General features: G+C 44.9%; 1 long non-coding RNA gene and 1 other non-coding gene across 2 annotated transcripts; both read right to left on the bottom strand.

Moving 5' to 3' along the window:
* Nucleotides 1–6,970: 6,970 nt before the first annotated feature.
* trnah-gug (transfer RNA histidin (anticodon GUG)) lies at nt 6,971–7,042 on the bottom strand. Its single transcript has one exon. It is a non-coding gene; the product is annotated as a tRNA-His (tRNA).
* Nucleotides 7,043–29,186: 22,144 nt separating this feature from the next.
* LOC132817607 (uncharacterized) lies at nt 29,187–70,228 on the bottom strand. Its single transcript, XR_009644901.1, has 5 exons — nt 70,131–70,228; nt 63,828–64,041; nt 58,676–58,783; nt 55,494–55,602; nt 29,187–29,439 (listed from the first exon to the last, which is right to left on the bottom strand). It is a non-coding gene; the product is annotated as an uncharacterized LOC132817607 (long non-coding RNA).
* Nucleotides 70,229–72,089: the final 1,861 nt, after the last annotated feature.

Raw genomic sequence — 72,089 nt, 5'->3', positions numbered from 1 at the left:
AACCCCACACCTCCAAACACAACAACGGCAGAAAATGGAGAGAGGAAGGTCCTCATCTTCCATTCCACCCACCACTGCATAAATCACATCATCCGCCGACATTTTTGCCACCTCTAAATTGACCACACCACCAGGGATATATTTCCCTCCCCAAACCTATCCGCTTTCATCAAAGACCTTTCCCTCCGTGACTCCCTAATCAAGTCCACAACCTCCAATGGGCGTCAATTCCCTCATGGCACCTTCCTCTGCCACCGCAGGAAATGCAAAATCTGCGCCCACATTACCCCCTCACCTCTGTCTAAGGCTCAATTGGAGCCTTCCACATCCATCAAAGGTTGTCCTGCAGTTCCACACATGTCATTTGTTGTATCTGCTATGAATCTATAGAGGAGATGTGGTCTCTGCTAAATTGGGGAGACCGGATGTCTTCTGACAGAGCACTTCAGAGAAGATATCCAAGACTACTGCAAGAATCAACTCCACTGTCCCATGGTCAAAGATTTCAACTCCCCCTCTCACTCTCCCGAGGACAGGCAGGTCCTGGCCTATCTCCGTCATCAATCCCTTACCACCCAACGCCTGGGGGAAGAACACCACATCTTCTTCCTCGGGACCCTTCAACCCCATGGCATCAATGTGGACTTCCTCAGTTTCGTCAAGCCCACTCCCTCATCTTACTCCAGTTCTAACCTTCCAGCTCAGCACCGTCCTCCTGAACTGTCCCACCTGTGTATCTTCATTCCCACCTATCCGCTCCATCCTCCGCTCTGATATATCCCCTTCGCACCCTCCTCCATCCACCTACTGCACCCTCAGCTACCTTCTCCCAAGATCCAACCCCCTCCCATTTATCTCTCTATCCCATGTGCTCCCAGTCTCATTCCTGGTGAAGGACTTTTGTCTGAAACATTGATTTTTCCTCAGCTGATGACGGACCTGCTGTGCTTCCCCAGCATCACTTTCAACTTGAGGGGTATCAGTTTATTGAGAGGATTTTTGGATATTATCTATTGCTGACCAGAGGCTGTGACTGACAGTAGAACTTTAGCAATCACCAGTTTAGGGCGCAGCTGAAGGACTGAGCCCAAGTCTGGTCACCGCATAAATCAACATTTACTAAATTTAAGATAAAAGATGGGGGGCTGAAGTATGAAACTTTGCCCAACAAGACTGCTTCACCACTCAATGAGTTTATCACTGATTCATTTCCAAGTCAGGGTGCTATGGGCCTTGGAGGGGAACTTGCAAATGGTGGTGTTTCATTGCATCTTCCAACCTTGTCCTTATAGTCAGTATAGCTGTTGAGCGTGGAAGGTTCTGTCAAAAATGCCCGAATGACTTACTCCAGTGCATCGTGTATTTGGTGCACTCTGCTGCAATTGTGCCTCAGCGGTGAAGTGAATAAATATTCAGGTAATAAATAGGGTACAATCAAGTGACTGCAGTGTCGTGGATGGTGTCCAGTCCCTTAAGTATTATTGAAGTTACACCCATCAAGACAAATGGACAGAGTTCTGTACCACATCCCATTTGTGCCTTGCAAACGGTGTAGGATTCACGGCGCAATGAGTTGAGTTTATAATCAAAAACTGTCTACTAACGGACATGTGTTTGCTCTCAAAATATTTATATAACCAGTCTCAATCCGTTTTACATACTTGCTCCGTGGACGATTACACAGGGGAAATGGGTGACATTAAAGCTATTGAATATCAATACGGTATGATCAGATTCTCATTTGTCAAATTTATCGTTACTGCATTTCGTCCTTGTGTGGACCAATCTGATTCCAGTCGCTGTCTGATTTCAAGTTCCACTGCCCTTCTGTGCTTGAAATTTCAACCGTTGCCTCACAGAAATTTCTCCAGCTGCCTTAATAATATGTAAGGACGCTGCAGGGGACAGCAGGGATTTACAAACACGTTGTCAACACTGGAGAATATGGAGGTTCGTGGAATGATTGGTTCGGCTGGGATTATTCTCCTTGAAACAGAGGAGGCGGAGGGGAGCTCTATAATCACATATTAACATTTATAAACGTCCAATATTCATGGGATCTGGACAGGGTAGATATGGGCAGGTGGTTTACCCTCTGGTATGAGGAGCACCATAGGACATGAACTCAGAATTAGTTATTGCCAATTTAATTCAGAAATTAGGAGTAATTTCTGTGCTCAGGGGCCAGTGAATTGATGGAACTCCTTATCGAAACTGCTGTTGAGGCTGAGTTGTTGTGTATTTTCAAACTGTGCCAGACAGATATTTAATCAGAAAGATGATGAAGCTTTGTCGAGGTAATGCAGGAAAATGGAGTAGAGGATTATCAGATCAGCCATGAGTTCGTTGAATGGTGAAGCAGAATCGATGGACTGAATGGTCGACTTCCAATCCTCGAGTAAAAAATGAGGTCTGCAGATGCTGGAGATCACAGCTGAAAATGTGTTGCTGGTTAAAGCACAGCAGGTTAGGCAGCATCTCAGGAATAGGAAATTCGACGTTTCGAGCATAAGCCGGAATTTCCTATTCCTGAGATGCTGCCTAACCTGCTGTGCTTTAACCAACAACACATTTTCAGCAGACTTCCAATCCTACATAATTTTGTCGAACGTATTATTTTATTGATAAGTTTAGAATTCTGAGGTGATGGGATGAAGTGATAGAAAAGTTTTCTCAAACTGATCAGATGGGTCAGGAACTCGGCTCATAAGCTTGTGAACAAGAAATATGCCATGGCCTGTAGACAACAAATGACACTGAGTACACCACAGATGGGTAGGTGCAGAAGCTGTGATTGCTAAAGAAAATTGGTGGATCTAATACTGTTGGCAACTTGGTGATCATGCTAGATAATGGATCGCAGTGTGATTCACACAGCAACAGTTTGTGAAAGAATGAAAGGTTTGTTTCATTGGAGAAGTATTCTGTTGCTCCAATTACAATTGATTATTTGAAATATTGCTCAGACCTTTGTGTGGAGTGTTACACCAAAATACTCATTTACAATCCCATTGGATAATCTATTGCTCTCGATCTCTCCTTATTTGTTTCTCTGTCAGGCGAAGTAAATTTAGAGAAAGTCGAGAGGGAATGAAAGGAGGAAAGAAATGTTGCACTCCTTTTCATTATCCCAATTTAACTTACAACAGAATAAAATTGCTTCATTTCGACCTGGTTGAGGTTTCGATTTATCACAAATCTCCGGTGCAATGAAGGGCAAGAGCAAGATTCCCCATCCAATGTATACTAAAGATACGAGGCACAAAGGAAATCCACAGCTTCGTTTGATAGAAGTAACAGCCAGAGTAGGATTCACATCCATACATGCACAATGTAAGACCAACCCGTCGGCTTAGCCTCTGGGTCACTTCAGCCCATTGCAAAGGGGCTCACATTTGATCACATCAGGATTACATATGGTGCACCGAGGGGATAAGAAATTCCCTGAGATGAATCGAATGCACACCATTACGTTTCTGCTTTCAACGGAATAATAATACCAGCAAAATCCAAGGAATTGACCTCGTCCTTGGAAGGAATACCTGTCCTTGATTCATTCCGCGTCGGAACTGTCTCAGAATGAACCAGCAAACATGAAATTCCTGTCACATTCACACGCACATTTAGTCTTGATGCATAATTTCTTCAGATAGTTTCTCTCTCACATGAAGAAGTATATATGGAGAGAGAAGTGAAGGTGATGTTTTAGCTCGATGGGCTTTCTCATATGGCTGAACCTGAACTGGGTAAAATTCCCGGAAATGCTTTTTGTTCATTTCATTTTATTAATTTTGCTGCAACCTCACTCTGTTCATTGCAATGATCGGAAGTGAAATGGATTTATAACATTGGGACTTTTAATATTGTATTCCATTTTGCTCCGAATTTATTTCAGCTTAAATAAAATATTGGTGAGAAAAACAGAAGGTTAAACTACAAAACAAGATGCCAGTTTTGATGCTCAGTTACTTTGGCAGATTTTCGTGGTATCAAATGAACCCAACATCATGGCGATTTTTCTCCCATCTTTAAGTCATGGGATTAAAGCAGGAAATCGATCTCCAAGAGACGGATCACTCCCTATTCATTATGGAATATCTTTCCTTTACAATATACAAAATCTGCTCAGTTCCATTTATAATGCTTCATGTGGAATATTAACGGAAGTGTTTCAAAACTCTGAGTTTTTGCTGAATCTTAATCAGCTGCATACGTTTCTGAGCTATCTTTACATCTAAAGTCGTCCAAATTAGACATTGTTTCCTCGCACCTTCCACTCCCCACAATCTACTTTTACACTCTTACCTGGCCACAGGTTGTCTCTCTCCTGGTGAAACTCACTGCTTCTGTGTCTCTAAATGTGCCTTTCCAAATATTTTGGAAGCGGATTCTCTGAGTGACAGAAATTCAGCTCCCATTATTTCTTTGTCCGACATCGATGGTTTTGAAAGCCTGACGTTCAGAAAATTACGAACTTGAAAGAGTGAATTTAATACCTATTTACTCTATCCAAACCTCAATTGCTGTTCAAAATTTCCATTCGGTTTTCCTTGGTTCAGCTTCAAATTTCCCATCACACAAATAAATAAAATCCCATCCCCAGTAAACGCCACCAGCATCGTCTCTAATGTCTTAGCAGCCCAGTAAGCGCTGGCAGTGTCCACTCTGATAGAATCACATATTCCCTACAATACAGAAAGTACAGTTCAGCCAGTCGCGTCTGTAGGGACACTCTGAACAGAACCTCAACCAGACCTAGTTACCGTCTCTATCCCCACAAGCCTCTGGCTTGTGATTTCAAACTAACCCACTGGAATAAAATCTGGCATCGTGTGACTGCTGACCTTATCACTGTGTTACCCATGGGTAATTCACTTAACTTACTGAATTCACTCTCTGGACACATCAGCGCAATTTAACATGGCCAATCCACCTAACCTACAGACGTAACAGCAATGCGAACCACTGAGCAAATGTACCATCACATTGAACACTATCTGTATCATTTACACACTGGTAACTCAGCCGAGTGAAAGCAAGCTGCGCCCTCAAACCGAGCACAATGCATCCAAACGTGGTTCTACGCTGTACAACATCACTAGTTCTGCTGGAAATGTTTCTGCGCTCAGATCTGAATGGGTTTACTCTGTTTTTCTTCCTCAGATTCCTGCTTTAAATAAACATATCAGTCAGGAACAACTCTATATCATGGTTTTCATTCCAACACAAACACAATGTGCAGTTTGCAGAAGTTACGTGTTTGCACTTTCACTGACACTCTCTCTCCCCAGGAGATGCAGTCCTTCCCCGCGCTGATTCAGACAGCACTGTCCTTTCTGTCACATATCAAATCGAGAATGGAAGGCCAGGCATGAATAACCTTCACTGGGGAACAGAGCCACAGGTTTAAAACCTTTACGATGCCCCCAGCGGAGAATTGAACCCTGTGACAGGAGGGGACACTGACCACGATACTGTGGAGGACAACAACATTGAAGGAAGCCCTTCAGCCTGTTGCGGCCGCACTTGTCCGACACAACTGCTCAACAACCTGAATAAAGTTTTCCATTGTTCAGCCCATAGTCTTTTATGTTTTGGCATCGCAAATTAACGTCTCAGTTTTTTTTTCAGGTTGGAAGGGTTTCCACTTCTCTGACGCTTTCAGCACATCTACTCAAAAATTTCTGCCTTTTCCCGAAATCGCTTGGCCCCAGTGTTCCATCCATCCATCAATAACAAACGCTTCTTTCAGTCTATCCTATCCATATCCCTCACTATTTTGTACATCTCATTCATGTCTTCTCCAATCTGCTCTGCTCGGTGACAAACAACCCCAGTCTGTCCAACCTTTCCTCATAACTGAAACTGTTCAGCCCAGACAATATCCCATTCAATCTCTCCTGCAACGATCCCAGTGCCATCACATCATTACTATACTGTGAATTGCCGAACTGCACACAGTAATCTAGCGAGAGCTAAATTAACTTTTTTCCTATTCTGTTACAGAATGAGGGCGGCGCTGTCTCGGCAGTATTGATTGCGATCCCTAATTGCACAGCGGGTAGTCGAGACTCAACCGCATTGCAGTGAGTCTGGAGTCACATCGAGGCCTGACCAGGTAAGAATAGCAGGTTCCTTCCTCAAAGCACGTCAGTGAACACGATGGTTTTGTTTTTTCAACAATTGGCCATGTATTTATAAGTGTTATTAGATTCGTAATTCCAGATATGTATTGTATCCCAATTCTAACATGGTTGGAGTCAAACCCGGGTCCCTGGTCCATTTGCTTGGTATCTGAGTAAACGGTCCAGTGGTAACAGTGCTCGGCCATTGCGGAAAACCCATGAAACTGATCTGTCTGAAAGAAGTCGCTTTTCCTCGATATTGTCCTGTATCATTTTCCTGAGCTTGACCGCCCATAATCGCAAGTCCATATCAGTAAAAGCTGCTACCTGAGGACTCGCCTCACAACAGCCGTAACCAAATGGATCAACTGATCTGCAGGTCCCGATGGTGGGGTTGGGGCACGTTCACCCAGCAACGGTGACCGCAGCAGCACAGACTGAATGGTATCAATGTGAGAGACTGTGTTCGATTCCGCAGTGCCTTAATGAAATAGGAAATGACTCCACAACCACGTGATGAAAGACCAGCGCTCTGAAAACTAGTGCTCAGTCAAATCTGTTAGACTCTAACCTGGTGTTTTGTGGTTTTTAACTTTTTACACCATAGTCCAACACCGGCATCTCTAAATTAATGTAAGGGGGCTGTGGGATGAAACGTTCAGTTAGTGATCGTAGGAGGAGTGAAATCTCTGAGAGCGGGTGGATTTGAATTCTGACATATGAAATACAGAGATGTGAGCGAGCAGAATTTGAAGGGAAAAGATCATCACCTTGGAAAAAATTACCTTATTCAAACAACTGATTTATTTGTGTTTCCCAAGGGCTGGAGCAGATAGAGCAATTACTGCCGTGACTCGGATTCGAACCGAGGTTGCTGCGGCCACAACGCAGAGTACTAACCACTATACGATCACGGCATTCCACAGATGAGTGGGCTAACAGAGTGCAATAAGTACAGTCTCATAGGACATATTAGGCAGCGCACCAAATGCACAACATCAGTGCTAAGCGAACAGTGGCAGATATGTGGGAACTCAGAATGGGCTGACCGTTTAATGTCGGTTCCCCCAGAAGCTGTGGTGATTCCATCATTAATATGCTGTTGGCTGAGATAAGTAGATTTCTCCAAAACATCAAAAACTCCGGGGACAGTGCAGGTGTTGTTGAAATGTATGCTTCAATAGCAATGCAGTTTAACATTGGCTACTTCACCAGTTTCCCCACACAAGGCAGGAACCACTGCTGCCACATAGTCCCAACTCCCAGCCACAGAATCAGAGGAACTGAGTGGCGCAGTTGCGAAGATGTGCGAAAAAGCTTGATCAGCCAATGGGTGGTTGGAATTTGGAATATACTGTCTGCATTGTTCAGAGCGACAGAAACCCTTACAACCTGAATAAATATTCAGATGTGAGCTTGTGATGCCAAGACATATAAGGCTGGGGGGTAAGAATTGTGAAATGTGATTCAGTTCATTAGGCAGTAGTATTTGAGAAGTGTGGCCACAATTGGTTGAAGGGCCCCCTTTTGACACTCTTGTTCTCGGTAGTATAGTAGTTAGTGTCCCCGCCTGACACAGGGCTCAATTCTCCGCTGGGGACAGTGTAAATATTTTAAAACTGTCGCCCCGTTCCCAAGTGCGGGTATTGATACCTGTCCTTCCATTCTAGATGGGGCATGTCACAGGAAGGACAGTGCTGCCTGAATAAAGGTGGGGAAGGACTGCAGCTCTCCGGAAGGCTGTGTGTCAGTGAACGGCCAAACACGTGCCTTCTGCAAACTTCACCTTGTGACTGTGTTGGAATGAAAAGTATTTGACAGACTTGTTCCGGATTGAAGTGTTTACTACAAGCAGGAAGCTGAGGAAGAAACAACGTAAACACATTCAAATATGAGTGCAGAAACATTTCCCGCAGCACGAATGAAATTGTAAAGGACAGAGTACCGTTTCGATACATTGAATTTGGGTTCATTTATTCTGATGAGGCTGTTACCAGGGTATAAAAACATTTTAAAATGATACAGCATTTACTCAGTATGATGGAACATTGTCTCAGTAATTCGCACTGGTTTTCAGAGGGAGGGTTGGGTTGATTGGCAAAGTTAAGTTGCCCTCTCGTGTCCAGGGAGTGAATTAAGTAAGTTAAGTGAATTAGCCATGGGTAATGTGGGGATAAGGTCAGAAATCACAGGACGTCAGATTATACTTCAACAGGTTTATTTGAAATCATAAGGGGGGGTGGGGGGGGGGGAGGGATTCCCCTTCTTCAGGTGAAATATATGGAAATAGGGAGGGGAGGTGGGTCTAGGTGAGATGCTCTTCAGAGAGTCGACACCGGCCTGATTGACTGAAATGCTCTTTCTGCACTGTAGGATTCTGTGATTCCATGAATTGATAATGATGGGGTTTACTAGGGTGTAAAGCCATTAGAGAATATGCTGATGGGGGTGTACTGAAGATGATATTTTATTCACTTGTCTTCTTGGAAAACTGAGAACAGTTATCCTTTAACCAAGGAAGACTTAATGGTTTTTTTTGCAGGTTATGAAATGTTTGGTCAGAGTAAATAGGTGGAAAATTCCATCTTTCAAGTAAGTAACCATCTAGATATCAGGTGTTCAATACCTTTAATCAAACCTTTGAAGGAGAAAGAAATGATGAGAACAGAATCGCTGTCACTCCGAGAGTCTGGTTTTCAAAATATTTGGAAAGGCACATTTGTTGACATGCAAGGAATAAATTTCACAAGGAGAGACACAGCGTGTGGGTAGGTAAAGGTGTAGGGATGGGGTGTAGTCGGTCGGAAGTTGTGGGGAAACAATGTCTAAGTTAGTTGACTTCAAATGTAAAGAAATTCTTTTAGTGTGTGCAGCTGAATAAGATTCGGTTCCAAAAGTCTGCATTTTGAAAGATTTGGCATTATATTCCACCTAAAGCATTGTAAATTGAACTGAGTGGATTTTTATTTGTTGTGAAGGGAAGATGTTACATAATGAATAGGAAGTGACCAGTTGCTTGGAGAACGACTTCCTGCTTTCATCACATGCGTTCAGGATGTGAGAACAAACACCATGATGTTTGGTCCATTTAGTACTCAGTGAAATTTGCCAAAGCAACGAGCAACAAAACTGGTGGGTTTTCTTTTGCACTTTAACCCTCTGTTTTTCTAAGCAGTATTTTCCTTAAGCTGAAATAAAGTCAGAGCAAATTTGAATACAACATTAATCGTTCCAATGAGATATATCTAATTCACTTCTGATTATTAATGAACATTGTGAGGTTTCAGCAAAATTAAAATGAAACGAACAAATCATGAGTTCTTGCGATTTAATCCAATTCAGGTTCAGCCAAATGAGAAAGGCCATTGAGCGACATCATCGCCTTTATTTCCCTCTCCATGGCTGCTTCTTCACGTGAGAGAGAAAGTGACGGAAGAAATTATGAGTCAAATGTAGGTGTAAATATGACGGAAACTTCTTGTCCTGTTTCATTCTGACTCAGGTCTGACTCAGAATCAATGACAGTTATTCATTCTGACCAGCATGACTATTTATTGGAATATGCTGTTATTATAATTCTAGTGAAAGCAGAAACACAGTAGTGTGGATTCGATTCCACTCTGGAACTTTCTCATCTATGACTTTTACCACATGTAACCTGATGGGGTCACATGTCACCCCACTACAAAATGTGCAGAGGAGCCCCAGAGGTTATGTTGGTGGGTTATTATACCGCTGTGCTCCACATTCATAGGTTCGAGTCACACTCTTGTTGCTAACTTGCCGCACCGCTTTAGCAGCTTTTCTTTCCACCTCACACTCTGGTATACACTGGATCAAAAATCTTGTTCTTGCCCTTCACTGCACGGGAGATTCCCAAATAATCGACAGCACATTAAAGTCGAAATGAAGAGTGGGAGCAGTCATTCTATTCAATTGTAGATGAAATTGGTGTAATGAGAAGGAACGCATTTTTCTTTCCGCCCTCCATTCCATCTTGTCTTTCGATGAATTTACATCGAAAGAAAGAGAAAAAAATAACAAGAGGTTGGGGTGACAAGTTTATCGAGTGGGATTGTTCATGAGTATTTTAACCTAACGCTTCACACAAAGATCTGATCAATATTTCAAACAGTCACTCGGAATTGGAACCGCAGAAAATGTCTCCAATGAAACAAACATTTCATTCTTTCACAAATTCCTGCTGTGTGTGAATCATACAACGATCCAACATCCAGCGTGATTACTGACTTGCCAACTGTATAAGATATAGCAATTTCCTTCAGCAATCACAGCTTCTGTACACAGCCAGCTGTGCTGTGCTCAGTTTCATTTGTTGCCCCCAGGTCACAGCACATTTCTTCGTCCTGAGTTTATGAGTCTTGTTCCTGATCTGCCGGATCTGTTTATTAAACCTTTACTGTCACGTCATCCCATCCCCTCACAATTCTGAACTTATGAATAAAATAAGGCGTTAGACCAAATGTTAAACCAAGTGGAAGTACTCTATTCAGCCCAAGGAGTCTGCTCAACCATTCAACAAACTCATGGTTGATCTGATTTGGAGATGCCGGTGTTGGACTGGAGTGTACAAAGTTAAAAATCACACAAAACTAGGTTGTAGTCCAACAGGTTTAATTGGAAGCACACTAGCTTTCGGAGCGATGCTCCTTCATCAAGTGGTAGTCAGGTGACTATCACTTGATGAAGGAGCGTTGCTCCGAAAGCTAGTGTCCTTCCAATTAAACCTGTTGGACTACAACCTAGTTTTGTGTGATTTTTAACATAGCTGATCTGATAATCTTGAATTCCTTTCTGCTCATTTAGCTCGACAAAGTTTCATTATCTTTCTAATTAATTATCTGGCACAGTTTGAAAATACCCAATCACACAGTCTCAACAGCGGTTACTGGAAAATGTCACAGATTCTTTGACCCCTGAGCAAATAAATTACTCCTCATTCCTGAATTAAATGGGCAATATCTAATTCTGAGATTGTGTCCTCTGGTGCTCTCCTCAGAGCATAGGGCAAGCCACCTGCCCGTATCTACCCTGTCAAGATCCCACGAATATTGAAGGTTTATAATTGTGATTATGTGATTATAAAGTTCCCCTCCATCTCCTTTGTTTCAAGGATAATAATCCCAGCCGAACCAATCATTCCACAAAGTTCTACTGTATACAGAGTTAGCAACATGTTAGTAAGTCTGTGCTGTCTCTTACAGCGTCCTTACATATTATTAAGACAGGTTGAGAAATTTCGGCCGGGAAACGCGTTGAAATTTTAGGCGCAGATGGGAATTGGAACTTGAAATCAGAAAGCGATTAGAAGCGGATTGACCCACAGAAGGACCAAATACAGCGAAAATAACTGCCACGTGATAGACAGTCGAGGAATAGGGAGAGAGAACAGTTAAATGCGTGGCTACAGGGATGGTGCCGGAGGGAGGGATTCCCGTTTCTGGACAACTGGGGTTCTTTCTGGTGAAGGTGGAACCTCTATAAACAGGATGGTCTACACCTGAACCTGAGGGGCACCAGTATCCTTGGGGGAGGTTTGCTAGTGCTCTTTGGGAAGGTTTAAACTAACTCTGCAGGGGCTTGGGAATCTGGACTGTAGCTTTAGGGTACAGGACCTTGAGTGTAGGAACATGGCATCGATCACGAAGGAGGGTGCCAATAAACAGTCAAGTGGCTTGAAGTGTGTATACTTCAATGCCAGAAGCATAAGAAATAAGGTAAGTCAACTTGCAGCGTGGGTTGGTACCTGGGACTTCGATGTTGTGGCCATTACAGAGACGTGGGGAGAACAGGGACAGGAATGGCTGTTGCAAGTTCCAGGGTTTAAATGTTTTACTAGGGCCAGAGATGGGGTCAAAAGAGGGGGAGGTGTGGCATTGCTTGTCAAGGATAGTATTACAGCGGTGGAAAGGACGATGGATGAAGACTTGCCATCTGAGGTAGTTTGGGCTGAGTTTAGAAATAGGAAAGGTGAAGTCACCCTGTTAGGAGTTTTCTAAAGGCCTCCTAATAGTCCGAGAGAAGTAGGAGAAAGTATTGCGAGGATGTTTCAGGAGAAGAGTGAAAGTAGTAGGGTGGTTGTTATGGGGGACTTTAACTTCCCAGATATCGACTGGGAAAGCTATAGCTCGAGTTCGTTAGATGGGTCGGTGCTTGTCCAATGTGTGCAGCAGGGTTTCCTGACACAATGTGTAGACAGGCCAACAAGAGGTGAGGCAATACTGGATTTGGTTCCAGGTAATGAACCAGGCCAGATGTTAGACTTGGAGGTAGGTGAGCACTTCGGGGACAGTGACCATAACTCAGTGACTTTTACTCTAGTGATGGAGAGGGATAAGTGTGCACTGCAGGGCAAGAGTTATAGCTGGGGGCAGGGAAATTATGATGCTGCAAGGCATGACTTAGGATGCGTCGATTGGTATAATAGGCTTCAAGGGGAGAACACAAATGACATGTGGAGATTGTTCAAGGAACAGCTAATGGGTGTCCTTGATAAGTATGTACCAGTCAGGCAGGGAGTAAAGTGTCTTGTGAGGGAGCCGTGGTTTAATAAGGAATTGGAATCCCTTGTGAAAGGGAAGAGGGCGGCCTACGTAAAGATGAGGCGTGAAGGTTCAGTTGGGGCGATTGAGAGTTATAAGGTAGCCAGGAAGGATCTAAAGAGAGAGCTAAGAGCAGCGAGAAGGGGACATGAAAAGTCCTTAGTTGGTAGGATTAGGGAAAACCCAAGGCTTTCTATAGGTATGTCAGGAATAAAAGGATGACTAGGGTAGGTATCGGTCCAGTCAAGGATAGTAGTGAGAAGTTGTGCGTGGAGGCGGAGAAAATTGGAGAGACACTAAATCAACACTTTTCGTCAGTATTCACTCAGGAACAGGACACTGTTGCTGATGTGAATATTGAGTCACAAGTGATTAGAATGGATGACCTTGAGGTATGTAGGGAAGAGGTCTGGGGAATACTGGAAAGGGTGAAAATAGATAAGTCCCCTGGGCCTGATGGCATTTATCCTAGGATCCTCTGGGAAGCTAGGGAGGAGATAGCGGAACCATTGGCCTTGATTTTTATGTCGTCGTTGTCTACGGGAATAGTGCCAGAAGACTGGAGGATAGCGAATGTGGTCCCCTTGTTCAAGAAGGGGAGTAGGGATAACCCTAGTAACCATAGGCCAGTGAGTCTCACTTCTGTTGTGGGCAAAGTCTTAGAGAGAAATGTAAGGGATAGGATTTATGAACATCTGGATAGGAATAATGAGATCAAGGATAGTCAGCATGGTTCAGTAAAGGGTAGGTCGTGCCTCACAAACCTTATTGAGTTCTTTGAGAAGGTGACCAAGGAGGTGGACGAGGGTAAAGCAGTAGATGTGGTGTATATGGATTTTAGCAAGGCGTTCGATAAGGTTGCATGGCAGGCTAATGCAAAAACTACGGAGGTATGGCATTGAGGGTGCATTAGAGGTTTGGATTAGGAATTAGTTGGCTGGAAGGAGACAGAGGGTAGTAGTTGATGGTATAGGTTCATCTTGGAGTGCAGTTACTAGCGGTGTACCACAGGGATCTGTTTTGGGACCATTGCTGTTTGTCATTTCTATAAATGAGCTAGAGGAGGGGCTTGAAGGCTGGGTGAGCAAGTTTGCGGATGACACGAAAGTCGGTGCAGTTGTGGACAGCGAACAAGGATGTGGCAGGTTACAGCGGTATATAGATAAGTTGCAGAGCTGGGCAGAAAGGTGGCAAATGGAGTTCAATGTAGCTAAGTGTGAAGTCATTCACTTTGGTAGGAGTAACAACAAAATGGATTACTGGGCTAATGGTAGGCTACATGGTAGTGTGGATGAGCAGAGGGATCTTGGTGTCCATGTACACAGATCTCTGAAAGTTGCCACCCAGGTAAATAGTGCTGTGAAGAAGGCATATGGTGTACTGGTCTTTATTGGTAGAGGAATTGAGTTCCGGAGTCCTGAGGTCATGTTGCAGTTGTATAAGACTCTGGTGCGGTCTCATCTGGAGTACTGTGTGCAGTTTTGGTCGCCATACTATCGGAAGGATGTGGAGGCATTGAAACGAGTGCAGAGGAGGTTTACCAGGATTTTGCCTGGCATGGTAGGAAGATCATATGAGGAAAGGCTGAGGCACTCGGGGCTGTTCTCTTTGGAGAAAAGAAGGTTTAGGGGAGATTTGATAGAGGTGTACAAGATGATTAGGGGTTTAGATAGGGTAGACAGTGAGAACCTTTTTCCGCTAATGGAGTCAGCTGTTACTAGGGGACACAGCTTTAAATTAAGGGGAGGTAGGTATAGGACAGATGTTAGGGGTAGATTCTTTATTCAGCGGGTTGTGAGTTCATGGAATGCCCTGCCAGTAGCAGTGGTGGACTCTCCCTCTTTATGGTCATTTAAGCGGGCATTGTATAAGCATATGGAGATTATTGGGCTAGTGTAGGTTAGGTAGGCTTCGGTCGGCGCCACATCGAAGGCCGAAGGGCCTGTACTGCGCTGTATTTTTCTATGTTCTATGTTCTATAACTCTACAAATGATTGTTATTCAATGGCTTCAATGTAACTGAATTCCTCCATGTAATCGTTCTGGGAGCTAGTATTTAGGAGAATTGGAACCTGACTGCCCATATAAAGAAGTTGACGGCATAAACATGTCGGTCGGTCGACTTTGTTTGATTATTAACTCAACTCTCGTCTCCGTGAAGCCTACATCGTCCGCAACGCATAAATTAGATGTTTAACAAAACTCTCTCCTTTTCCTGGGTGCGTGCAGCTTCAATGCCACTGAAGGAACTGGGTACCCTCCACGACAATGCAGTCACTTAACTGTATATTGTTGAACACCTCAATATTAATACCCTTAACTGCTAAGGCACAATTGCAGCAGAATGCACCACATAGAAGATTCACTGGAATAAGTCATCCAGGCTTTGTTGACACAACCTTCAAAGCTCAAAAACTGTACCGACTATTCGGACAAGGTTGAAGATGCACTGAAACTTCACCATTTGCGAATTACCCTCCAAGGCACATACCAGCATGACTTGGAGAGGAATCAGTGGTAAATTCATTGAGCGGTGAAGTAGTTTGATGTGCAAAGATTTCTACTTCAGCCCTCTATCTTTCATCATTCAATTTTTAAAAATGTAGATTATTGCATGGACCAGAGTTGTGCTCATTTCTGCTGATCAACTCCACCTCCGCAGCATTGTTAAAATGTTGCTTTGATTCCTGCCGCATTGATGTTCAAAACGAAAATAAAATTGGTAAGCTTCCAGGGGAATTAACTGTGGTGTGGGAACGTGCCGAATATTGCAAAGTGTCTCTGCTGCCATGATGGTGTTCGCCTCCCCTGCAGAAATCTCAAACAGCGCGACTGTTACCTTACGTTCCAGGAAAGTTGAGATTTTACTGGAACCGAATGGAGACTGTTATTTCATGCGCTGTTGTGAAACAAAGTCCTGCAGTTATTTGGCTTTCTGGCGAACGGGATAATCGTTCCAATGAATTTCGATGTCATATGTTATTGAATTTCTCCAATTTTCTGAGTGCATTCGCCTCCCCCACTCCCTCTGGTAGCTCATTCCACACATGCATAACCTTGTTGGTGGGAAATGTGCCTCGGTGTCCTTTGTCAATTTCAGACCACTCACCTTAAACCTACGCTCTCGAGTTTCCACCGCACCCTAGCTTGGGTAAAACACGTAAATACTCAGTTTACAACCCTTCCATAAAATCATGTCGCAGCCGTGACGCTGCTGGGAAAGTTGTCCCAGCCTATTCCACCTCACCCTACAGTCCAAACATTGACGATATCCTTGTCTATATTTTGTCACCAATTTCACGTCAATTTTTAAAAACTTTTTCAAGATGTCAATTACCCTGGATAACAACGAGCTATTGGAAAAAGAAAGGTGAAACGTAGAATGTCTTCAACTTTCAGTGCTGGGTGCCACAGAATCGCAGCACGCCCGGCTGAGGCTTGTTTCTGTAGTGTAGTGGCCATCACGTTCGCCTCACACACGAAAAGTCCCCACTTCGAAACAGGGCGGAAGCTGCGTTGTTCTTCAACTGCATCCTTTTACACGGACAAGAAGGGAGCTTTCTTGCTTGCTTTCCCATCTGCAAACCTGCCTTCGAAATTGCTCGAACAAATCTGCTCTCTTTGTGAAATGTAATACAATTCCAATTTAATTAGTGTGCAAAGCATTGTAAAGGTTTTCTCCAATCCGGTTCTGATCATATGCCATTCTGTTTGAGAGTGTAGTTACCGCGTTCTGATCCCTTCCACGAAAAACAGTCCCCCATTTGCATTCCTTGCGCAGGCGGACCTGTTCAAAGACAGGGAAGAAGCTGATGCGCTGGTGTCACAGTGCACCACGGATTCCTGAACTAGTCTGTCTGTCAAATGTACCTCAAAGTCGTCTCTGCAAGGCCTCATTGGAAGCTGTCTGTCGTTATTCGACGTGCGAGAATTGGCAGCAGAGGTGCTGAATCATGTTTTGGAGCAGTTCGCACGTTAGCGACTCATTCAATCAGCAACAGCAATGAAAGAAATTACACTCTCAGGGGAACCTCTGGACTTGTGGTTTCATAGCGTCGCTCGTATTAAGGTGAGCCCCGAGATCTAAGCCATGTTGGAACTGAAACGGAGGAATTGACAGAGAGGCTACAGAATGACATCGCATCCTTTTGGTTTTCTTTAAATCACTAACGAGCAGGAAAATGTAAACGGGGAGAGCGAGTGGGAAAGTGAGGCAGTTGCAGCTCTGGTGAAACTCCTTCTTTGTGAGTCACTCAGCAACAAGAGACGTGAAGGTGACTCGGGCATGAGAGCTCTTCACATCGAGAACAAAAAGCACTCAAGGACAGTTAGCACCTCTCCCGGAGTGGGGGTGGGGTGAGATAATTACCTTTTGACTTCAGTTCCTATGTTCAGAAACTGCCTTTTTAATTGAGGTGAACAGAAACTGTATTTCTAATAAGCACCATGGAATTTAGCAAAATTTATTGAGTCGCTTCTCGTCGATTCCCACACAGGTTTCCAACTCAGTCGGTATCGATGTGGCTCATGTCCAGGTATGAACATCTCTGCAGCAAATTGCACGGTTAAGGTAAAAGGCAAGGAAAGTGGCATCTCGAACTGGCCCCGAGGTCAGAGCATCCTCACAATGTGATCTGTCGTTCTCGGATTGTAATGCTACCTCCGGTTTTAGGGTGGAGAACATTCTTTGGGGCTCTTATTCTGCAAAACAGACACAGTGACTGAAACTATGCTGCACGGTATAATGTGGAACACGGCCTGCTCAGCTTTGTGCATTTTCCCTGTAGTCCGGTGTGTTTCATGTTCCGTGTAAACGTGAAAGTTGTCCTGTTTCGAGCAATGGGTGAAATCATTCAGCAAAGCAAGAATCGAAATTGCAGTAAAGTCAAGCAGCTCATGGTGATTTGACCAAATCATAACCGAACATATATTCTCACAGATATTTTTGCAGCTGAAAAGAATCTGAGAAGATAGACTCAGCTTTCCATTGATTTTTGTCTGGATTGATGGGCTTTCATTATCTGCTGCGAAATTCACATTGTAGCTGGGCACATCCCAGCAGCTGTGCGAGTCGGAGAGGGATGTGACTTTACATGCGTTGTTATGCAGGAGCGCAATTAGAGATGCGAGAAAAGAAGCCCACCCTTCAGCGTGGTCGCGAGGTCTAAGGTGCATTGTTTAGGTTCCCATCTCGACCGCGGCGTGGGTTCACATCCTGCTACTGGCTTTTCGGCTGACCAACGGCACCGCCGCATCTTGTTAAAATGCTGTCTTGATCCCCGCTATGTTGGCGTTAAAAACAAAAGTCAAGTGGGTTTGCTTCTTGGCGAATTAACTGTGGTGTGCAAATTTCTCAAAGTGTCTGTGCTGTCGTGATGGTATTCGCCTCCCGTGTGGCAAATCGCACGCAGCACTCCTGTTGCTTTACATTCCAGGCAAGTTGAGGTTTTAATGGAACGGAATGCAGACCGTTATTTCATCGCTGTTGTGAAACAAAGTCCTGCGGTGAGTCGATTCATCGTTATTTGGTTTTCTGGCGAATGGGAAAATCGTTCCAATGAATTTCGATGTAATATGTTATTGAATTTCTCCCATTTCCTTCATTTCCGTCCTGGAGACACCGGAAGGGAAAGGTAATCAAATCGAGACTGTGATTGGTGAAATTCACTTTTTATGGCTCATTTATATCATGTTCTTTCTTTCTCTCTTTTCAGCATTGTCTGGGAAGTGGTGGTGCACTAAGGCTGCAGTATGTTTGAAAGAGTAGTTTGGAATTGCCCTGTTGTTAGTTGTGAGATTACTTTATGCCTCTTGACCTCGGACTCTCTCACATTGAGCATTCATGCTTCGCTATGTCTGAACATGCATTAGGTATGCCAGTTTTGTTTGTGTTCCGTGTTAAATGCTGTCTGTTTTGCGATTCGCTCAATACATGATGAATGAACAGGGTTTCTGAGGTAACTTCCAGCAGAAAAAATTCTCAATTGAGGACCTGGTAAAATTTCACGAAGTATGTCAGTCGGAGCAAAAGTAAGGAAGTCGTTCGTTTCTGCAGTGTTTCACAACACTATCCTTCCCTTTGCTTTGCTTATGTTGTTGTGCAGGATCACCATTGAAAGTGTAAGAAAATGTGTGACTGCGTTGGCTGATCTTGTGGCCGAATGGACGAAGGCGCTGTGTTGTGTTTAAATCTCTAATGCGGGTTGTGTTCAAATCCCACCATTTGTTTGCCTTGCCGGTTTTGATGCAGCGTGTTAATGTTCAGTGTTTAAATTCCAACACGACCAGCTTACTTTGCTTATTGGAAATGTATCTCTGATTTGGGAGAGTGCACCCTCTCCAACGTGATCGCATTCGCCTCCCACACGAAAAGCCCGGACCTCAAGCGGTTCCACTGCTGCATCATGTTCCGGCCAAGTTGTGTTGTTCACTGTTTCCACTGAAACCAAACGTAGATTGGGATTTCATCGCTGGTGTGAAACAAAATCCTGCAGTGACTTTACTTCTCATTATTTGGTGTTCCAGTGAATGGAAAAATAATTCCAGTTAATTGCAATGTCATATGGTCTTAAATTTCTCTAATTTCCTTCACTTGTGTCCTGGAGATGTGAGCTGCAAGCACTGCTGCATTGTTGATCGGATGAGCAAACTAATGTAATCGAATCTTCACTTTTCATGGCTCATTCATGTTCGGTTCTTTGTTTTCCCTCATTTCGGGTTTTTTTTGGGAGGTGGCGGTGCACTAAGTTTCCAATATATGTTGGAAGCGCAGTTTGGAATTGTTCTGCTGAAGGATCTGGGAACCGGTTATGGCTTATTGCCCTCGGACTACCCCCAGAACAGCATTTATGCTTCGAAATCTCTGGAAATGCATTTTAAACAAACTCCTATTTCCCAGCATTTGGCCCCTATCCCACTAAACCCTTCCTATCCAGAAACTCATCCGGTTGCCTTTGAAATCTTCTGAGTGTACGAGCCTCCTCCACTTCCTCTGGTAGCTGGTTCCATCCCGCACAACCTTCTGTGTGGGAAAGCTGCCTCAATCCCTTTTATATTTTACCCATCTCACCTTAAACCTATGCTCTCCAGTTTTCAACTCACCCCACATTGCCGAAAACAAAAAAACTTAATTTTTCAGTTTTTCTTAATGTCATGCCCACGTTCAGACTTGCCCTACATTCCAAACTGTGCACCCCTGACAACATTTTTATCTATATTTTGTGAGCAATTTCCCATGACTTTCTTAATTTCTCAATGATGCCAATTAGCTGGCGAACAACCAGCTCTTGGAAACGGAAAGGTGAAGCATTGAACTGCTGTACATTTTAGTGCTGGCCGACTCTGAACACCAGCTGCTCGTGGGGATGCTTCCTGTAGTGTGGATTGGAGTCACCTTGTACACAAAAACTCCCCGCTTCAAACTCCGGCAATAACAGCCCTTATTCCCGATGGCAGCCTTTCAGACTGACATGAGCAGAGCTTTCTAACTTGCTGTTCACATCAGCAAACCTGGCGTGAATTTGCTCGCTCATACATGCTGGAGTGGTGAAAAGGAATGTAATCCCGTTTCATTACTGTGTGAAAAATTGATACGCTTTTCTCCAACCTGGTTCTGAATATGCACAGATATGTACAGAACTGATGGCCATTCTGTTTCAGAATGGGGTTACCGTGCTCTGATCCTTCCACTAAAAGCAGTACTACATTTGTTCTTCTTGAGCAGGCGGCCCAGTTCAAACCCAAAGAGCAAAGCTTCCCAGCAAAAATCCTCAACTGAGGACCTGGGCATGTTTCATGGGGAGTGGTCAGTGCAGGCAACATTATGGAAGTCCTGGGTTCTGCAGTGTTTCAAAACACTACATTGAAGTGCGATTGGATTTTAGTATTCTGAGGCATAATTTAAATTGATTGGCAAAATAGGAATTGTTTTCTAATTAGCAACCACTTCAGGTTTGTTTCACAGCCAAATGTTACATCTTTCCAATTTTCCAGTACACGCTGAGACTGCTAGTTGGTCATCCCAGGTATTTGTCAGCGCTCAGTTCCGAACAGCATTCACTCTCATTTAAAGGTGGAGGGCACGTCTTCAACTTCATAACACTGTTCTCATCACAAAATCCTGCAGCTTCTAATCTTGGGGACAGGGGTTGGATTGCAACCGTTACCGTATTAAAAGTAAAGATTCTCACACGGGAAGCGCCATTCATGAAGAGACAGTTTCTGTAAGCTGTGTCCCAGGGCTGTGCAGGGAGCTGCAGTGGCCACTTTCTGTTGACAGCAGGGGTCTGTACAGAACAATGTCTGTCCCTATCTTACTCCATGTGGTGTCAGGGAACACAGAATCAAAAATGGTTTGGGCTGCAATTCAACCTTGCCATGGATTTTCCGGTTTAAATGGAGCTAGGGTGGTATTCCCATGATCTGATCTGGAACAACCAAAGCTCCATACCTGGATGGTCTCAAACTACCATCCTGTATCTTGCAGCCCACTGCTGACCATTGGAGCCACACAGCCTGTCATCAGCCAGGCGTGCCGATTTCCCTAAAGCAGGAAGGTTAGCAGGGATCTGAAGGGTGGTGGAACAACTGGAGCTTTCACTGTTTTCAGAGTCTGTCACCAATTTTCCTGCTTTCATCACCGACAGCGTCAGAGAGCGTGAGGGGTCTGCAAACAGCCAGAGGGAAAGGAACTGGAAATTGGAAGATACCCAGACCCTTCATTGTGACTGCCTGAGCTACATCACTATGGCTCTGGTACTGGGATAATTCAAGCGCACGGCTTGACAGAATCTGGAAATTAAATACAGAACTTCAGGCTGTTCAGTGCAAATGCAATCCATTAAGATAAAGTGGATATTGAATCCCTTCCATATTACCACTTCATCAAATCCTCCCTGTCAATCTATCCACAATCTTAATTTTTGTATTGCTTCGTCCATTTCCCCCAGCTAATGTGAACATCTTGTTTTCATCTTCCTTACCTATACCATTTATTAGCCAATAAGCTCTGTCGCATCTCGCTTCAACTCCAGTTGCTCCATCGCATCCTAAATCACTCCTGAAACTTTCTGGGAAATGAATGAGTCTATCCCCTCTCTGGAGCCTCCAATCCTTCACAATGTATGATGATCTCTGTTGTGAGTATACTGATCACCCTCGACCTGGAGGAGGGATAATGTGAGTTTCTGAAATTATAGAGAGGGTGCAGGAGGAACCCAATAGGACTGGCACCTTTAGGGAGAGAGAAATAATGTTCATGTTTAGAGACGATTTGTTACTTTATTTTGATTATTCTTTTCTCTCTGCCCTAATAGTGATGGATATTGTAAGCTTCTTTCTCTGAGGACTTCAAGGAAAGATATATACACAAAAGTATCAAACAAAGGGAATTATCTGTCTGTCTGATTTCTCACCTGGATCAGCATTGCCTTTATTAAACTTCTTTGAATATTTGAAGAAGATTCACAGACAGGAAACGCCAAAGAAACATTTAATCAAAATCTGACATGAACAATCGATTCATCACAAACTGGAAATAATTGATGTTTGAGTGATGCATCCTCAGTCATTACCAATCAGTGCATATAATTTCTCCATCATATCCTCCCTGACGGATCTGTACCAAAGTCTGAGATGATTGTTGGTGTATCCCATACCTGGGGGAGGTGTGTTCCAGGTAGAGGAAGTTGGGAGTTGACAGGATGAACTGGGTTTGGGAGTAGATGGAGTCTGAGTGACAGACCCTGGGAGTATTTGAACCTAGCTCAGTCAGCCATTACCCTCACGCCATGCGGGCTGACCGGGGGACCAGGGGACCTGTTACTGTCTCTGTCTGTCTGTGACAGAGTGTGGGCTAGGGGTCACTTGTTCCCTTTTTACCTTTTCTCTCTCTCTTTCTCTCGGTCTCTCTTTCTCTTCTCTCTCCTCTCTCGTTTTATCTCACACTCTCATCCTTCTGTTCTCTCTTCTTCACCTCTTCTTCACCTCACTTCTCATCCTCCCCTCTTCTCCCTCTCTCTCCTCCCCTCTCTCTTCTCTCTCCCATCTCTCTTCTCTCTCCCCTCTCTCTTGCCTCACTCTTCTCTCCCCCTCTCTCCTCTCTCTCCCCCCACTCTCATTCATCTCTCTCTCTCTCTCTCTCTCTCTCTCTCTTCTCTCTCTCTCTCTCTCTCTCATTAAGGTCGCACGGTGGCTCAGTAGTTACCACTGCTACCTCACAGTGCCAGGGACCCTTTTCAAATCCTGCCCAAGGCGACTGTCTGTGTGGAGTGTGCTCATTTTCCCCAGTGTCTGCCTGGGTTTCCTCACCCGGTCCAGTGGTGTGCAGGTCAGGGTGGACTGGTCATGGAGTATTTGCCCAAAGGGTTAGGTGAACTGTTCAGATGGAGAAAGGTCTGGGTGGGTTACTCTCCTACCCATCTTCCCACCCCTCTCTTTCCACCAGTCTCCTACTCCCCTTTCTTCTCCCACCCTGCCCTCACCCATCTTCACGATTCTCTCCTCTCTTTCCTCCCCCACTTTCACCGTCCTACCCATCTGCCCTTCTGTCTTTCACTCAATTTCCTCCTCCCCACCTCCAACTGCTCTGTCCTCCCGAACTCTCCACGCCACCTTCTTCTGCTCCCACGCCTCCTGCTGTCTACTCCCTCTCTCCACGCCGCCACCTCCTCCCCCTCACCTCTTCTCTCCCCGCTAACACCCCCCGCTCTCTTCCTCGTCGCCCCACACCTCACCCACTCTCCTCCTCCCCCTCTCTGACACCCTCCTTTGCCCCTGCTGCTCTCTGCCTCATTCTCCCTGCCCCTCTCTCCTGCACCTCTGTCTCCTCTCCCTCTCTCTCTTCCACCCCTCTTTTCTGCGCCCTCTCTACTCCTCCTCTCTCTCCTCCACCTCTCCATCCTCCCACTCTCCTACCCCTCTCTCTCCTCCCCCTCGCCATCCTCCCCCTAACCTCCCCTCTCTCTCCTCCCCTCTCTCTCCTCTCTCTCCGCCCTATCTCTCTCACCCCCTCTCTCCTCCTCCTCTCTCTCCTCCCTGACACTCTCCCCTCTCTCTTCTCCCCCCTCTCTTCTCCCCTCCCCTCTCTCTTATCAACCTCCCCCTCTCCTCATCCCCCTCCCCTCCTCCACATTCTCTCTTCTCCCCTCTTCCCTCTCTCCTCCCCCACTCCTCTCACTCCTCACTACTTCTCTCACTCCTCACCACTGTCTCCTCTCCCCTCTCTCCCTTCCCTCTCCCCTCTCTCCTCATCCCCTCTCCCCTCTTCTCCACCCTCTCTCCTTTCTCATCTCCCTTCTTCCCTCTTCCCCCTCCTCACTACTCACTCCTCTCACTCCTTACCACTGTCTCCTCTCCCCTTCCCCTCTCTCTCTTCTCTCCTCTCCCCACTCTTCTCTCCCCCTCACCTCTCCATTCTCCTCTTTCTCCCCTCTTCTCCATGCTCACTTCTTCCCCTCTCCAGTCCCCCTCTTCTTCACCCCTTCTCCTGAACTCCTTCCCTACCCCTCGTATCCTCTCCTCCCACCTGTCCTTCCCTCTACTCTTCCATCTCTCCTGCCCCCTCCTCCCTGGCTCTCCTCCCTTTCCCTGCTCACTTTCCCCCTCCTTCTCCCAATTCCGCCTCTCCTCCCCACTCTCTCCTCCCCTTCACCTCCCACTGTCCTCCCCTCCTCCGCATTTTCACCTCTCTCCTCCGCAATCCTCCACACATCCTCCACTCCTCCTGTCCCTCTCTCCTCCACCTCCCACCCGCTTCTCCGCCCCCTCTCTCCTACTCCACCCCAAACTCTTCCTCACCTCACACCCCAAACTCCCCCTACATCCTCGCTTCCTCCCCTCTTTCCTTCCCCTCGCTCCTAACCCCTCTCTTCCCCATCTCTCGTCCCCCTACTTAATTCGCTGTCGTGTCCCCGTCCTCCACTTCCACTTGCTCCCCACCTCTACTCCTCTCCTTCACTGCTCTCCTTCTCTCCTACAAACCCCTTCCCCTACACACTCCACCCCTCTACTCCCCCTCACGCAATCCACCCCTCGCTCCTCACCCCCTGAACTCCTCTTCCTTCTCCTACCCAACTCCTCCTACCCTTTCCTCCCATCTCTCCTCCTAATATCGCCCACCATTCCCAGCTCTCTCCTTCCCCTCTCTCCTACAGCCCTCTTTCCACCCCTTCTTTCCTCTGCCCCGCCTCTTTCCCCAATCCCCTTATGTCCGCACCTTCCCCCTTCCACCCTGTCTTCTCCCCCTCTCTCCTTCCCTCTCCCTCCCATCCTCTCCCCATCTCTCACATTGAAAGACGAGGCATACAAAGTGGTCAAGAACAGCATGAAACTGAAAGATTGGGAAAGCGTTAAAGATCAGAAGAAAGCCACAAAAAGAGTGATAAAGAACCGCAGGAAAGAACAGGAGAGAAAAGATGTATCACAGAATTTAAAGACAGATAGCAAAAGCTTCTACAAAAACTTTAAATGAAAAAGAGTGGCTCAGGTAAATGTTGGTCCCTCAGGGGATGAGAAGGGGCATTTAGTTATGGGATGTGATGAAATGGCTGAGGCACTGAACAGGTATTTTGCATCGGCCTTCTCAGTGGAGGGGGCTAATAACATGCCAGAGATTGACAAAGAGATGGAGTCGGTGAGGACCTGGAAACAAACATTATTACGGAATGCGAGTGTTGGGCAAGCCCATGGAGCTAATGATAGACAAGTCTCCTGTCCTGGTGTAATGCATCCCAGCGTGCTAAAAGAGACAGCGAGGGATAGAACAGGTGCACTGTCAGTAATTTTACCAACTGCTGGACTCTGGGGCAGTTCCAGCAGATTGGAATACAATGGCGCCGCTGTTTAAAAAGGAAGGTAGACAAAAGATGGGGAAGTATAGATCAGTTAGCGCAACATCTGTAGTGGGGGAAATGCTTGAGTCCCTTATCAAGGAAGAAAGAGCAAGGCACTGCTGGATCCCCAAATGAATATTTACCTACACATGGAACAGATGAACGACTTCTCCCCCATGTGAATCGGATGATGTTAAATAAAGACCATTGAATTTAAGACCTTCACAGATCTTAAAGTGTTTTTTTTCCCCACAGTCAGGGGAAAGCCCTCTTCTCAGTGTAAAGCCACTAGTGTGACATGAAGCTGGATGACAAATAAATCTCTTCCCGCAGAGTGTCTGTGTCAATGAGTCTCCAGTAGGTCTGGGAATTTTCAATCCGTCTCACAATCCAAGTATTTCCATGGTGCTGATCACCTCACATATCTCCAAGTTGGATGATCTGGTGAATCCTTTCCCAGAAACACAACATATTTATGGCTTCTCTGTCTGTGAATGTTTTTAGATTGTTAACTGGATAATGTTAAATAATTTCTGCAGTCAGTTCACTGGAACACTCATGTTCTTAGATGTGTGTGTGTGTGTGTCTGTGTTGGTGCTTGACCACACACAATGTTGTTTGAAACCTTTGCTCACTGACATACAAGATAATCATGTTCCCTTTATGGCCAAATGAATTTAGTGACTCTGTTGGATCTTTATATCATGTCTGATTTGTCTCACTTCTTGCGAGAGGTGAAAGTGGAGTTCAATGCAGCTAAATGTGAGGTGATGCACTTTGGGAAGAATAACAGGAAGGCAGACTATTGGGTCAATGGAAAGATTCTTGGTAGTGTGGAAGTGCAGAGGGACCTTGGAGTCCACATACATAGATCCTTGAAATTTGCCACCCAGGTGGATAGTGCTGTTAAGGTGGCATGTGGCGTGTTAGGTTTCATTGGGAGAGGGATTGAGTTCTGGAACCACAATATCATACTGCAACTATACAAAATGCTGGTGTGGCCACAGTTGGAATATTATGTACAGCTCTGGTCGCCCCATTACAAAAAGGATGTGGAAGCATTGGAAAAGGTGCAGAGGAGATTTATTAGGATGGTGCCTGGTCTGGAGGGAAGGTCTTATGAGAAAGGCTGAAAGACTTGGATTTGTTCTCATTGGAAAGAAGGCGGCTAAGGGGGGATTTGATAGAGACATACAAGATAATCAGAGGATTAGGTAGGGCAGACAGTGAAAGTCTTTTTCCTAGGATGATGACGTCAGCTTGTACAAGAGAGAACAATTACAAATTGAGGGGTGATAGATTTAAGACAGATGTCAGAGGCAATTCTTGACACACAGAGAGTGGTAAGTGTGTGGAATGCACTACCAGCTCAGGTGGTCAAATCAGCTCCATTAGGGAGTTTTAATCAATCCTTAGCTAAACTCATGGATGATTTTGGGATAGTGTAGGGGGACGAGTTGAGAAAATTTCACAGGTCGGTCCAACATTGAGGGCTGAAGGGCCTGTCCTGCGCTTTATTGTTCTATGTTCTATAATCTGAATCTTTTTCCAAGGTAGAAATGACAAATTCTAGAGGCCATAGGTTTCAGGGGACGGGGAAAATTTAAAGAAAATAAAAACCGAAAGAACAGTAGACGCGGTTGATCAGAAACAGAAGTTTCTGGAAATGCTGAACAAGACTGGAAGCATCTGTAAAGAGAAATCAGAGTTCATGTTTCTGATGAAGGACCCGAAACATTAACGGATTTTTATTTTCTCAGATGCTGCAAGACCTGCTGAGCATTTCCAACAATATGTGAAAGTTTAAATGGAGTTATGTCAGGCAAGTTTTAATGAAAAAGGTGGTAGATGACGAGAATGTACTCTCCTGGGAGGTGGTAAAAACAGAAACAATCACAATGCTTAAGAGGCATTTGGTCAGGCACATAATCAGGCAAGGGGTTGCCAGGGATATAGATCATGTGCAGGCAGGTGGAATTAGTTTGGAATGCATCATGGTCTCCTTTTATCTTAGCCTGCTGGTCAAACTTTCCTCATTCCTGATGAAGGGCTTTTGCCCGAAACGTCGAATTTCCTGTTCCTTGGATGCTACCTGACCTGCTGCGCTTTAACCAGCAACACATACTCAGCTCTGATCTCCAGCATCTGCAGACCTCACTTTTTACTCATGGTCTGCACAGACATGATGGCCCGATTATTCCGGTGCTGTAATGTTCTGTTTTCCAGGGGGTACAATGTGGAGGGAGAGTTAATGTTTTTTAGAACACACAGTAAGTTGATACATTTTTAGATAAGCAATGTAGAAAAGAAATATATATTTGCGTGGCACAGACACAAAGAGTAGAGACTGAGGGAAGGGGGGGCAATGTGTACAATTCTTTAAAGGAGAGAGGACATAATCAGTGTTTTGATCAAAACATATGGGATTCTGGGTTTCATTAAACAATTCCATTGACTAGTTAGGTCACAGTCAATCATTGTATCCAATTCAGGTCAACAGATTCCTGATCTTCAGGGTGTGGAGTACAGACTTACTGGTGTGGTGCACTGATGAAGAAAATGCAGTCACTGGATTGATTTGGAAAAAAATGCTATTTTCTTTGAAGAAATCAAGTTGAATATATCTTGATAGAATAAAATGGATAAGATTATAACACATCTTGATACAGCAGACAATAAGATAAATTGCACTTTATAGGTGATGGCTCAAAATTTAAGATTAGATATAACGTTTTGAAAAAGTGGGAGATGAGCAAGTGTTCCCATTGACTATATTGGCTGGAAATATGCAGAATATGCTGCCTATTATGGTGGTGCAAGTAGAGATGATCCACGATTAATGAATACGATTATAACAGATCTGAGGAAAATAAACTTTCCGGGTTTTGGGGACAATTGGGGAATGAGAATAAGGAATTCTGCTACAGACAGCCAGCTTGGATTTGATGGGCCTCTCTCTGTGCCACAACACATTGTTTTGGTACTTCCTTAACTTGTTCCGGTTGTTTGTCTTCAGGGGTTAAATTATCATTAAGATAAATATACTCTGTGTTCATGCTCAGACCAACACAGGTTGTCCATCCAGAGCAGAAGATAATTTTTACTGCTTTATACTTGGTTCTGGGGGAGTCCCCTGGTAGGGTACACAGAAATGAAAATCTACTCCAGAGTGTTTTAATATTTGTGAATATCTAGTGCCACACCAATACCTGGAATGATTAGATTAGATTATTTACAGTAATGGAAACAGGCCCTTCGGCCCAACAAGTCCACACCCACCCTACCCCTTACCTAACACTACGAGCAATTTAGCATGGACAATTCACCTGACCCGCACATCTTTGGACTGTTGGAGGAAACCCACGAATACGCAGGGAGAACGTGTAAGCTCCACACAGTCACCTGAGGCGGGAACTGAACTGGGGTCTCTGGCGCTGTGAGGCAGCAGTGCTAGCCACTGTGCCACCATGCCCCCCCCCCCGCCCCCCCAATCCAAATGACTGACTAAATGAAATATGTTCCTTCCACAGCATGTTGTTGGTTGGAGTTCTGTGGTCAGTGTTATTACACAAAGATCAGAATTGGAACATCTATTGTCTGTAACATATATCAATGACTAGCATGGAAATATAAACGATTTAATTAATAAGTTTCTAGACGGTACAAATTGATGAAGTTGTGAATCGTGAAGAATGTTGTCAAAGGATACAGCAAGAAAGAGATCAGTTGGAAAACCCATACGGAGATAGATTTTAATCCAGACAAGTGTGAGGTGATGCATTTTGGGAGGCTCATTGCAAGAGGAATGTATTCACTCAGCCAAAGGGCTCTCAGCAGCATTGACGTACACAGGGATCTTCAGGTACAAGTTCACAGCTCCCTGAAAGTGGTGAAGGAGGTGGATGGCAGGCTTGCCTTCTTCTGTCAGGGGAGTGAACATAAAACTGTCATTAGGCCACCTTTGGAGTATTGTGTGTCGTTTTGATCACCACATAAAAAGGAGATGTGGAGGCTTTGTACAGCGTGATACCAGGTTTACCAGGATGTTGCCTGGATTGGGAGACGTTGGAAAGACTTGGATTTTTGTCTTGGGAAAGTCAGTGGCTGCGGGTGATCCGAAAGGCTCAGACAGAGTGAAAAATCTGAGTCTTTTTCCAAGATGAAAATGACAAATTCTACAGGCCATAGGTTTCAGGGGAGTAGGGGCAAGTTTCAAGGAAATGAAAACTGAAACAACTGCAGATGCTGTAAACCAGAAACAAAAACATTTTCGGGAAAAGTTCAGCAAGTCTAGCAGCTTCTATGAAGATAAATTAAAGTTAACGTTTCTGAGGAAGGGTGGCCAGACCCGAAACATGAACTGATTTTTCTTCAGAGATGCTGTATGACCTGCTGAGCATTTTCAACACCATCTGTGCAAGTTTAAAGGGAGTTGTGTCAGACAAGTTTCTTATGCAGAAGGCGGTAAGTGACAAGAATGTACTTTCCTGAAATATGGGAAAAGCAGAAAAAACTACAACTTTTAAGAGGCATTTGGGCAGACACATAATCAGGCATGGGTTGGCAGGGATATGGACCATGTACAGGCAGGTGGAATTTGATTGGAATGGCATCATGATCCGCACAGACATGGTGGCCCGATTATTCCGGTGCTGTACTGTTCTGTTTTCCAGGGGCTAGAATGTGTGGAGCGAGAGATAATATTTCAAGTGGAGTATGTCTCTTCTTTAGAACACACAATAAGTTGATGCATTTTGAGAGAAGCAATGTCAAAAGGGAATATATATTTGAATGGCGCAAATACAGAGAGCAGGACAGCAGGAATGGGGGACAATTTGTACCAAGCATTAAAGGAGAGAAAACATATAGTGTTTTGAGTAAAACAAATGGATGCTTGGCTTCATTAATGGGGGAATGATAACAAACTCATGGAAAAGATGTTGACCCTTGACAAAGCTCTAGTTAGGTCACAGTCAATCATTACATTCAATTCTGGTCAACAGATTCCTGATCAGAATGAGGAAGTTAAAATACCATAGAGGGGCCAGTTCCATACCTTTTGCTTCTCTTTCAGGACACCGTGGGATCTCAAGGGTTAAACATTCCTTGCCAAAGGCCTTATTTCATCAACTGAAGGCCTGTACTCTTATAATACAAACAGAACACCTCAGAAGGGGGGAGGCTGACTGTATCTCAAAATAGAACCTCTTGCAGCAACACATGTGGATTGCCCCGTAACACTAGACAGAGGAATTTTCCCTTTCCAGACAAGACTGAGAACCCTGGATACAACCCTATTGAACTGCCTCCCGCTCCCATTGTCTTAACTCTCTTCCATATTAGCATAGGTAAGTGAATCCCCCATTTACCGAAGGAAGAACCCTTCTGCCTTAATCTCTTCCTATCAACACATAATCATGAACAATATGGTAATCAATTTCTGTAATCCATTCACACATTATAACAGGACATTGACATTCATCAAGCTTTGTAAATTCATAATTCCCTACTTTAAACTGTGTAATGACAATCGCCCATGTGACTGACATGCCTTTGTCTAATTCCTATTAAATATACTCTCTCTGTGGGTAAGGCAGAGATTCATGAAGAAGAGTCTCTGCAAGTAGACACTCGGCTACTTTAGAGACACTTTGAAACTCTCGCCGGCTGTCCGATAATAAAGCTACTGCTGTTGTGCAGAAAACTTGCATCGTCTGGATTTGTGGAACAAAATAGTCATCAACAATGAAGGATATGAATGACCTTCAGAGTGTGGAGTACAGACTTACTGGAGTGGTTCACTGATGAAGTAAATGCAGTCACTGGATTGATTTGAATAAATTGCGATTTTCTTTGAAATGAAGAAGTTGGATATAGTTTTGATGGAGCTGTATAAGATTATAACAGACCTAGATATAGCAGACAAAAAATATTTGTATTCGATACGTAATGGCACAAGAATTAAGGTCAGATGTAAGGTTTTGAGACAGTGGGAGATGATCAAGTGTTTCTACTGACTGTATTGGCTGGAAATATGCAGAACATGTTGCTTATTATGGTGGTCAATGATTAATAAAAACCATTATATCAGATCTGAGGGAAATAAACTTGCAGAGTTTGGGGTGCATATGGGGAATGAGAATATTGGATTCTGCTACAGAGACCCAGCTTGGATTTGATGGGCATCTTTCTGTGATATAATGCATTTTATTTGGACTTGCTTAACTTGCTCTGGTCATCAATCAAGTTGTCATTTAGGTAAATCTGCTCAGTGTTCCTACTCAGACCAATACAGACTGTCCCTCCACAGCAGGAGATTATGTTTACTGCCTTATACTGGGTCCTTGAGGCTGAGGGGAGGGGTGGTGGTGGGGGTGGGGGTGGGGTAACGGTGTATGTAACAGTCTGCTAGCATTTATCTGCAATAGCAAAACACCAGTGCAGCCACACTAGGGACAGACTCTAGAAATGTGGGGAATGCCAGAAGGGAATTCTTTACCCATCCCACCTGGAAACGGGCCAAACCAGTCAGACTGGAGAGAAGCTGTTGACCTGCTGTGTGTGTGTGTGTGTGTGTGTGTGTGATGAGGGTGGGGTGGTTGGAGGGATTCACTCAGGCATCCATCCTACTGAGACACCAGTCAATTTACTGATAGCCACGGTTGAAGGATTTTGTTTCTCTCTTTCTCACGCCAAGAAATGAACAATGGTTTTGGCAGCTCATAAAGTGTTGCACCCAGAGAACGTAGTTTTGGAAATGTTTATGACATGTTCAAAGATGTTCAGATTCACACTGGGTAGAGACTTTTATTTGCCTTTATTCATTCACAGGATGAGGGTGTCGCTGGCCCGGCAGCATTTCCTGCCCATCCCTAATTGCCCAGAGGGCAGGGAAGAGTCAACCACATTGCTGTGGGTCTGAGGTCACAATGTAGGCCAGACCAGGTAAGGATGGCAGCTTCCTTCCTGAAAGGGCATTAGTGATCCAGATGGGTTTTCTGACAATCGATTAATGGTCATCATTAGACTCTTAAATTCTAGAGCTTCTTTTAATTGAATTCAAACTCCCCCCATCTGCTGCAGCAGGCTTTGAACCCAGGATCTCCAGAACACTATCTGGAGTTTTTGATTAACTGTCTTGTGACAATACCACTCGGCCAATCCTTCCCCATATTGCTGTCCATCTGCACAGAGTGAACAGGGATTTTCTGGTTCATCAGGACTGGTTAATCACATGTACGTTTGCTCAATGATTGCAGGAGTTGGATGTTGATTGGCAATTGACATCCATCTCCGAACCATGTATTCTGGGGTTTGTTTCTGGTGATGATTGGAAGCACCATCAGTCTTGTTTTCTTTTGGGGATAAAAACAGTTTCAATTAGCTTTCTGTTAAATGCATGGCAATCAATTCTATTTCTCAACTCTCAGTCAGATTAGTTTCTTTTGAAGGGCTCTCCATCTCCCCAACCTTGTCCATCCTTACCCCCAAGAGTGCAATAATCTCATAGAGTCTCTTTATGACAATGAATGAGACAATCTGATCAGCATTCTTTCCCTACTCCTATATCAGGTTGGATCTCAAACTCCTCTTGCTGCAGTTGTGATCCTGCATCATTGTACAGTGTTGCTCATATTTCATGTCTTGGCCTATCAGTGTTCATGATTCTGGATGTAGTATATGGGGCTGACAGTGTAAGAGTTTAGCTCTTTCCTTCCAACAACAGCAGTAGAATTGTACTCCAACAAAACTTACAGAACCATGGCCCAGCATACTCCCCAATTTACCTCTTACCATCGAATCAGAGGATCAATCCTCGTTCAACTGAGAGAATTCAGGAGGGCTTGCCAGTAACATCAGCATGAATACCTAAAAATGAGGTGTTAACCTGAAGAAATTACCAAAGAGGATTACTTGTGTGCCAAACAGCATGAGCAGTACGTGATAGACAGAGCGAAGCAATCCGGGAAACAACAGAACAGATCAAAGATCTGCAGTCCAGCCACATCCAGTTGTGAATGAAGTCAGAGCACAGCTGGAGTTCTGAGGACAGTTCTCTTCAAGATATTAACCAACAGGAACATCATAATGGATGAATTATCATAAAACTCGAGTCCTTTTGATATTCATATATTTACAATCAATGTTCAATTCACCAATGTAACTGAAGGTAAAGATAATCTTCAAGTGATTGTAATAGTGGAGACATCTGAATACCTGATCAGCAAATTTAAGCCTGTTGTGTTTAGATAGTAATAATTTTAAAGAAATTTTAAAAAGTAAGGTGACTTGAATATAATGGAAGAAATTAATTGTTGGGTAGCTGATAATGTTGTTTTAATCTGAACTTAATTTAGGATTGTTTAACAAATAAACACATGGTAGGTAATCTAAGCCCCATGGAGTGCACATCCAGTTCCATGTGGGAAAACCAGGACACTTCCTGTGTGAGCGACAACCACAAGAACACAGAGGTGACATGGGAAATGCCAGGAACACTCGTTTGACCACGGTTAAAGTACTGCACACACTTCTGATACCTTTATTCCAGGGTTGATGTGATCACACCAGAGAGGGTACAGAGGAGATTGATCAGAATGTTTCTACAATTGGTAAATTTCTGCTCTGAGGAAAAGTTGGATAGGCTGGGAATGATTTCCGAGGAGGATAAGCTGAGATTTAATTGAAGTGATAAAATGCTGAGGAATCCAGATCGAGTGGATAGGAAGGAGCTATTCATTAACAGAGAGGTCAGAAACTGGAGGATTTAGATTGAAACTAATTCTCAGAAAGAAGGGGAGGGGAGAATACATTTCACTCGGAGATGGTGTGGAGCAGGAACTCACTGATGGGGTGGCAGAGGCAGTAACCAGCATCACATTAGAATAAAAGGACATGGATGTAACTGAGATGCTGGAGCACACAGGGCTGCGGACTAAAGTCTGCAGAATGGGATCATTGTGATTTATTTAACATTTCTCCAGAATATTAGACTCAAGTCCGATTTGAGAATTTATGAACATCATCCGATCTGAATTCCAAATGTCAGAATAAATTTATCAGAAAGTTACAGCACAGATCGAGGCCACTTGGCCTATCCTGCATGTCTTGGCTGTAATAGAATGACCCAGGCTTTACAGCGTTCTCTACTCACCAATGACAGCAACAATTTCAGACTGCGTACTCTGCCCACTATGTTGTTATAATCTGTTTTTTCAATGTATTTCTTTGACAGCTGCTCACCTTGTTTCCTGGTTTCTTTCCCAGCCCGAACTCCATTCCCCATGGCCTTGAGGGAGTACTATTTCTGCAATTTAATCTCTCCTGCCTTCCCCTGTGTGACACTGTGTTTTTGTCCTTGTCTCACCTCAACCTTGCTCACACAACTTGTTACATTTGTGATGCTTCTCTCACCTCTGTGACTTCACTGCGCCCCCTGGGTCAGTGGCATGAGTTTTGAATTCTCTTCCTCATGAGACAATCGGAAATCTTTCTGGCTGCAGTTGCCCCCAGATTTTATTATGAAAAAAGAGGATTTGCGTCAGAGTCAAGTATTTGTGAGCCTTCATCCACAACCCTGAGCACTTCGACATAATCTATGACCCTCCCACAGATGTGCAGGTTTGATGGATTGGCCGTGCTAACATGGTCTGTAGTGGTTTAGCCATGCTAAATGTGGGGTTATGGAGGTAGGGTGGGATAGTAGGTCATTGCAGACTCGATGGACCGAATAGTCTCTTTGTGCACATAAGAGATTCTGTAATTCTAACTAGTTGTGGTTGTTGTCACATTTTCCTAAGGTCAGGTTCATTCAGCTCAAGGACACATGCCTTTTGTGTTTCTATGGGTGCTCGCTCAATCCTTTACTTCTGTTTTCCATCAATTTCACACTGTATGTGAGGGTGGGAATGAACGTGTAAATGTAAATACTCCAACTGAAACCCCTCACAAGTTAGGAACTGTTTCTGCTACTAGCATCACTCACAAGGAACAGAAAAATAAAGGTTCAGTCACAAATCTGACAGAAACAGACGTTATAATCACCAGGAAAGGCTTAACAGCTTAAACCTCTTTTCTTAAGAGGAGGCTCAGAGACAACCTGGTACAAGTAGGAAGCGCTGTGTCTGTATTTTCAGAGATTTGATGTTGAAATCATTGGGTTGGAAGCATGCTTCATTGCCCCAGATCAACAAAGGTGCTATCCAAATGTGCATCTTACTTTCTGCCTATCTGTCTGAGTCAACAATCGGATGGACATGTGTGTCCATTTTGCACTTTTAATCAAAGGCAAACATTATTCATTATCATTTCAGAAATAAGCTAGTAGGCCAGAAATCAACTCTTCATGTCATTGGGCCTGGGAGACTGTGTTAATCAGATGTTAATCAGATGGTCTGAGTGTCTTCCACAAGCTGCAGATGAATAACTTTCATTGGAACAGGAGAAGGCCATTCAACCCTTCAACCCTGCTCTGCCATTCAATAGATCATGGCTGATTTGTAGCCTAAGTTGCAATGTTCAAAACTCTCTAAACTCATCAATAAACTCCTCTGCAACAGACAAGATCAATATTCAAATTCAAAACATCTGCAAATGCTGGGAAATCAGGAACAAAAACAGAAATTGATGGAAAAAGTCAGCAAATCTGGCAGCATCGGTGGGCAGTGCACCTTTGGGTCCAGTGACTGGTCAGGTGACCATTCTGCCTGTTTCTGTAACACTTTCTGGAACAGGTTCTGGTGCGGGGGGAATGAGACTGTCAATAACAACTGAGAAAATAGGAGGACATGCTCAATCGGAATAAGACCCATTTTGGTCTTGCACTTTTAATCAAAGGCAAACATTATTCATTGTCATTTCAGAAATAAGCTAGTAGGCCAGAAATCAACTCTTCATGTCATTGGGCCTGGGAGACTGTGTTAATTCTGACCTGGTCCAGCCGACATGTCTATCCAGACCCTGAATAATGGGGTTGACTCTGAACCATCTCCTGGGCAGTCAGAATGGATGACACATACTGCCCCAGCAAGTGATGCCGTGATCCCATGAACAAACAAAATAAATCCGATCGCTGTGGTTAGTTGTGAACTCGCCGGTGTTACTGGAAGAGGATGAATGGGAAGGTTTATGGGGTAAAGGGAGAAGAATGGGATTCAGTGAGGTGTTCCTTTGGAGAGCTGATGAGCCAATCAGCCTCCTTTTGTACAGTAACAATTCTGTGAATAATTAATTCTGAGCCCTCTAAGGAAATATCAGAGCAGGGTTTGTAAAGAGGTCAGATTGAATGAGTGTCTCAGTGAACACAAGTGAGACACAGGTACAGAGAGGCTTTGGGATGGATTAAATTAAATTTTATACATTTGCACAGTCATCAACATTACAGCAGTGAAAAATGGGAGTGATCGAGAGAGTGGCATTAGAGCAGCTAATAAATCTTCAACATTGATGCAGCTAAAGGGGATGCTGGGTAAAGATACTGTAGTTAGTGCTTATTTTATTCCAGGCACACCAGCCTAGGAGCACATCCTTCCTGTATCTGTCCTATCGAGTTCTTGAAGATTTTTGTTCATTTGTAGGGTTTCATGTTTAGATACTCCAGAGAAGACAGCTTCAAGCTCCTCAATCTTTCCTGCCAGGGCAATGCTGCTGTTAGAATTCAATTCACTGCGGCATGTTACTGGCTGCTTCATGGACTAGAAATGGCAATTGAGACTGAAAGGTTACTGTATGAAACACCTTCAATGGTATTGCCAGATGTGAGTGGTTTTAGGAAAATGACCTTGACTTACGGGCATTGAGTGTCAGAGCACTTCCTGTTGTGTGGCATCCTGTTTAGATACAATCTACTGATAACTATTAGAACCGACTAGCACTGGCTCTGTCAAAGTGGTCAGAGCATTATGGCTGCCATCGAAGCTGGTAACAAACTTCCCATGGGTTAAAAATCGTAAAAGATAGAGTAGGTACGGGGTCTGATGATACTGTTGGAGTATTGATGATGTTAATCACATTAACCCGGCAGGAGTTGACTGAATTTATATTGTCTCTTTCTGAATCTCAGGATGTCTCTCTGGGCAATGAGTCTCCACAAACAGCAATGGGCAGGGGTCATCTGTTTTGATTTAAATTGTGATTGTAGCACGGCTGCTTCACAGCACCAAGTACAAGGTTGGAGTCCAGCCTTGGTTAACAGCCTGTGTGGAGTTTGCACATTCTCCCCAGGATAGTGTGGGTCCACTCCAGGTGCTCTGGTTTCCTCCCACAGTTCAAAGATTTGTGGGTTAGGTGGATCAGTCATGCTAAATTGTCCACAGTGTCCAGGATTGTGCAGACTCTGTGGATCAGCCATGGGAAATGCAGTGTTACAGGGGTGGAGTGCTCCAGATGGGATGCTGTTTGGATAGTTGGTGGGATTTGGTGGGACAATGCTCTCCTTCCACACTGTCGGGATTCTATTCTATGATTGAGGATAAAGGCGATACAACAGGGTGTCCTTGGAGAAGGAGCACGTAGTGTATATCAATTCTCCCGATGCATTTAGATAGAGATGGGCACCGCAGTGGATACAGTGCTTTATCTCCATCGCTGCCTCCTCACTCCCAACTCTACTTTGATTTGATCCCTTCCCACTTTGTCATTTATAATGGTTTGCTTTGCCTGTAAGGGGCGTTGTTTATAAATATTCAATTGGTTACATGGGTGGTTTACTGCTGGTGATTATATGTGAACCAAAACCCAAATGGTGTAATGATGATGTTGATGGTGTGAAGGTTGCTCAGCTGTGTGTGATAATACTTCCGGGTCAGAGAAATGGGGAATAAAGAACACTTCACAGCTCACAGAACGAGAACTGAAAAGCAGTTAAATCAAACCAAAGGTTCAGACAGGGAGGGAATATTTCTCTGGAACCTGAGTAACTGGAAAGTGATGGTGTCCGGGAGTAGACAGGATTTGTTTTACAGGGCGTTTGAAATTTTAAAAACTGTTATATTCAGATAGTTTCATTTCTTTTCTTTTAGTTTTATTTATTGTGGAATAAACAGCCACAATATTTTAAACCCAAATTCACAAACCTTGTGTTAAAGACAAATGTTAAATAAAATCCATCAAACCGTCACTGAAAACTGTTGTGGAAGTGCATTCGCCTGGAGAATCCCTGCCCACTCCTTCCTACCCAGGCTCCATGGCTATATACATACCTGGGAGATAGCAGCAGGAGGCCATTCGGCCTTTCAATCCTGCTCCACCATTCAATGGGAAACAGCTGACCATCCAGCTCAGTCTCCTGTTCCTGCTGTGTTCCAATCCCCTTTCATGACTTTACCTCGAAGAACTATATCTAAGTCCTCCTTTAGCTTCACTGCCTTTTGTACCAGTGGCGTTGCGGTGTTACTGTGTGGGTGTAGGCAGGGGCAATGTGATGGTGCTGCCTCCTGGAGGATGCACTCAGCGTCCCTCATCATCCTGCAGTAACATCAACTGGGGTTCAGCAACTAGAGATAGAAACCATTTCCAGGATATGGGCATCACTGGCTCAGCCAGCATTTATTCCCCATCTCTAGTTACCCTTGAGAAGATGGGAGTGAGCTGCTGTCTTGAACCATTCACTGTCCATTTGGTGCAGATAGACCAACAATGCTGTGTGTGAGTGTTGCAGGATTTTGGCCAAGTGATTCTCTATCTTTGGTTCTTCAAATGCTGGTTAACTTAATCATGATCTGCACGTGAGTTTGAGATTTCAGTCTGCAAATCTTCACCATCTAGCACCCTGAATAAATGAATATGTACAGATTAGAAATTCAGAACAGACTATTCTAGCTTCTCTGGAAATCTGTTTTCCCTTTCTTCCACAAAAGCTGTAACCCTCCAGCCCACTTACTCTCTCCCACCATTCTGCCTCTGCTGTCCCTAATGTACTCGCCCCCATTCTCATGGAGTTACTGGTAAACAGACCCATGCCACCACTTCCCGTCCCTGGTTAGACTCTGCACCCTTTCTGGGTTCACTTCCTTTCCCTTCAGTTAGTGCAAGTCAATAATGTAACAGCAGAACAAAATCAAAAGGAAACAGAAAGGGAGGTGGCAGATCCTGGACAGAAGAGGAACCTTCAGCCTGGGAGAATGGGTCAGATCCTTCTTTGTTTCCCATTGGTCGATTCCCAGCATTATGACAAGTTGGGGATGGAACTTGGGCCCCTGTGCGTGTGGTGACACTTTGCCCCCCCCCCCCCAACCCATTAATACTACAAGCGGATTTGTTCCTCCTCCATGCCAATCACAGTGTCAAATGCTTTCCGCTAATTACCCCAAAGCACATGCTCCAAAATCCACCCATATTCTGTACATGTGCGGTTCTGGGCTTCCCCTCACACGCGTGGTCCCTGCCTCAGGGATTGTGGGAATTGTGTCTCCAGTGGCTTCATGGGGCTATGTTTCTGGATAGTGAATGAAAAGTGTGGACTGGAGGGTGTTGTGTATAGGATCCCCATTCAGACACACAGGACATGTGGGCTGTTACTGGATTTTACTGAGACATCTGCTTCCACAACCTGATTTCAGACGTAAGGAACATAGATTCAGCCGATTGCGGAGGGGGGGGGGCGTTAATAAGGGGTAGCAGATTTTAAGCAGAGGTAGCTGAGTAGTTAGCACTGCTGCCACACAGCGTCAGGGACCCGGGTTTTATTTCAGCCAGAGGCGACTGCTGTGGAGTTTACATGTTCTCATCATGTCTGCGTGGGTTTCCTAGGGTGCTCGAGCTTCCTCCCACGGTCCAAAGATATGTAGGTTAGGTGGATTGCCTATGCTAAATTGCCCACAGTGTCCATGTATGTGCTGGTTAGGCCATTAACCATGGGAAATGCAGGGTTACAGGGACAGGGTGGGTCTGAATGGGATGCTCATCATAGGTTGGTGTGGACTCGATGGATGAATACCCTGTTTCTGCACTATAGGGACTCTATTCTATTATCATGAAGAACAATATACTTATCTCAAAGTGTTGCAAATCTGTGGCATTCCCTATTCAAAATGCAGTCGATACCAGGACAATGAGCAGATTTAATGAAGAGATACAGATGTTGAATTTGCAATGAGATGAAGGGTGAGAGAGAGCAGGTGGGAAAATCCAGCTGAGACTGAGGTGCGCTCAATCATCACCGTATTAAATGGTGGAGCTGGTTCGAAGGGCTGCATTGCCTCTCCTGTGCCCAGTGCCCATCTTCTTACGGTAATAACTGGAAAGCTGAATCCAAAACTCACCATCTTCACCAAAGGAGATTTTGGAAAAAGCAGGCTAGTCAGGTGGATTAGCGTTCCAAACTTAGATAGTGAGGAAGCGTGTAGGAGATAATGATTTTGCAATTTTAAACTGAGGGGAGACAGTGATTTATGGTTTTAGACTGTGAGGACATTCACACCGTCCAGAATACTCTGTTGTGAACATCCATCCTATACTTTAATACGACAATGTAACACAAAACACCCAGGAAACTTCGCCTCACCTCGTAATCTGGTAAAAGACTTCTGATAAATCTGGTTGAACTTAGAACACAGCTGGAAAGCTGGAAGATTAAATCCAATCCCAAGATCGAGTGCTTAAACAAAGGAGACTACAATAGGATGAGGCAGGAGTTGGCTAATGTAGACTGGAAGCAAAGACTTTACCGTGGGAAAGTTGACGGACAGTGGGGGAATTTTTCGAAGTGCTCAGCAAAAGTATATATCAGTGAAAAGGAAGGACTGTAGGAAAAAGGAGTAATCTGCCATGAGTGGCTCAGGAAATAAGGGAGTCTATCAAATTGTAATAGAAGGCATACAAATTGGCAAAGACTACGGAGAAACTAGGAGATTAGAGAAACTTTAACAATCAACAGAAAGCTAGATGGGATTGGGGGAGAAAAGTGATGAGTAGCTGTCCCCAGGGCCGGGATAGCAGTTTACACTGCTAGAGGGGAACCTATTGTGTGGGGAACATATGGTCTCTGTAATTGTTGAAGCACTTAACTGTTCCCATAGAGATAATCCTGATCACGTTACAAATCACAGCACACTCCAAAAGCTTGTACTTCCAAATAAACCTGTTGGACTATAACCTGGTGTTGTGTGATTTAGAAGTTTGTCCACCCCGCCCCAACACCGGCTCCTCCATATCAGAATCCTGATAGACAGCCCCACTGAAACTGAAGTGCCTGTCAGATACTTGAGGGAGCCGCAGGGGTGTATGTTTTAACCACAAAGTGCGAAACTGAACTAGACTTTCTAACTGACCGTTGCCATGGAGATAATACTGAGAGAGACTCTCTATTCAAAGTCCCAAACCACAAAAGGTATAAAGAATGGGAGCTTTCCATCGGACAGGTGGGGCTTTACCTGATGCTGCTTGGAGGGGTTCTGCATGTACACTATCCAGGTAACTGCCATATCTCATCAATAAAGACTCAAAGAAGACCTCTCAGAGTTCTGTACCAAGTTATTCTTATCCAGCAGGGTTTAGGAATGAGTACACCGCAGTCAGTCTTCACAGTGGAGGATACGAAGAACATGCCAGTAATTGATAAGGAGACTGAGGAAGGTGAGGACCATGAAACAATGATTATCACCAAAGCATTAGAGCTGGGCAAGCTAATGGAGCTAAAGCTAGATAAGTCTCTTTGCCCTGATGGAATACATCCCAGGGTGCTCCCAGAGATAGCCGGAGAAATAGTAAATATACTTGGAGTCAGGGTCCTACAGCAGAGACAGGCCCTTTGGCCCAAACTGGCCCCTGCCGACCAGAATGTCCATCCACACTAACCCCATTTCCCTGCACTTGGCCCACCTGCTTCTGACCCTTTCCTATCCATGTATTTATCCAAATGTCTTTTACCTGTTGTTAATGTACCCACCTCAACCACTTCCACTGGCAGCTCATTCCATATACATACCACCCTCTGTGTAAAACAGTTGCCCCTCAACTTCTCTTTTATTCTTTCCCCTCTAACCTTCAACTGATGCTCTCCAGTCCTTGATTCCCTGGGAAAAAGACTGAATGCATTCACCTTATCCATGCCCCTCATGGTCTTACACACTTCTAGAACAGTACCCACTCATTTTCCTCTGCTCTAAACAAAAAAAATCCTCGCTTGTCCAACCTCTCCCTATAACTCAGGCCCCTGAGCCCTGACAACATCCTTTTAAATTGTTCTGCACCTTTTACAGTTTAATAACTGAAACCTACACTGCATTCATCATATTTCCAGTATTTCCCCACGGTGCTGGAACCAACGTGACAACGCCAATGGATTACAGTCCATGATCGAGAATGAACTCCTTTACAACAATCCCATTTTCATAGTGTTTCCCAAGGTGCAGGTATCCTTGTGTCTTTCTGGTTGTATGGTTAATTAAAGACTTGTCCTTCTACAAAGCAAAGCTGTGGCTTAATTGTTCCTGGGAAACATGCCATGATTTTTCAGACTTCTAAAAACAAATGAACTCTTTCTCCACAGTCACCACCCTAACATGGACTTGGCTGTGTCTCAGTATTTTTTCCAGTCACACTGAGATTTGAAATATTGGCCCACGGACAGAATACTCCCCTTTCCTTCCACATGAAAAGGCCAATGAATATTCAGATCGGCACGGATCAAGTAACCATCAGATCTGAACATGAAGTTCAATTTGAATTTCTCATCCACAAATCCACCCTTTCAGTATCCTACAACTGAAAAAACAACTCACCATATTAATACAGGATGGATCTTTATATGATAATTATAGTATTAAATTGTAGTTTCATGTTTCCCAAAGTTTTAACTCTCAATCTAACAATTTCTTTCTTCTGTGAACTGAAATCCAAACCAACCTCCTCACTCCTTTCCTCCACACCTGGTTCTCACACACTCTGTCCTCTCTTTGAATTCAGTTTCCTAGCTCTTGTCTGCGGACTAAGAACCAAACCAATGAGTCTGATTCTGAGTCCACCGGGGGGTGGAGGTGGGGGGAGGAATTGTTGGTGAATCCTCTGATGACAACCACCCTGCATACACTGCTTCCTGCACACTCTGGCCAAAACCCGTCTTACTAAAATGAACCAAATTAGAACTCAAATTGCAGGCCCATCCTTGTCACTTTCCACAAAAACCCTGAATCTTCACAAAAAAGAGAGTTCTGATAACTTTCTGCAAAATGCTGCCCCACTGATAGTCTGATCACATGGCAGGGTACCAGGAAACAGGCCATTCCCCTGGGTCCTGCTCCGGAAGATGCCAATGACAGATTAATCCGATACACCCAGAGCCTCCTTCCCAGGCACTGACCCGCACTGTGCACACTCCCACAATTGCCCAGCACTGTGCCCATACACTGGCCTCCCCTCCTACAGCACGTGCGCCCGATCATACAGGAGTCCGGGAGATTGACAGCAGCTGCTGCCCAATATATCAGAATCCCTACAGTATGGAAACTGGTCCTTCGGCCAAACAAGTCCATACCGACCCTCCAAACAGTAACTTGCACAGACCCATTCCCCTACCCTAAATTTACCCCTGACTAATGTAACTAATATTATGGGCAATTTAAAATGGCCAATTCACCTGTCCTGCACATCTTTGGGATTGTGGGCAGAAACCGGAGCATCCGGAGGAAACCCGCTTAGACACGGGGAGAATGCACAAATTCCAGGTTTGGCTGCAATCAAAACCGGGTACCTGGTGCTGTGAGGCAGCAGTGCTAATCACTGAGCCGTCTCTATGGACGGGAAGGGGCGGAGCTGGAGAACTGGGGTAATGAGATTGTAAACAATGAATGAATGTGGAGGACACTGGGGGATGGACAGGTCAGTGAGGGACAGGAGCAGTGCAGCAGCAGGAGGGGATCCTGGACAAACTGAGCAATGGGAGAGTCTGACAGGAGAGAAACTACAGGAAGGTTCTGTTTAGAGGCTGAGGCAGGGACAGTTGGGAGACAGTATGGCCTGGTGGCTTGGGCAGGTTTTCTAATCAGCCTCTTCAAAGATGCTGTTCCTCAACTCTGAGCCCGATCCTCCTGGTCCAGAGGTAAGGACACTGCCACCATTTCCTGGTGGGCAAGGGATACGGGGACCGCCTTTCAAAAAGGAACTCAATTGTGTTGGTGACATTAACAAGACTCAATGCACAGTCACAGACAACATGCTGGCATACTTGAACTTCATCCCGAATATTAACACCTATAACTGGGTAACGCAGACCCCGATGTACAGAGTTAAATCCTGGATATTAATAACAGCTTTGTGCATGGGAAATCATGTCTCATGAATCTGACTCAGTTTTTTTGAAGAAGTAACAAAGAGGATTGCTGAGGTCAGAGCATGGACATGATCTACATGGACTTCAGTAAGGCGTTCGGCACGGTTCCTCACGGGAGACTGGTCAGCAAGGTTAGATCGTATGGAGTACAGAATTGGCCCGAAGGTAGAAGGCAGAGGGTGCTTTTCAGGCTGGAGGCCTGTGACCAGTGGAGTGTCACAAGGATCGGTGCTGGATCCACTACTTTTCGCCATTTATATCCATGATTTGGATGTGAACATAAGTATTCTAAGTAAGTTTGCGGATGACACCAAAATGGGAGGTGTGGTAGACAGGGAAAAAGATTACCTCAGAGTGCAAGGGGATCTAGATCAGATGGGTGATGGACTGAGGAGTTCAGTTTAGAAAAATATGAGGTGCTGCATTTTGGAAAAGCAAACTTTAGCAGGCCTTTACAGTTAATAGTAAGTTCCTGGGGAGTGCTGCTAAACAAAGAGCCCTTGGGAGTGCAGGTTCATACTTCCTTGACAGTAGAGTAGCAAGTAAATCGAATAGTGAAGGCAGCGGTTGGCCGGCTTGTCTTTATTGGTCAGAGCATTGAGTATAGGGGTTGGGAGGTCATATTGCGGCTGTACTGGACATTGATTCGGCAACTTTTGCAATATTCCATCGAATTCTGTTCTCCTTCCTATCATGTTTAAGAACATCCATCTGAAAGAGGTCAGAAAAGAAGTATAGCATGTTGCCAGGGTTGGATAGGCTGTTTTCTCTGGAGCTTCAGAGGCTAGACAGTGATCTAAAAGAGATTTTAAAAATCAGGCCGGGCATGGATAGGGTAAATAGACAAGATATTTTCCCTCCAGTGGGGGAGTACAGAACTAGGGGTTTGGGAGGGAGGGTAGGCAGACAGGGAGTGGGTGGATTGACAGGGGTGGGACAGCAATGGGTAGGGAAAGAGAGGGGGAATAGAGAGGGGTGGCACAGAAACAGGTGGGGACAGAAAGTAGGATTAGAGAGGAGGGCAACAGAGGGGGCGACTGATGGTGGGGGGGGAGAGACGCGGTGGGCAACTGACAGGAGGGGGCAACCGACGGGGGGGGGTGCGACCGACAGGGTGGGGGGCGCGACCGACAGGAGAGGGGGGAACGACCGACAGGAGAGGGGCAACCCATTGGAGGGGGTAAACGACAGAGAGGAGGGACAGACCGAGGGGGCGACAGATGGGGGATCAGACCGACAGAGGGGAGGACGACCCATGAGGGGGTGGGGCGACGACAAAGAGAGGGGGGAACAGACAGAGCGGGGGGGAGGGGAGACGGGGAGGAAGATGGAGAGTTATTTTATAGATCTACAACTCAACCCTGTTTGTGTTTTGTCCTCCTCACCTTAATTCCCTCTGAAGGGCTCAGAACAACTGCATAGTTCCTGGAAAGTTTCAGGGAGATCAGGTGCTGAACATGGAATTTGGGACACTAACATTGAATGGAATGTGCTGGTCAATAAATGGACTCTGGTTCGACTCCACTGTCTGTGTGGTGTTTGCACATTCTCCCTGTGTGTCTGCGTGCTCTTAATTTCCTCCCACAAATCCAAAGCCATGCAGGTTAGGTGGATTAGCTTTGGGTAATGGTAGGTTACAGAGTTAGGGTGGAATGCTGTTCCGATGGTTGGTATGGTCACATGGGGCGAAAGGCCTGCTTCCACACTGCAGGGATTCTGTCACTGAGTATAGGGGTTAGGAGGTCACGGTGTGGCTGAGTAGGGCATTGGTCAGGCCAGTGTTAGAATACTGCATTCAATTGTAGTCTCCCTGATTTCAGAAAGATGTTACCAGTATATGACTCAACCTCTTAATGGCAAGTTCTTGGGAAGTATTGACAAACAAACAGACCGTGCAGTGTAGGTTAATAGTTCCTTGAAAGTGTGGTTGAAGGTAGACAGGTCAGTGAAGGTGGTGTGCGGTATGCTAGCTGTTATTGGGCAGTGCATTGAGTATAGGAGTTGGGAGATCATGTTTCGGTTGTACAGTTTATTGGCTTGGCCACTTTTGGAATGCCCGCTGCTTTCAATTCCAGTCTCCCTGCTATAGGAAAGATGTAGGGAAACTTGAAAGAGTTCAGAAAAGATTTACAAGGGTGTTGCCAGATTGGAACATTTGAACCATAGGGAGAGTGTGAATAAGCTGAGGCTATTTCCCTGCAGCACTAGACACGTTAGGTGGCTTTAATCGAACTTTATCAAATTATGAGGATCAATGATAGGGTGACTAGTCATGGTTTCTTTTTTCCCAGGGTAGGGGAATCCAAACGAAAACGTAAATCTTTTTTCCAAGGTGGAAATGACAAATTCTAGAGCCACACATTTAAGAGAGGCAGCAAGTTTAAAGGAGATGAAAACCGGAACAACTGCAGATGTTGTAAACCAGGAAGAAAATCAGAAGCTTCTGGAAACGCTCAGCAGGTCTAGCAGCATCTGTGAAGAGAAATCAGCGATAACGTTTCTGAGGGTGACCAGACCTGAAACTTTAACTGATTTTTTTCACAGATGCTGCATGACCTGCTGAGCATTTCCAACAATATCTGTGCAGGTTTAAAGGGAGTTGTGTCAGACAAGTGTCTTGTGCAGAAGGTGGTCAGTGACTAGAATGTATTCTCTTGGGAGATGGGAAAAGCAGAAACAATCACAGTTTAAGAGGCATTCGGACAGACACATAAGCAGGCATAGGTTATCAGGGATATGGATCATGTTACAAGCAGATGGAATTAGTTTGGAATGGCATTATGATCTGCACAGACACGATGGGCTGATTACTCTCGTGCTGTAACTGTTATGTTTTCCAGGGGTTAGAATGTTTTTTGAAGTAACAAAAATGATTGATGAGGGCAGACTGGTCGACATGATCAACGTGGACTTTAGTAAGGCATTCGGCAAGCTTTCTCATGGAGACTGGTTAGCAAGGTTAGGTCTCATGGAATAAAGCAGAAACCAGCTGAGTACAGAACTGGCTCAAAAGTAGAAGACAGAGAGTGGTGGCGGAGGGATGCTTTTCAGACAGGAGGCCTATGGAGTGTCACAAGGATTGGTGCTGTATCTATTATTTTCCGTCATTTATATCAATGATTTGAATGTAAACACAGGAGGTATTACTAATTTTGCAGATGACGCCAAAATTGGAGGTTTAGTGGACAGCGAAAAAGATGACCAAGGCTGCAATGTTTCCTGCAGGTGTCACCATTTCAGATGCCGCCCGACCTGCTGGGGATCTCCGGCACTTCTTGGGTTTGTTGCAGATTCCCACCATTTTGCTGAAGCACTGGAGACAGAGAGCTGTACAGCTCCAGATTTTGTTGACTCTGATTCCTGGGATGGCAGGACTGATGGATGAAGAGGGACTCAATCCTCGTTTAATCCTCCTTTCCTTTGGTTTTCGGAGCCGCTGACGACATCACTAATATTCTACCTCCCACTCTCTGTCCTGAATCTGACCCATCTAACCTGACACTTTAGCTCCCACCCCCCTGCCAGACTAGTTAATACCTCACCAATGGAACTGGCAATAGCGCCCCCCCCCCGCCCTCCCCAGGAGATTTGACCCAGCTCTGCCCAGGGGTAACCGGTCAGGCTGGTACAGTTCCCACCTAACCCAGAAACGCTCCCAATGCCTGAAGAATCTAAACCCTTCCCTGGTACACCATTTCTCCAGCCACATATCCGGCTGATCTACCCTCTTATTCCTGCTCTCACTAGCACATGGCACTGGGAGCAAGTCTGACATCATTTCATTTCAGGAGCTGCATTATAATGTGTCCCTGCTCTCCCAATATCCAGCTTTCAAACGCTCATCCCTTTGTTTCATGCTGTCGTTGGTATTGATGTGTTCTCCAACCACGGGCTGTTTACCCTCCAGCTCCAGAATGTCCTGTAGCTGCACCATGATATCGCGGATCCTATCACCAGGGAGATAACATACCATCCTGGATTCATGGCTGTGGCCATAGAAGTGCCTGTCTGTATCACTGACTATTGAATCCCCTGTCACTCTCTTTCTTCCCGTTCTGGGCAGCAGAGCTATCTACGGTGTCATGAAATTGGCTGTTGCTGATTGCCTCTGAGACCAACACATACGCACACACCCACACGAATCCCAAGCGGTATACAGTATCTGTTTGGGAAGGGAATAACCACTGGGAACTCCTGCACTTCCTTCCTGAGCCTTTTACTTGATCTGATGGTCCCCCATTCCCTTTCTGCCTGTGTAACCTTCACCTGCAGTGTGACTAACTCACTGAACATGCTGTCCATAACATTCTCAGTATTGCAGATGCTCCACAGTGAGTCCACTCTCAGCTCCAGGTCTGAAAAGCAGTTTCCCAGTAGCTGCTGATGGGCACATTTCCTGCACACATAGCCCGTCAGGGACACTGGAAACATCCCTAATTTTCCCACATTGTACAAGAGGAGCACACCATGAGTCTGAGGACTCCGGTCACACAGGCTCTCTAGATTCAGCTAGTTATTCTCATTTAGAGAATTTAAATGAGCGAGCAATCTTCCTACCCTTCAAACATTGTAATCAAAATCCCGTATTCTTTACTTAAGTTGATACGTTATACCTTAAAAACTGTTACAAAATCTCCACAGGTATCGCTTACAAACTGGCTGTTCCCTTTGGGACCATGTGAATTTCTGAATGGGCTGAAACAAAACGGAGTTTCAGCTTCACCTTCTCCCTGTCCCACCTCGCTCTGTTTACACCCAACTCCAAAACACTCATTGAGCCAAGCTGCCCTCACAGTGCAGCCCTGTCATTTTCATTGTCTGCTCACCCCTACACTGCCCTCAGCCTCCTGTACTGTTCCAATACATCTCAATGGGAGCTCAGGAAAAGCATCTCATCTTTCAATTCAATCCTTTGTAGCCCCAGAGTCAACATGGACCTCAGCAGTTTCTGGGTGAACAGACAGTTGTTAGAATCTGGAACATTCCACCTAAAACGGTACTGGAATTTGTGTTTATAAGGAGCTGCAGGGAATTGAAAATAAGGAGTTTACAGGTTAGCATCATGAAGTGGGTGATTGGGACTAAATCTGACAGTCCCTACAAAGAGACGAAGTGCAATCTGGACAAATCTATGCTCCCCCTCAGACCAAAACAGACCCTGAGCTTCCAGTTGCCTGCCACTTTAACACACGAGCCTGTTCCCTGGCCAACATCTGTCTCATTCTTAATGCAGTGTTCCAGGGAAGCTTGATGCAGAACACTCCAGAACATACCAAATGGCCCTGTATTTCAAGGACAGCAATTTCCCCTCCCATGTGGTCAACAATACCCTTCAGTGTATCTCCACCACTTCCTGCACCTCTGCTCTTGAACCCCACCCCTCCAACCGCAGCAAGGATAGAACCCCCAAGTCCTCGCTTTTCAGCCAGATACAACACATCATCCTCTGCCATTTCCACCACCGACAATCAGACCCCACCAAGAGATATCTTTCCCTCCACACCCCTTTCAGCATTCCTCAGAGACCATTCCCTGTGACTTCCGCATTAGATCCATGCTCCCCACCAACCCATCCTCCACTCCCAACACCTTTGCCTGCCATTGCAAGAGGTGTGAAACCTGTGCCCACACCTTCCCCTCACCTCCATCCAAGACACCAGAGGTCCCTTCCACATCCAACAGAGATTTTCCTGTACATTGAATAACCTCATCTATTGTGTTCATTGTTCTCTACAATGGGGAGACAGGACGCCAACTTGCAGAATGTTTCAGGGAACCTTTCTGGGAGACGTGCACCAATCAACCCCACTGTCCTGTGGTCAACCATTTCTACAACCCACACTCTCACTCTGCCAAGGACATGCATGTCCTGGGCCACCTCCACCACAAAATCCTAACTACATGACTCCTGGAGCAAGAATACCTCATCTTCTACCTTGGGACCCTTTAAGTACAGAATCAATGTTTCATCATTTCCCCTCCCCCCACCATATCCCAGATCCAGCCCTCCAACTCAGCACCACCCTCTTGAACAGTCGCACCTGTCCATCTTCCTTCTTAATTACCCACTCCAGCCTCTCACCATTACCCTCCACCAGCATCTTCCTATCGCCTTCCCAACTACCTTCTCGCCAGCCCCACACACACATCCTATTATCTGTCAACCCTCTTCCTCACCCTCACATTCCTGCTGAAGGGCTCAGGCCCAATATGTCAATTCTCCTGCTCCTTGGATACTGTCTGACCGGCTGTACTTCTCCTGCGCCAAACTTTAACGTAAGCTGGAAGAACAAACCTCATTTTGTACTTGGGGGACCCTTCAGGCCTCTGACCTTAAAACTGAATTCATTAATTTTAGGTCCTAAGTCTCCCACGTCCTTGCGCCCTAGAGCCCCACCCCACACACCAGGCCTTGTTATTACATAGCCTGTCATTACACACTACCTATGGTTAGCCACTAATAGTCTCCATTAACAGCTAATCAGCCTCCCCCAGTCAGATCGTTATCCACTCCTTTATCCAACCGCTCTTCTCACTCTATCCCCACCTTAACTCCTTTTATCTTGCCCCCATCCCCCCACACTATCTTCTGCACATAAACGGACTTTTTTTTTTCTCAGTGACATCGGTTCTGTGGAAGGGACACCGGATCTGAAACGTTAACTCTGATTTCTTGTCACAGATGCTGCCAGACCTGCTGAGCTTCTCCAGAACCTCCTGGTTGTTGTTTCTGATTTACATCATCCCAGTTCTTTTGGTTTTAATTTACCGGGAGTCTGTAATTCAGGTCCAACAGCCTCTGTCCCAGTCTCTGCTGTCTCTCCCACCCCCACCCAGTGACACTGCACCTGCACAGCTCATGGACAGGTGTTGTCTTGCTGGCCACACCCCTCATTCACTCCCATTGGCTGCAGGACCACACAGACTCTCCTCCTATTGGTCTGGAGCTGCCGTCAATCAAGCCGGCGCCGATTGAGAGGTGAGTGGTTGGCTCCTCCCTCTCCCTGCCCTGGGATGTGCTTCATCATTCACAGTGAATGGGGCAGTATCACAGAGCACTGGGGCTGGGGGCTATTCAGCCCATTGGGGCTGTCCTCTCTCCCTCTGTAGATGGTGCAAATCTGTCCCAACTACCCCCAAATCTTTCCTTAAAAAGTAAAATTCCAAGTCTGTTTCAAAATACCTGCTGAATCTGTGTCGTTCAGACTGTTCCAGATGCTCAGAACTTACTGAGTAAAATAGTGTTCACATTTTCACCTTGTATTATTTGCCAATTACTTGAACGTAGTTACTAAAAATTGTGACAGGGTTAACAATTCCTCTCTCTCTTTGCAAATTCAAGACCTTGGAACAAAATCGGCACCAGGTCAAAATCACTGCTTCACCTTCTCAGCTCCAAGGATAATTATCTGTGCTTCAGCTAGCTCTGCACAAAAGAGAGGAATGCATCTTAATTTATTAAGATCAAAGAAACAGACCTCCGGTCCAATTCGTCTGTGCCAACAAGGAATCCTAAACTAATGGATTCCCATTTACCATCTATTGGCCTGTATCCATCAAAACCCTTCCTATTCATGTACCCAATTGGAAGCCTTTTAAATGTTGGGATTTTATCAGCCTCCACTACTTCATCTGGTAGCCCCTCCCATACACACACCACACTCAGCTTGAAAACGTTGCCAGTTCGATCCCTTTTAAATCTTTGCCCTCTCAACTTAAACCCATGTGCTCTAGTTTTGGACCCACCTAACCTGAGGAAAAAGGATGCCAGCTGCTCACCTTATCCACGCGCCTGGTGCTTTTATAAATCTCCATAAAGTTACCTCTCAGTCTTTGACTCATGAGAGAAAATAGCCCCAGCCTATTCAGCCCCTCCCTGTAGCCCAAATCCTCCAATCCTGGTAACGTTTTTGTAAATCTTGTCCAAACCTTTTCAAATTTCACAACATCCTTCCCAGAACAGGGAAATTCAAACTGAAAACAGAATTCCAGAAGTGGCTTAATCAACGTCCTGTCCAGCCACAATATGACGTCCCAGCTTCTGTATTCAATGCATTGACCATTAACGGAGAGCGTTAATGGAGTCCCATTTGCCAGCGGTTCACCCTTATCCCTCTAAAACCTCCCTCTTCAAGTACCCAGTCAGACACCTTTTAAATGCTGCAATTGTACTAGCCTCCACCCCTTCCTCTGGCAGCTCATTCCATACTTGCAATGCCCTCAACATGAACACGATGCCCCTTAAATCCCCTTTAAATCTTTTCCCTCTCACCTTAAGCCTGTACCCTCTCGTTCTGGAGCCACCGAACTTGGGAAAAAGTCCCTGACTGCTCACCTTATCCATGCCCTTCATGACTTTATAAGATCACCTCTCAGCCTCCAAATCTCCAGGGAAAATAGTCCCAGCCTATTCAGCCTTTCCCAATAGCTCAAATCGTCCAACCCCAGGAAAGTCCTTGCAAATGTTTTCTGAACCCTTTCAAGTTTCTCAACATTATTCCAAGAACAGGGAGATTGGAACTGACAACAGAATTCCAGAAGGGCCTTCATCAGTGCCCTGTCCAGCCACAATATGACATCACAACAGCTGCATTCAATGCATTGACCAATAACGGGGACCGTACCAAATGCTGCATTCACTCCCCTGCCTACCTGTGACTCTACTTTCAGGGAACTATGAACCTGCATTCCAAGGTCCCATTGTTCAGCAATGTTCCCCAGGAGTTTACCATTAAGTGCATAAGTCCTGCCCTGATTTGCCTTTCCAAAATATAACAGCTCACATTTATCTAATTTGAACTCAGTCTGCAATTCCTTGCTCCAATGGCCCATCTGATCAAGATCCTGTTGTATTCTGAACTAACCTTCTTCACTGTCCACTACACCTCCAATTTTGGTGTCTTCTGTAAACCTACTGACCATATCTCATATATTCACATCCAAGTCATTTATTTAAGGGCCCAATATCCATCCCTGCAGCACACTGCTGCTCACAGGCCTCCAGTCCGCAAAGCAACCCTCCATCACCATCCTCTGTCTCCTACCTTCAAGGTAGTTTTGTAATGGCTGGCTCTCCCTGCATTCCATGTGATCTAACCCTGCTAACCAGTCTGCTTTGTGGAACCTTGTTGAATGTCCATATAAACAACATTCACCGCCTGGCTTAATCAATTTTCTTTGTCACTTCAAAACACTCACTCAAGTTAGTGAAACACAATTGTGCATGTACAAAGCCACATTGACTCTCCCTGATCATTCCTTACCTTTCCAAATAGATGGATATCTGTCCCTCAGAATCCCTTCCAACAACTTGCCTGCCACTGACTTCAGGCTTACTGTTCTCTTGTTCCATGGCCCCTCCTTACCACCTTTTTTAAAATAATGGCACCTCACCTGTCGCTATCAACGATACAAATACCTCAGGAGAGGCCCAACAATCACTTCCCCAGATTTCCAGAAAGTTCCAGGATACACCTGATCAGGTTCCAGGGCTTTATCCACCTTGATGCGATTTAAGACACTCAGTACCACCTCCTCTGTAACATGGACACTTTTCAAGTTATCACTGTTTATTTCTCCAAACTCTCGAGCTTCCATATACTTCTCCAGTAAAAATGACGTGAAATATTTACATATATATCACACCCTCTGTGATTCCATAGCCTTGTTGACCTTTAAGCAGTCCTATTCTCTGGTCCAGTTAATCTTTTGTCTGTGATATATTCGTTTAATCTCTTTGGATTCTATTCCAGGACATCCCAGAAAAGCCTACTTCAAGAACCGTAATTTTCCTCCGACTTGATCAACAATGCCCTCCAACACATACACTTCACTTCCCGCACCTCCGCCTTTACCCCACACCTCCAGCCACAATAAAGAATACAGCCCTGCGGTCTTCATCTTCCACCCCACTAATCTCCAGATACAGCACATTAACCTCTTATTTCTGCTACCTAAAGTCAGACCCCACCATAGACATATTTCCCTCCCCACCGCTATCTGCGTTCCAGAGACCATTCCCTCTGCACCTCCCTTGTTAGGTCCACACCCTCCCACCAACACATGCTCCACACCTTTGACCTTCCCTTACCGCCACGGGAAATGTAAAACGTTCAGCCACACCTCACTGAGCTCTGTCCAGGACCTCAAAACGATCTTTTCACATCAGGCAGAGATTTGCCTGCACATCCCAAAACCTCATATACTGCATCTGGACACTATGGGAAATTTAACATGGTTCATCCAACTAACCTACACATCTTTCGACTGTAGGAGTAAATTTGAATATCCGAAGGAAACCTTCACAAACACTGGGGAGAATGTGCCAACTCCAACACAGACAGTCGCCCGAGGCTGGAATCAAACCCAGGTCTCTGTTGCTGAGGAAGCAGCGCTAACCACTGAGCCACAATACTGTGGGATCTTTGGTGCTGATGTGCTGCCCCACTGATAACTCAGTCACTCACCCTGCCTCATTTCCTAAGAGGCAGTGATGATGGAGTGAAATTATCACTAGACAGTTAATCCAGAGACCCAGATAATGTTCTGGGGACCTGGGTTTGAATCCCATCACGGCAGATTTGGGAAAGTGAATTCAATAAATATCTGGAAAAAATAATCTAGTGACGACAAGGAATCCATTGTCAATTGTTGAAAAAACCCATGTGGTTCACTCATGACCTTGAGGGAAGGAAAATGCCATCCTTACCTGGTCTGGTCTGCATGGGACTCCAGACCTATAACAACGTGGTTGACTCTTAACTGCCCACTGGGTAAACGCAGCAATAAATGCTGGCCGAGACAGTGACAGCCTCATCCTGTGAATGAATAAAGGAAACAGGTCAGGTTTTGTTCCTTCTCTAGTAGGTACATCCTACAAACTCAATCAGAAATGTTCTCGTACACACTGAACAAATACATTTCCATCCAAGCCCTTAACACTACAGCACTCCGAGGCCATGTTGGTAAAGTTAAAACCCCTTATCATTGCAACTATATTTTTACAGATAACTGAGGTCTGCCGGTAAAATTGTGTCTCAATTCCCCGCTGACTATTGGGAGAGAGTCTATAATACAATCCCAGTAAGATGGTCACCCCTTTCTTATTTCTCAGTACCACCCAAATAACTTGCCTGGATGTACTCCCAGGAATATCCTCCCGAAGCCCAGCCATAATGTTATCCCTAATCAAAAACACCTCTCCCCCTGCTCTGTTGTCCCCTTGCTATAGCATCTATACCCTGGAACGTTAAGCTGCTAGTCCTATCCATCCCTGAGTGCTGCCTCTGTAATTGCTGTAATATCCCAGTCACATGTTCAAAACCATACCCTGAGCCCACCTGCCTGACCTGTCAGGTCTCTTGCACTGAAATAAATGCAGTGTAACTGGTCCGTCCCACCTCATTCTGTAGCTTGCTCTTGCCTGCCTTGACAGTCTGATCTGGTGAACAGTACCAGCCTCAGACTCACCTCTTTTCTCACTATCTCTTTAGGATTACCCCGACTCCCTCACTGGTTTAATGCCTCCCGAGTGGCACTAGCAAATCTCCCTGCTCCTCAGGACCCCATGCTTTCCCCTTCCTATGTCATTGGTACCAATGTACAATGTCCTCCCACTGGTTATTTTCCCCTTTGAGAATGTTCTGCTCCCTCTGAGAGATATCCTTGACACTGGCACCAGGGCAGCACCACCCCATTCTGATCTCTCACTGTCAGCTGCAGAAACGCAGACTGTGCCCCTGACGAGAGAGTCCTCTATCACCATCGATCGTGTGGAACTGGATACACCTCACATTATGTTAGAAGCCAGTCTCAGTCCCAGTAACTTGGCTGTCAGTGCTACTTTCCCCTGAAAGTCTATTACCACCTACATTTTCCAAAACAGTACACTTGTCTGAGATGGGGATAGCCACAGGAGACTCCTGCAGTACCTACCTAACCCTCCTAGCTTTTCTGGAGGTAACCCACCTACCTGACTGTATCTGCAGTATCCTGAGACTGCCGCCTATCACACTCCCCGGCTCCTGTCAATTCCTCACTGCCTTTAATCACTCCTCCACAAATCCATGTGATCCAATAGGATTTGCAATCGCACTTCTTGCAGACAAATCATCAGGTTCATTGAAACTCTCCCTAATCTTCCGCACCCGACAGGAACAGTAGGCCACTCTACAACAGGCCATCTCTCCGCCTTAACAACCTACAGACCAAGTCAAAGGCACAGTCTTACTGCTCAAAAAATACTGCCCGAGAATAACTTATTGCTTACGTTTTATATCTTAAACTTTCAATCAAGAGACCGTAAGACATTAAAAAGAAATCCTCACCTTACTCACTATTGTAGATTTAATAAAATAAAACTAACTAAGATTGATGTTTGAAGAGACTGAAACTCACTGAGCTGATCCCCGGCTCTGATACTTCCAAGGGTGAGGTCTCTCTGAGGGCAGCTGTGAAATGTCACTGTTTCTCTTCTCTGCCCACTCCATTTTCAGAGAGGTTTTTAACTTCACAGCAAGTCAGCTCAGAGAGGTCACTGCTTGGTTTTATTCACTGGGGGTTCCCTTTGCTGCCCAGACCAGTATTTATTGGCCACCTTTACTTATCTTGGAGAAAGTGGTGGTTAACCGCCTCCCTGAAATGCTGCAGTCCATGTACACCACAGTGATGTTTGGACAACAGTCCCCCTCTGGCCCCACAACCCTCCCTGTCTCTATAATCCCTCTCTGGCTTCATACATGTCGGGACATTAGATTTTTATTTGGATTCATTTTTGTTTGGTAAACCCCAAACAAAAGTGAAATATTTCACCCCCAAACAAATTTCTGTTGATTGACCCTTTGGAGAGGCTGACACGTGGACATTGCAGTATTTTATCTCACATTGTACACGTAGAATGATGGAACTCTCTTTTAAACATTGCTAAAAAGGGAGGCAATGGCTTAATGGTATTCCTGCAAGATGAGTGACATGTGCAATGTTCCAAGAATTAGGGTTAGAATCCCAACATGGCAGCATCGGCATCCAATACAATCGAGAATGAAAAGGCGAGTGATGACCATGAAACTATTGCCGATTGTTAGAAAACCCATCTGGTTCACTCATGTCCTGTAGGGAAGGAAACTGTCATCCTCACCTGGTCTGGCCTACATGTGACTCCAGACCCACAGCAATGTGGTTAGCTCTCAACTGCCCTCAGGAAAAATACATTAAAAACTGTTAACAAATACTCCGCAGGTTTCACTTAAAAACTGGCTGTTCACATTAGGACCATGTGAATTTCTGAACGGCCTGAACTAAAACTGAGTTTTAGTTTCATCTTCCCCCTGTCTCACATCAGTTTGTTTACACCCAACTCCAAAACACACTCATTGAGCCAAGCAGCCCTCACAGTGCAGCCCTGTCATTTTCACTGTCTGCTCACACCTACACTGCCCTCAGCCTCCTGTACTGTTCCAACGCATCTCAATGGGTGTTCAGGGACAGCATCTTATCTTTTGATTCAGCCCTTTGTAACCCCAGAGTCAACATGGACGTCACCAGTTTCTGAATGAACAGACAGTTGTCAGAAGCTGGAACATTCCACTTGAAAAGGTACTGGAATTTGAGTCCAAAAGGACTTTTAATGGGAAGTTTGCAGTTAATTGAAAATATGACGCTAACAGCTTAACATCATGAAGTGGGTGATTGGGTCTAAATCTGAGAGTTCTTACAAAGCGACGAGGTGTAATTTGGATAAATCTGTGCTCCCTCTCAGGCGAATATCTCCTTCCTCAGCTGGAGGGTCCAGAACAGAGCACACACCCAAAGGGTGATCCAAACACGAATTTGTACATCTTTCTGCTAAACAAAAATATTGGAGATATTTTCCCACAAAGAGAACTGACAAACCTTTCTCCGTCCACAGTCAAATGCAAATGATATTCAGATCCCGATGACTCCATTGACTGTAAAAACTTGCTTTTGAGTTCCTAGCCTCAATTATTCTGATTTAATATCCTATGAAACAAATTCACAAAACAAAACTCACAGTCAGTGCAGGTAGAATATAAAGACATACTTTTCTCTTGGTATGTGCTTGATGTGTAAATGCCTCTCTTCAAATCACACACACCCCCATCCTTGGAAGAGGACATGTCCATGCCCCTCACTGTACCTTGCCCCCAATAAAGATGGAGCCCATGTCCCAGGACCTATCACCACCTGAGGGCCGCAGCCATTTTCCCATCTGCTGCAAACGCGGGAAAGAGTTTCTAATTCAGACTTACCGCACAGAGTGTAATTAAAACTTCGCAGTCTAAAGTGACTCATTATCTCCCTGTCTCCGAGGCCACTCTCCCCTTCCCTGTTTGCCTGTCCCACACTCACCAACGGCCGAGTCACGTGACACTGCACAGGCGGAGTTACTGGTGACGTGTCATCCCACTGGCCACGCCCCTCATTCACTCCCATTGTTTGGATGACCATCTTTATCACTTCATCCACCAGTCCCACCACCTTTTCCTATTGGTCCGAAGCTGCCATCAATCAGCTGGACCCCATTGTGAGGTCAGTGGTGGGATCCTCCCCCTGCCTGAATCAAACACGGAAGGTGGATGGATGGTGTCAATCAGGAACAACAAGCAGGAGGTGCTGGGAAAGCTCAGCAGGTCTGGCAGCATCTGGGAACAGAAATCTGTCCAGTGGCCCTTCCTCAGAACTGATGGGAGCTGGGAAAATTAGAATCCTGAGTGTGGAAACAGGCTATTCGGCCCAAAAAGTCCACAGCGTCCCTCCGAATGGTATTTAAAAATATAAAAATATACCCTATTACTGTATATTTCTCCTGACTAATGCAGCTAACCTACACATCCCTGAGCGTTATGGGAAATTTAGCTTGGCCAATTCAACTAACCTGCAGATCTTTGTACTGCAGGAGATAGGGGTTAAAGAGTAAATAATAGGCAGGGACAGGACCCAGAGAGAGACAGGAACATTTGGAAAGACAAAGGAGTGGAATATGACCTGGCTGGGGAGGGTGCATAGCTGTTAATGGAGGGGACGGGAACCTGTGTCTGGCAGCATCTCAGTGGAGGTGGCGGAAATGGCGACTGATGATCTACGTTCTGCTGCAAAAACACAGCCCGAGTTTCCAGCTGCCTGTCACTATAACACACGAGCCTGTGTGGAATGAACTTCCAGAGAAAGTGGTAGCTGTGAATACAATTACAATTTAGATACGTACATAAATAGGAAATATTTGGATGGATGTGGACTAAGCGGAGGCAGATACAATTAGTTCAGTTTGGAATTATGTTTGGCATGGACTGGTTGGATCACAGGGCCTGTTTCCTTGCTGTATAACATTATGACTAATCCTCACTAACTCTAAATTCCGATTTCACAAATCTCCCGATCACTATCACCTCATCCAGCTTCACAACTCTTCCTTATTTATATAATTCCTCACCAGCCACAGAACGCTCCCTAATTCATGTCCTCCAGTTTCTCAAATCTCTGCGATACACCTATCTTTAGTTCCAGCCTTGAGGATGCCCTCATTCACTCAGATTGGTTGGAGGACAAACTGGTATGATCTGGTCCTCCAGTACTGCCCTCTGCCCCCTATTGGGCTGTGCTGACATCAAGCATTCAGGGCCCATTGTGAGGGGAGTGGTGGGATCCTCCCTCTCTCTGCCCTCGAATGAGCTTCAACATTCACAGTCAATGGGGCAGTGTCACAGAGCACAGGGGCTGGGGGCTATTCAGCCCATTTGGGCTGTACTCTCTCCCTCTGGAGATGCTGCAAATCTGTTCCAATTCCCTTCCCATTTGCCCATAGCCCCCCAAATCTTCCCTTAAAAAGTAAAATTCCAAATCTGTTTATGAATAACTGCTGAGTGTGGGTCCAGCTGCCATTCAGACTGTTCCAGATGCTCAGAACTTACTGAATAAAATAATGTTCACATATTATTTACCAATTACCTGAAAATAGTCACTAAAATTGTGACATTGTTAACAATTCCCCTCTCTCTGCAAATTAAAATATCCCAGAAACAAATCTGCACTTGGTCAAGATCACTGCTTAACCTTCTCAGATCCAAGGACAATTATCTGTGCTTCTGCTAGCTCTCCACAAAAGAGGAACAAAGTGTCATAGAGATGTACAGCACAGAAACAGATCTTTGGTCCAATTTGTCCATGCCAACTAGGAATCCTCAGCAAATGAAGCCCCATTTGCCAGCTATTGGTCCGTAGCACTGGAAACCCTTCCTATTCATGTACCCAATCGGATGCCTTTCAAATGTTGTAATTGTATCAGCCTCCACTACATCATCTGGCAGCTCAGTCCACACACACACCCCACACAGCTTGAAAACTTTGCCCCTTAGATCCGTTTTAAATCTTTGCCCTCTCAACTTAAGCCCATGCGATTTTGTTTTGAACCCACCTAACCTGGGGGGAAAAGACCCTGGCTGTTCACCTATACATGTCCCTCATGATTTTATAAATCTCCATGAAGTCACCTTTCAGTCTTTGATTCTCCAGGGAAATTAACCCTGGCCTATTCAGCCTCTCCCTGTAGCCCAAATCCTCCAACCCTAGCAAAGTCATTGTAAATCTTGTCTGAACTCTTGCAAGATTCACAACATCCTTTCCAGAATAGGGAATTTTGAAATTAAAACATAATTCCTGAAATGGCTTCATCAATGTCCTGTCCAGCCACTATTTGACGTCCCAGCTTCTGTCCTCAATGCATTGACCAATAAATATAAATATACGAAACACTACCTTCACTACCCTGCCTACCTGCATCTCTACTTTCAAGGAACAATGAACCTGCTCTCCATGGTCTCTCTGTTCAGCAACATTCCCAAGGACTTTACCATTAAGTGTATAAGTCCTGCCCTGATTTGCCTTTCCAAAATCTAACAGCTTACATTTGTCTAAATTGAACCCAGTCTGCCATTCCTCGCCCCAAAGGCCCATCTGGTCAAGATCCTGTTGCATTCTGAACTAATTTTCTTCATTGTCCACTACACCTCCAATATTGGTGTCTTCTGTAAACCCAATATCCATTTCTGCAGCACACTGCTGCTCACAGGCCTCCAGTCCACAAAGCAATCCTCTTTCACCACCCTCTGCCTCCTACCTTCAAGCCAGTTTTTTTATCCAAATGGCTAGTTCTCCCAACATTCCATGTTATCTAACCTTGCTAACTAGTCTGCTTTGGGGAACATCATTCAGTGTCCATATAGACAAAGTCCACAGTCTGCCTTCATCAATCATCTTTGTCACGTCTTCAAAAAAAAAACTCAATCAAGTTAGACAGAAAAAACTTCCCACACACAAAGCCACGTTAACTATCCCTAATCATTCCTCGTCTTTTCAAATATATGTAAATCCTGTCCCTCAGAATCCATTCCAACAACTTGTCTGCCACAGACTTCAGGCTCACTGTTCTCTTGTTCCCTGGCCTTTCCTTACCACCTTTTTAAATAATGGCACAGGTCTTCCAGCACCTCACCTGTCACCAATGACAATATAAATATCTCAGGGAGGGGCACTGCCATCACTTTCCTAGCTTTCCACAAATGTCTGGGATACACCTTAACAGGTCCCAGAGATTTATCCACCTTGCTACGATTTAAGACATCCAGTACTACCTCCTCTGTAATATGGCCAGGAGCCAGGCAGCAGTGGACAATTCATTTACAGAAAGGTCTGTGAATGTAATAGTAAAATACTAAACAGAGCAAAAATACACTCAGAGACTGAGGAAGCTAGATAATGAACAAGTGGACATCAAGGAGCTCAGAGGCGAATCAGAGCAGTGTCCACGTTTATGATCCCACAGTCAGAGATGTCTAGCACCAAAATAGACTCTTCAGTCCAACCAGCCTATGCCAACCAGATATTCGAACCTAATTCATTACCATTTGCCAGCACTTGGCCGACATCCCTCTGAACCCTTCCTATTCAAGTGCCTTTGAAATGTTACAATTTTTGTTGCCCTTTAGGCTCCTGTTGAATTTTCCCCTCATACCGTAAACCTATATCCTCTAGTTCTGGGCTTCACCACCCCAGGGTAAACACCTTCTCTATTTACGCTATCCATGCCCCTCACGATTATATAAATCTCTTCAAAATTACACCTCAGCCTATGACACTCCAAGGGAAAATGGCCCCAGCCTATAATGTCTCTCCCTGCAACTCAAATCCTCCAACCCTGGCAACATCCTTGAAAATCAATTCTCAAACCTTTCAAGTTTCAGTGCCTCCTTCTGATAAGAGGGAGACCAGAATTGCACACAATATTCCAATAGTGGCCTAACCAATGTCCTGTCAGCTCCCTTAGTCAGCGCTCTGACTAATAAAGGGAAGCATACCCAATGCCGCCTTCACTATCCTGTGACTCTACTTTCAAGGAACTGTAAACCTGCATTCCAAAGTCTCTTTGTTCAGCAAGACTCTCCAAGACCTTACAATCCAGTGTGAGTCCTGCTCGGATTTGCTTTTCTAAAATGCAGCACCTCACATTTATCTAAATTAAACCCTATCTGCCACTCCGCAGCCCATTGGCCCATCTGATCAATATCCCATTGTATTCTGAGACAACCTTTATCACTGACCACAATACCAACAATCTTGGTGTCACCTGCAAACTTACTAACTGTATCGCCTCTATTCACATCCAAATCATTTAAATGAATGACGGAACAATTCCACAGAAAAACAAAAATCCATTTCCCTGTGTGTGAATGTGCTCTGTGTAAATCCTGCCCTATGACTCTCTATCAGGGAGAGCTGCACATACACCCCTCTGAACTTTGCCCCCTACAAAGATGGCGGCTGCACGTGTCCAGTGAATCGTTGCCCCGAATAAAGATGGCGGCACTGACTCGAGTCAATCGCGAAATGAGGCATTTTCCGGTTTACTGCAAAAACGAGACTGTAAGTTTCAAATTAGTATTTTCCGATGTGCACCAAATGTTTGTAAAACCTCTCAGCCCGGACCAACACCATTTCCCTCCCGCTTCCTGCTGTTTATTTCTTTCCTTACCGACAGCTCTCTCCACCCGCACAGCCGCGCTGTCCGCGAGGACGATCACGTGGTATAATCAGGTCCCGCCTCTCATTCACTGATTGGTCGGAGGGCCAACAGCCCCGCAGGTCCTCCAGCCCCGCCCCTGTCCTTCCATTGGTCCGCCGCTGACATCAATTATCCTGGTACCGTTGTTGGGTGGAGCATGCGCACTGCTTCGTGGCTTTTGTTGCTGTTCATAAGGTTCAACAGTGAGGGACAAAGTTAAAAACACACAACCACCTGATGAAGCAGCAGCAGCACTAGTGCTTCCAAATAAACCTGTTGTTCTGTGAATTTTAATTTTGTCCATCCCAATCCAACACCAGCACCTCCAAGTCACGAGTGAGGGAGGAATGTATAACATAAGAACTAGGTACAGGAGAAGGCCATCCTGCCCTTTGAGTTTGCTCTGCCATTCAATACGATCATGGCTGATCATTTCGTGGACGCAGAACCATTTACCCAAGTTCTCACCGTATTCTTTAATTAATTATTTCTTTTTTGAAAAAAGCTACCTTAGCTTTAAAAACGTTTACTGAACTAGCAGCAACTACTTCCCTGGGCAATGAATTCCAGTGAGGTTAAGAAGTTCCTTCTCAATTCAGTCCTAAATTTGCTGCCTCTAATCTTGAGTCGATGCCCTCTTGTCCTAGATTCACCTGCCAGTGGAAACATCCTCCCTACTTCTATTTTATCCATTTCATTCATTATTTTATATGTTTCCATTCTTCTGAATTCCAATGAGTATAATCCCAATCTACTCAGTTTCTGTTAAACCAACCCCCTCAACTCTGAAATCAACCGTGTTAACCTCCTCTACACCCACTCTAGTACCAGTCCATCCTTCCTCAACGAAGGAGATAAAAACTACATGGAGTACTCCAGGTGTGGTCTCACCAGCACCCAATACAGCTGGAACATAACTTCTGCTTTTAAACACAATCCCTTCAGCAAAGAAGGACAAAATTGCATTTGCTTTCTGAATTGATTGTTATACCTGGTGACCAACCTTCATGCAGAAGGATACTCAGGTACCTCTGCTTAGCAAATAATGCAACTTTTTAAAATTCAAGTAATAATCTGTTTTTAATTTACTCCAACCAAACAGTATGACATTATATTTATGAACATTATATTCCATATGACCGACCATTGCCCACTCAATCAATGTATCTATGTTCGTCTGCAAAGTTTCACAGTCCTCCACACACTTTGTCCTGCTACTCATCTTAGTGTCATATGCAAACTTTGACACCCTACATGTGGTCCCCAACTCCAAATCATCTGTATCAATTCTAAAGATTCGCAGTCCCAACACTGATCCCTGAGGCACACCACTAGTCACTGATTGCCAGCCAGGATAATATGCATTTATCCCCAGACTTTGCTTCCTGTTAGTCAACCAATCTTCTATCCATGCTAATACTATACCCCTAATGCCATGCCCCCTTATATTATGCAACATTCTCTTGAACAGCACCTTGTTGAAGGTCTTTTGGAAATCCAGGTTCACAGTATCCACTGGTTTCCCGTTGTCCACCTTGCTCGAAATGTCTTCATAGAATTCCAAAAGATTTGTTAAGCATGACCAATGGGATAATTTCTATCGAGTCCCTGCTATTTCTTCCTTGATAATAGATCAAAACATCTTTCCCACTACAGAGAAGAAGCTATCTAGGGTATAATTACCCATCTTTTGTCCACCTCCTATTAAAAATAGTGGTGTCACTTTTGCTGCTTTCCAATCTGCTGGGACTGCCACAAAGTCCAGTGAATTTTGGAAAATTACTGTCAGTGCATTTGCTATTTCTCCTGGGATACATTCTGTCACGGCCAAGAGAATTTTCTATTATTAGCTCAATTACCTCCAACAGTCCAAAACTAGCTGTTCTGTAATAATTATAGGTTCCAAATCCTCACCTACCTTTGTCTCTTTGTTATTTACTGGAAAGATATTATGTCTTCCACTGTGACATCCCATAACTAAATGCTCCTTCTCTTTTTCCGAAGGACCAACATTTACTTTAGCCACTCTTTTCTCATTATGTATGTTTATAGAAACGTTTGCTATCTGTCTTTGTAGTCTATGCTAGTTTATTTTTCTCATGTTCTATCTTATATTTCTTTGTAGCTCTTCTGTGGCTTTCTGTTGACCTTTAAAGTTTTCCCAGTTCTAGTTTCATGCTGGTTTTGGCCACTTTGTATGCCTTTCAATTTGATCACTTTCCTTAGATACCCATCGCAGAGAACACCTTTTCTTACAGTCCTTCTCTGGAATATACCTTTGCTGAGGACTTTGTAAAATGTCTTTGAAAATCCTCCACTGCTCATCAACTGTCCCACCATAAAATCTTTGTTTCCAGTCTACATTATCCAGGTTCTCCCTCATTCTATTGTAGTTCCCCATGTCCAAGCACAGGACCCAGGTATTAGATTTTATCTTCACACTCTCCATATGTATTAAATTCAACTATACAGTGATCACTTCTTCCGAGAGGATTCCTAACTCTGAGATCACTAATTATTCCTGTCTCATTGCAGAGGGCCAGATCTTGGTTAGCTTGCTCCGTTGTAGATCCATTTCATACTCTTCAAGTAAAATATCACAGATAAATTTAATGAACTCCTCAAAGCTATCCTGACTGAGCTGGTTTGACCAATTTACATGTAGATTAAAATCACCCATGATAATAACTGTACCATTTTTACAGGCATTAGTTATTTCTTTGTTTATTGCCCATCCCAATGTGATGTTATTATTTGGTGGCCTGCACACTACACCTATCAGTGATTATCTTGGTAGAATTTTGAATGCGTCATTCCTGTTTCTCCTAATGTACGGCAAAAACAACAACTATTTGCATTGTATGGAATCTTTCACAATGGCAAATCTCCTAAGGTGCTTCATGGATGATCAAAACATTGATTAAAGAGAATGATTAAAAAAAAATCTTAAAGGAGGATAGAAAAGATTAGGGAGGCTATTTGACAGATTGCTGCTCTTGACAGCTCCAATTGGAGTGATGCAGGTGGGGTGGGTTGGAAAGGGAACATGCAAAGGGGAAATGGAGGAGTGCAGGCAGTGTATAAGGTCTTAAGGACAGAGGAGGTTCCAGACTGAGTCTGTCTGTCATAGAGAGTATGGCTGCCTCATGGAGTTTGAATCACTGCAATGGGTTCATGCAAGTCATATTAGTCGAGGATAGTATAACGGTGGCTGAGAGTACTTTTGATGAGGACTCGCCTCCTGAGGTAGTGTGGGCTGAGGTTAGAATCAGGAGAGGAGAGGACACACTGCTTGGAGTTTTTTTATAGGCCTCCACAGAGTTCCAGGGAAGTGGAGGAGAGGATTAGCAAAATTATTCTGGGTAAGAGCAAAAGTACCAGGGTGGGCATTATGGGGGACTTCAGCTTCCCCAACATTGACTGGGAATGCTATAACTCGCGTACGTTGGATGATCAATTTTTGTCCAGTGTGTACAGGAGGGTTTCCTGATACAGTATGTCGAAGGGCCAACAACAGGGGAGGCCATATTGGATCTGGTGCTTGGTAATGAACCAGACCAGATGTTTGATTTAGTTTTAGGTGAGCACTTTGGAGCGAGTGACCACAATTCAGATACGTTTAGTTTAGCGATGGAAAGGGACAGGTGCATGCCACAGGCAAGAGTTATCAATGGGGCAAGGACAATTATAATGCGATTAGGCAGGAATTAGGATGCATAGAATGTGGTAGCAAAATGCAGGGGATGCAGACAATGAAAATGTGGAGCTGGTTTAAGGAACAGATATTGCATGTCCTTGACAGGTATGTCTCTGTCAGGCAGGGAGGAAGTGATAAGATAAGGGAACCGTAGTTTACTACAGAAATTGCATCTCTTGTGAAGAAGAAGAAGGAGGCTTATGTGTTGATGAGGCAAGATGATTCAGATGAGGAGATGGAGAGTTACAGATCAGCTAGGAAGGATTTAAAGAGAGAGTTATGAAGAGCAAAGAGAGGACACGAGCAGTCTTTAGCAAATAGAATAAAGTAGAACCCTAAAGCTTTCTATAGGTATGTGAGGAATAAAATGATGATTAGGGTAGGAATCGGTCCAATCAAAGACAGAAGTGGGAAGTTGAGTGTGTACCCTGTGGAGATTGGAGAGGTGCTAACGAACATTTGTCATTGGTTTTCACTCAGGAAAAGGAGACTATTGTAGAGGAGAAGAATGTGGTACGATATTTAAGACTAGAAAGGATCGAGATTAGTTAGAAACAGGTGTTATCAATCCTAGGAGGAGTGAAAGTAGACAAGTCCCCTAGGCCGGATGGGACTTATTCGAGGATTCACTGGGAAGATAGATCAGAGAATTTGGCTTTGATATTTGAGTCGTCATTGTCTACAGATTTGGTACCAGAGGACTGGAGAATTCCAAATGTTGTGCCTTTGTTCAAGAAGGGCAGTAGAGATTACTCAGATAATTATACACCAGTGAGTCTGACTTCTGTTGTAGGAAGGGTTTTGGAAAGGATTATAAGAGATAAGATTTATAATCATCTTGCAAACAACAATTTAGTTTCAGATAATCAACATGGTTTCATCAAGGGCAGTTCGTGTCTTGTGAACCTCAGAGTTTTTTGAGAAGGTGACCAAGCATGTAGATGAGGGTAGGGCAATTGACGTGGTATACATGGACTTCAGTAAAGTCTTTGATAAGGTTCCACATGGTAGGCTGTTGGAGAAAATGCAGAGGCATGGAATTGAGGGTGATTTAGCAGTTTGGATTAGAAACTGGCTTTCTAAAGGAAGACAGCGAGTGGTGGTTGATGGAAAATATTCAACCTGGAGTCCAGTTACTAGTGGTGTGCCATAAAGATCTGTTTTGGGACCACAGCTGTTTGTCATTTTTTAGAAATGACTTAGACGCAGGTATAGGTGGATGGATTAGTAAATTTGCTGATGACACTAAAGTCGGTGGAGTAGTGGACAGTGCAGAAGAGTGTTACAGGTTGCAGGGGGAAATAGAAAAACTGCACACTTGGGCTGAGAGGTGGCAAATGGAGTTCAATGCAGCTAAATATGAGGTGATGCACTTTGAGAAGAATAACCGGAAGGCAGAGTACTGGGTCAATGGAAATATTCTTTGTAGTGTGGATGTGCAGAGGGATGTTGGAGTCCATGTACATGGATCTCTGAAAGTTGCCACCCAGGTGGATAGTACTGTTGAGACGGCATACGGTGTGTTAAGTTTTATTCATAGAGTAATTGAGTTCCAGAGCCGCAATATCATGCTGCAAATATACAAAATGCTGGTGCGGCCATACTTGGAATATTGTGTGCAGTTCTGGTGCCCATATTTTGGGAAGGACGTGGAGGATTTGGAAAAGGTGTAGAGGAGATTAACCAGGATGTTGTCTAGTCTGGAGGGAAGGTCTTATGAGGAAAGGCTGAGAGACTTGAACCTATTCTCCTTGGCAAGAAGAAGGCTAAGAGGGGATTTGATAGAGACATACAAGATGATCAGAGGCTTAGATAGGGTAGACAGTGGAAGTCTTTTTCTAGGATGATTATGTCAGTGTGCACGAGGGGGCATAAGAGCAAATGAGGAGTGATAGATTTAAGACAGATGTCAGAGGCAGGTTCTTTACTCAGAGAGAGAGTGGTAAGGGTGTGGAATGTACTACCTGCTAATGTAGACAACTCAGCCACATCAGGAAGATTTAAACAATCCTTAGATAAGCACATGGGTGATTTTAGAATAGTATACGGGCACGAGCTGAGAACAGTTCACAGGTTGGCACAACATCAAGGACCGAAGGGCCTGTTCTGCGCTGTATTGTCCTATGACTATTGTGCTACAAGAGATTTCTGCTGTCCTAAACAGAGTGACGGATCTTGTATTGTGGGCTTACGAAATGTCACTGTTCTCTACCAAACATGTACAAGGTAGAGCTAGGGCAATAATAAGATGCTGCAACAGGAGGGGAACAGGTAACTGCATACAAAACCCTGCTCCTTCTCATCTATTTTCACCTCCAAAACTGAGGGTGTTGCAGAAAAGCACCTCCATATCCCACCACAACACTTCACCCCACGATCGTGGTATCTGGCTGTGCACTAAGGAGTGGAACAGTCTGTACTGGGACCCACTGGGGTCCTGAGACACTTGGTAAAGATTAAAATCATCTCGCATTGAGAGCCCCACGACATTGTATGCATTTTCTATTGTTTTTAATCTGTTCCTGACTTCCCTTGTTTTTCCCTATGAACCTGTTCAAAGTTGTTATTACACACACCTGCACCAGCTGCGAATTGAACTCAGGTCTCTCCGTCCAAGATTCGGGATATTTTCACCGCAACACAAGGCATCAGTTCTCACTTCCCTTGTTCTTCAGCCTGCTGAGTTCCGCCTGAATCAACTCTGCAATTGGGAGGAAGGGGCGGAACTGAAGGACCGAACAGAGGCCCGTCCGCCAACCAGAGTGAGTGAGGGGCGGGGCCAATGCATTCTCGGGGAATAATTAGTAAGAAAGCAACCTGTTTTGCACGATTGTGATCATTCTCACTCCATAGTGGGGCATTAAACCTCTCTCATAAATCAATGTGAGATTTTAAGAAGTAGTTGAAATGTAAATCTGATAACGGACATATTTCCAATCGATTCACACAACTAGAGTAAGAAACTTATTTTCACACTCCCAGAACAATTGATAATTTACAAACCTGGCCAGTATGGTTAAGTTAGACCAAACAATCTGTTTGCATGCTAGACATTTCTATGTCTCTATCTCGACAATAAATTTGTTAATGATGTCTATTTCACCCATGATTCTGTGGAGATATGAATATTCTCTATAAACACCGCTAACCTCAGACGCACGCGCAGTTTGGTTCCTATGTAGCGCATGCGCAGTGTCACATTGATCAGGACAGGGAGAGAGACATGGAGCAGCTTTCTCCGGCAGCGGCTGCGATCGGCTTCAGAGAGCGGCGCTCAGAGCCGGGGTGTGGGAGCCTCGCTGGGAGAAAGGAGCGGAGAGAATTCACAAGTGCGGGATACAGGTTAAAAAAAAACAAAAAAGCCCCTCCAGGCCCGGGGAAGGAGGTGGCGGTCTCTGATCGGGGAAGGGGCCCAGGGTCACGGCCGCCATTTTTATGAGGGAAGAGGGAGCGCTCTGGGCCGCCATGTTGTGAAGGTCAAGGAGCAGGAGGGCGGGGCTTGTGGGGTCTGTAGAACAATCAGAGGAAAGGGAAGCCCCATTGTTATTGATGAATTCCATGAACACAGCGTCACTGGGCGGTCCCGCAGGAATCTCCTCTCTCAGTCCCTGCTGTGATGTTTCACCCAATCACAACCAGCAGCTCTCCTCCTCTCTCAGCTCCCCTTCTGTCCTTCCTGCAGCATCTGTCCCCTGGGGCATTGAGCTGCCTGTCCTGTCGTGTAAAAAATGAGGTCTGCAGATGCTGGAGATCACAGCTGCAAATGTGTTGCTGGTCAAAGCACAGCAGGCCAGGCAGCATCTCAGGAATAGAGAATTCGACGTTTCGAGCATAAGCCCTTCATCAGGAATAAGAGAGAGAGAGAGCCAAGCAGGCTAAGATAAAGGGTAGGGAGGAGGGACTAGGGGGAGGGGCGATGGAGGTGGGATAGGTGGAAGGAGGTCAAGGTGAGGGTGATAGGCCGGAGTGGGGTGGGGGCGGAGAGGTCAGGAAGAGGATTGCAGGTTAGGAGGGCGGTGCTGAGTTGAGGGAACCGACTGAGACAAGGTGGGGGGAGGGAAATGAGGAAACTGGAGAAATCTGAATTCATACCTTGTGGTTGGAGGGTTCCCAGGCGGAAGATGAGGCGCTCCTCCTCCAGCCGTCGTGTTGTTGTGTTCTGCCGGTGGAGGAGTCCAAGGACCTGCATGCCCTCGGTGGAGTGGGAGGGAGAGTTAAAGTGTTGAGCCACAGGGTGATTGGGTTGGTTGGTTCGGGCGGCCCGGAGGTGTTCTCTGAAGCGTTCCGCAAATAAGCGGCCTGTTTCACCAATATAGAGGAGGCCACATCGGGTGCAGCGGATGCAATGTCCTGTCCCTCCCTCAGCTGTTGTTCTGTAATACCTGTGATATCCCAGTCCCATCCTAGATTACTTCACTAAAGACAGGGATGTATCCGATGGATTTCTCTTAACATCAGCAATTGTTTAATACTCACTTACATGTTTTTAATTATATCTTTTTTGAAGCATTTAATTCACATTCAATCATTTGCAA

Source organism: Hemiscyllium ocellatum, chromosome 7 (assembly GCF_020745735.1).
Source record: "Hemiscyllium ocellatum isolate sHemOce1 chromosome 7, sHemOce1.pat.X.cur, whole genome shotgun sequence".
In the NCBI taxonomy this organism is placed as follows: Eukaryota; Metazoa; Chordata; class Chondrichthyes; order Orectolobiformes; family Hemiscylliidae; genus Hemiscyllium; species Hemiscyllium ocellatum.
The sequence above is the reverse complement of the archived record's forward strand: the minus strand, read 5'-3'. Positions and strand labels throughout refer to the sequence as shown.